Source organism: Dendrobates tinctorius, unplaced genomic scaffold (assembly GCF_039654945.1).
Source record: "Dendrobates tinctorius isolate UK_male_01 unplaced genomic scaffold, ASM3965494v1 ptg000016l, whole genome shotgun sequence".
NCBI classification, from domain to species: Eukaryota; Metazoa; Chordata; class Amphibia; order Anura; family Dendrobatidae; genus Dendrobates; species Dendrobates tinctorius.
The window spans coordinates 71,540,914-71,613,002 of NW_027361684.1; positions in this window are offsets into that span (position 1 = coordinate 71,540,914).

Genomic DNA, 72,089 nt, shown 5'->3' on the forward strand with positions numbered 1-72,089 from the left:
CACAGTTCACTATGTGGTTTAAATGATTAGATGGCTTTATTCTTTGGGTTGGTGTGATTGCAGCAATATCAGATTAAGGTTCACCATGAAGTAAAAGTGATAAGACAGATTTGTTTGTCGGGCCAATACAATTACAGTGATATCAGATTTATATGTGACATGCACATAAAAAGCCTTCTTACACCACGTGCCCACATCAGGAAGCGCCTGTCTGAATCCTGTTCATTTAGACACTGTTCATATTGTTGCACCCACAGGGCATGGATATGTATAGTGGATTCACTAGACCACTGATGGTGCAGTGGTAGCTGTATACCCGATACACGAGAGACAGGAGAATGAGCTTCTAAAAACCAACAATGTTTATTCAAGGAAGCAAACAAATGCAAAAGGTGCCTGAGGGAAGAACCCTCTGGACCACGACACAGAACCACGAAGGTGTACCCCTATACAGGGGCTCCAGTTATGAATGGGTCACCGAGGAGAAAAAAAAAACAAAACAAGCTAAGCCACAGAAAACCAGAGAAGTTGGTAACTATGCAGATTGCAGATCCCTGATCTTACCACACAACTAGCAGTAGCCGTGGAGCGTGCCTACGATGTTCCTAGACGCCTCGTCATGGCCGGAGGACTACATAAGCCTAAAGCAAGAAAAGGGAAAACTAACTGCCCCAGAGCAGACCCCAAAGGAATAGATAGCCCCCACACATGTATTGATGGTGAAACAAGATGAAGGCACAAACACAGGCAGGAAAATAGGCTGAGCAAATGATGGGGCCCAAACTAACTAGACAGGAAAGGAAAGGCAAGTCACTGTCTGCAACCTGCAAAAAACCCTACAAAAATAATGTCCAACACTTCTGATAGCAAAATTAACCCTGAAGTCACTAGACTTCTCCCACTATATCAGCACTCTGGAATATTCTGAGACAGAGCAAAAAGAGACCGAACTAGTAAGGGACAAAAAGACAAATGGCAAAATACTGATAAATAAGAGTGGAAATTCAGCTCAGCCCCCAGCCGGGGCTGGCAGACCACACAAAAAACTGAATATACCAACAAAATCAAGTGTGAACATTAGCAGAAAAACTTAGCTTTAGATGACTGAAACAGAGCTAAAACCAAGAGCTGACAAGCCAGAAGGAATCACCAGCAACTGAATAGGGTGTCGGCTGTCTTAAATCCAACCTGAGAATCCCGAGATCCAATCATCATCCCCATCCTCAGGTGGCAGATCTCCACCGATCAAACCAGCCGCACCACCTCCCGACACCACCAGAGGGAGTTCAGAAGGGGAACCTGAGAATGAACTCACAACAGTACCCCCCCTTGAGGAGGGGTCACCGAACCCTCATCCACGCCACCAGGCCGATCAGGATGGGCCCGGTGAAAAGCACGAACCAATCTATTGACACGAATATCGGAGGCAGAGACCCAAGAATTATCCTCCTGACCATAACCCTTCCATTTGACCAAATACTGGAGTCTCCGTCTAACCAAACGAGAATCCAATATTTTCTCTACCTCATATTCCACATTGCCTTCGACCAACACAGGGTCAGGAGGCGCCGCCATAGGAACCACTGGCTCAACAAACCTCTTCAACAGAGATTTATGAAATACGTTATGGATCTTGAACGTAACTGGAAGAGCCAATCGAAACGAAACAGGATTAAGAATTTCCAAAATCTTATAAGGACCAATAAATCTTGGCTTAAATTTAGTAGATGCAACCTTCATAGGAATATTCTTAGACGACAACCAAACCATATCACCCACTTTAAACCGGGGACCAATGGTCCTATGCCGGTTGGAAAATCGTTGGCCCTTTTCCTGAGAGAGTGACAACTTATCCACCACTTGGTCCCATATCTGCTGCATTCTCTCAACCACAGTGTCCATACCTGGGCAGGACGAAGATTCCACTTGCCCTGAAGAGAATCGAGGATGAAGCCCAAAATTACAGAAAAAGGGTGACATCAAAGTGGCAGAGCTAGCTCTATTGTTCAGTGCGAATTCGGCCAAGGGCAAAAATGAGACCCAATCATTCTGATCAGCAGATATAAAACATCTCAAATAAGACTCCAAGGTCTGGTTTGTTCATTCAGTCTGTCCATTGGTCTGGGGATAAAACACGGAGAAGAAGGATAACTGAATTCCCAGATTGGAACTAAAGGCTTTCCAGAATCTGGAAACAAACTGGACTCCTCTGTCGGACACAATGTTCTCAGGAATTCCATGTAACCGAACCACCTGCTGTAAAAACAAGGGCACCAACTCAGCGGAAGATGGCAACTTTGGGAGTGGTACAAGATGGACCATCTTCGAAAATCTATCACAAATCACCCAGATAACAGTAATTCTCTGAGAGACAGGAAGATCACAAATAAAATCCATTGAGATATGGGTCCATGGCCTCTTGGGCACCGTCAAGGGCATCAGCAACCCACTGGAACGAGAAAAGGGTTTAGGCCAAGAACAAGTCCCACAGGACTGTACAAAATTCCTGACGTCACGAGATAAGTCAGGCCACCAAAAGGACCGACTCACCAAATCTCTGGTACCAATAATACCTGGATGACCAGCCAATGTGGAGCAATGAATTTCAGACATCACTCTCTTTCTCCACTGGTCAGAAACATACAATTTTCCCATAGGGCAACGCTCAGGTTTATCCTCCTGAAATTCCTCCAAGGCGCGTCTCAAATCTGGCGAAATGGCAGAAAGAACTACCCCCTCACCTAGGATAGTAGTAGGCTTAGTCACACTAAGAGAATCGGCAAAGAAACTCCTAGAAAGGGCGTCTGCCTTAACATTCTTAGTGCCCAGAAGAAAAGAGACCACAAAATTAAAACGCGTGAAAAACAAGGCCCATCTAGCCTGTCTAGGATTCAAGCATTTGGCTGACTCCAGATAAATCAAATTCTTGTGATCGGTGAGGACCACAACTTGATGTCTATCTCCCTCCAACCAATGTCTCCACTCCTCAAATTCCCACTTCATGGCCAACAATTCCCGATTCCCCACGTCATAGTTGCGCTCAGATGGGGAGAACTTTCGAGAAAAGAAGGCACAGGGATTCATCTTAGAAGTCACAGGGTCTTTTTGGGACAAAACAGCTCCTGCACCAATCTCAGAAGCATCTACCTCCACCTGAAATGGAAGTGAGACATCAGGTTGCCGTAAAACTGGAGCTGAAGTAAATCTCTGCTTAAGCTCCTGAAATGCTGAGATAGCCTCAGGAGACCAGTTCAGCACATCAGTGCCCTTCTTGGCCAGATCAGTCAGTGGTTTGATAATACCAGAAAAATTACCTATAAATTTACAATAGAAATTGGCAAAACCCAAAAACTTCTGGAGGGCCTTCAAAGAAGTTGGCTGAACCCAATCATAAATGGCCTGTACCTTGGCCGGGTCCATTTCAGTAGTCGATGGGGATAAGATAAATCCCAAAAATGAAATCCTCTGTACACCAAAGAGGCATTTAGATCCCTTAACAAACAGGGAATTCTCCCTCAAAATCCGGAACACAGTCCGGACGTGTTCCACATGAGACTCCCAATCACTAGAAAAGATCATAATATCATCCAGATAGATGATAAAAAACTTATCCACAAAGTCACGGAAAATATCGTTCATAAAGGGTTGGAAGACAGAAGGGGCATTAGTGAGCCCAAAAGGCATCACCAGGTACTCACAATGTCCCTCCGGAGTATTAAACGCCGTCCTCCATTCATCCCCGTGCTTGATGCGAATAAGATTATACGCCCCCCTGAAGGCAAGCTTAGTAAACCAGCAGGCACTCTTAACTCTGGAGAATAAATCAGACATCAGAGGTAACAGGTACTGATATTTAACAGTCATCTTGTTAAGGGAATATTAATCAATACACGGTCTTAATGAACCATCTTTCTTGGCCACAAAAAAAAGGTGATGAGGATGGTCTAATATGACCCTTCTCCAATGACTCCTTAATATAGGATCGCATAGCATCATGTTCGGGTACTGATAAGTTGAAAAGCCGACCCTTGGGAAATTTACACCCAGGCATCAACTCAACTGCACAGTCATAACTCCTATGAGGAGGCAAAGACGCAGACTTGCTCTTACTAAATACATCAGAAAAATCGTCTAGATAATAAGGAATATCATGAGACTGAGGAGAGGTGGAGAAAACAGGAGCGTCCCTAAGAACACACTGACAACCCCAACTCACCACAGACCCAGATTTCCAAAGCAAAACTGGATTATGAGTTTGCAACCAAGGAAAACCCAGAACAATAGTATCATGCAATATTATGCAGCACAGGAAATTTACAAATTTCTTGGTGGTCTGGGGCAACCCACATCGTCACCTGGGTCCAAAACTGAAGTTTATTCTCCACCAAAGGAGTAGCATCAATACCCCTCAAAGGAATAGGCATCCGCAGAAGCGTCATGGAAAAACCACAACATTTAGCAAAGTCCAAATCCATCAGATTCAATGCTGCTCCTGAATCCACAAAAGCCTTCGTGGAAAATGTGTATAAGGAGCAGATCAGAGTAATTGCCAAAAGAAACTTAGGTTGTATACTGCCCACAGCAAATGTGTGTGCAAAACGTTTCTCTTGTTTTGGACAGACAGAAATAGTATGAGAGACGTCTCCACAGAAAAAACACAGCTTATTGCGCCTTCTAAACTCCTGGAGTTGCGCCCTAGACAAAACTCTATCACATTGCATAGGTTCAGACATTTGTTCAAAAGGTGGCAGTGCCTCTCGTGTAGTTTTGTGTTCACGTAAACGCCGATTAATTTGAATGGCTAATGACATAGAATCGTCAAGACCAGAGGGAACAGGAAATCCCACCATAGTATCTTTTACGGTTTCTGACAAACCCTTCCGAAAGAGAGCTGCCAAGGCACTATCATTCCATGTAGTAAGGACCGCCCACTTTCGGAATTTTTGACAGTATAACGCTGCAAAATCCTGACCCTGGTTCAATGCCAATAGGGCTTTCTCAGCTTGATCAATAGCATTAGGTTCATCATACAACAACCCCAAGGCTTGAAAAAATGCATCCACATTAGTCAGAATAGGATCTTCAGGTGTCAAAGAAAACGCCCAATCCTGGGGATCGGTGCGCAGCAAAGAGATGACAATTTTAACCTGCTGCGCAGAGCTCCCCGATGAATTAGGCTTCAAGGCAAGAAATAATTTACAATTATTCTTAAAATTCAAAAATTTAGACCGATCCCCAAAAAACACATCAGGAGTAGGGATCTTTGGTTCAGCAGCATGTGAATGAGCGAGATAGGTGGAAATTCCCCGCACTTCAGCAGTGAGCTGCTCCACACGATCAGACAATTGCTTAATCTCCATTAAGAAAAAAAAATCCTCCTACGGCCCCAGAGAAAAAGAGGAAAAAATATACATAAAAAAAAAAATTCTGACACCTTTTTTTTTTTTTTACAATTCTTTCCTGCTTTTGAGTACCCTAGAATCTGCGGTATAGCTGCTGATTCTGTTATGAATGGGTCAACGAGGAGAAAAAAAAAACAAAACAAGCTAAGCCATAGAAAACCAGAGAAGTTGGTAACTACGAAGATTGAAGATCCCTGATCTTACCACGCAACTAGCAGTAGCCGTGGAGCGTGCCTACGATGTTCCTAGATGCCTCTTCACGGCCGGAATACTACATAAGTCTAAAGCAAGAAAAGGGAAAACTAACTGCCCCAGAGCAGACCCTAAAGGAATCGATAGCCCCCACACATATATTGACAGTGAAACAAGATGAAGGCACAAACACAGGCAGGAAAATAGGTGAGCAAATGATGGGGCCCAAACTAACTAGACGGGAAAGGAAAGGCAAGTCGTTGTCTGCAACCTGCAAAAAACCCTATAAAAATAATGTCCAACACTTCTGATAGCAAAATTAATCCTGAAGTCACTAGACTTCTCCCACTATATCAGCACTCTGGAATATTCTGAGACAGAGCAAAAAGTGACCGAACTAGTAAGGGACAAAAAGAAAATTGGCAAAATACTGATAAATAAGAGTGGAAATTCAGCTCAGCCCCCTGCCGGGGCTGGCAGACCACACAAAAAACTGAATAGACAAACAAAATTAAGTGTGAACATTAGCAGAAAAACTTAGCTTTAGATGACTGGAACAGAGCTGAAAACCAAGAGCTGCAAGCCAGAAGGAATCACCAGCAACTGAATAGGGTGTCGGCTGTCTTAAATCCAATCTGAGAATCCGGAGATCTAATCATCATCCCCATCCTCAGGTGGCAGATCTCCACCGATCAAACCAGCCGCACCACCTCCCGACACCACCAGAGGGAGTTCAGAAGGAGAACCCGAGAATGAACTCACAACAGGCTCCCCTGTCGCAGCACCAGATGACCTTAATGCCGCGATACCCGGACCAGAGGGATGACCCATACAGACCGTATAGAGGAGGTGGCGAGAATCCTGGAAGATCCGTGTAAACTTAGAAAGGTGGATATAGCCAGCAATGGTAACTGTAAGATTCCCAGAGAGCAGCCTTGGTCAGTCTGGGGTAGAAACCGGAGTGTCCCGAAGGATCCAGGAGAGGGAACTTCCAGCAGAGGATTCTGAGGAGACAGATATATATTAGAATATAGCAACAGCCTTCAGTATGCAGAGCAAAGCAGAGTGTGGCCTGAGTGGAAGCCAGCGATCCCACAGAATGAACACGTTGCTCAGGCACCTCCCTCAAAGGGAAGATGCCTTTTATGCACAGATCATCACAGCACAGACAGCCCTAATAGCAAACAGGTGCCCTGCTGTTTTAAGTATGTGCAGGAAGCGGGGCGCGTCTCCTAAGAGCATTACCAGGAGACCTGCTAAGAGGACGCAGGTTCTTAGCAGAGAAAGGAGCCGCTGATTGTCTGGAGCCACGGCAGGGTGAGTAGTACCAGTGGAGATGCGAGATAGGCGCTGGTCTCCCTGCGCAGCAGATACCAGGCCTGCGGCTGAGGGCATAACAGTACCCTCCCCCTTATGCCCCCCCTTCTTCAAACTTGCCAGGAACTTTCTAAGAAGAACTGGGGCATTAATGTTCTCCTCAGGGCTGCCAGGATCGCTCCTCAGGGCCGTATCCCTTCCAGTCAACCAGAAAAGTGACCTGCCCCCTCTACTCTTCATGGCCAGGATGTCCTTCACTTCATAGACATCCTCGGAACTCACAGGAAAAGGAAGTTTTGATCCTGTTTGATCCTTGATCCTGTAAGAAGCGACTGAGAACAACTGGCTTCAGCAGGTAGACATGGAAGGAGTAATGGATCCGTAAGGAGGCTGGCAACTTCAAACGATAGCACACATCGTTGATTCGGTGGAGCACTTCAAAGGTACCGATGAAACGGGGAGCCAGCTTATAGGAAGGGACCTTAAGACGGATGTGCCTGGAAGACAGCCATACCTTTTCTCCAGGTTGGTAAGGTGGAGGATTCAGACATCTCTTATCCGCATGCTTCTTGGATCGAACCGATGCCTGCTCCAGTGAGGTCCTGGTCTCTGTCCAGACCTTTGAGAAGTCCTTGGCAGGATTGATGGAAGCAAGAGGCAGTGGAGTCGGGATCCTAGGATGCTGTCCATAAACAATGAAAAACGGGGAGTTAGAGGAGGACTCACCAACATGATTGTTATAGGAAAACTCCGCCCACGGCAGCAGGTTGGCCCAGTTGCTGTGGTGACCATCCACAAAGTGTCGCAGATAGTTTGTGAGGACTTGATTCACTCTCTCCACTTGGCCGTTAGATTGTGGGTGATAGGCTGAGGAGAAGTCCAGGGTGACATCCAACAACTTACAGAGGAACCGCCAGAAGCAGGAAATGAACTGAACTCCTCTGTCAGAGACAATGTGTAGTGGAAGTCCGTGAAGCCAAAGGACATGCTGAATGAAGAGCTCTGCGAGTTTAGGAGTGGAAGGAAGACCGGACAGTGGAGTGAAATGTCCCATTTTGGAGAACTGGTCAACAACAACCCATATTACTCTACAACCTGACAATGCTGGCAGATCCATGATAAATTCCATGGCAATGTGTTGCCATGGAGCAGACGGAATCGGGAGCGGACAGAGGCGACCGGCTGGCAGTTTCTTGGGTGTTTTATTACAAGCACAGGAGGGACAGGCTGCAAGGAAGTCCAGAACATCTTGGCGCAAGGTGGGACCACCAGTAGTGTTGAGATATTAGTTGTAGTGTCTTCTTTTGACCAGCGTGTCCATCAAGCTTAGAAGAATGACCCCAGCGTAGAACTCGCCTCTTGTCTCTTTCAGTTACAAGAGTCTTACCGGGAGGGATCTGCGACAGCCTGACTAGAGCCACAGTGATCATCTTGAATGGTTCAATGATATGCTGTGGCTCTTCTTCAAGGTCGTCTGACAGGAAGGACCTAGAAAGTGCATCAGCTTTGATATTCTTCTCTGCAGGACGGAAATGGAGAGAGAAATTGAACCGAGCAAAAATTAAAGACCAACGAGCCTGGCGATGGTTGAGTCTTTGAGGTGACTGGAGCTAGGACAGGTTCTTATGATCCGTGTAAATGATGACTGGATGAACTGCTCCTTCAAGCAGATATCGCCATTCTTCTAAGGCTAACTTAATTGCCAGTAACTCTCTATCCCCAATTGAGTAGTTACGTTCGCAGGGTGAGAATGCCTTGGAAAAGAAACCACAGGTCACCATCTTACCGGTAGACAGTTTCTGTGTGAGGACTGCTCTGGCTCCGGATGACGAAGCGTCCACTTCCAGGAAAAACTGCTTGTTGATCATTGGTCTGTGAAGAGCCGGGGAAGTAGAGAAGTCTTGTTTGAGGGAGGTAAAAGCTGACTCGGCCTCAGGAGTCCAATCCTTTGGTTTGGCACCTTTACAAGTCAGAGCGGTGAGTGGTCTTACCAGAGAGGAGAAGTGCAGAATGAATTGCCGATAGTAATTGGCGAATCCCAGGAACCGCTGTATGGCCTTGTGTCGGGGGGCCACTTAAGCACGGCGGAGACCTTCTCTGGATCCATCTTGAGACCTGTATCAGAAATGATAAAACCAAGAAAGGGTAAAGATCTCTGTTCAAACAGACATTTCTCAAACTTCGCGTAGAGGCGATTCTCTCTCAATCATTGAAGAACGAGACGAACATTTCTCCTGTGAGATGATAAGTCAGGAGAAAATACCAGGATGTCGTCCAGATACACCACCACACAAACATAGAGCAGGTGACGAAATACATCATTGACAAACTCCTGGAAGACAGCAGGCGCATTGCTTAATCCGAAGGGCATCACCCGATATTTGTAGTGACCATCTCGCGTGTTGAAGGCGGTTTTCCATTCGTCCCCAGATCGTATCCTGATGAGGTTGTAAGCCCCACGGAGATCCAACTTGGTATAAATCCTGGAACCTCAAAGACGATCAAAAAGCTCTGGAATAAGGGAAGATGGTATCTGTTCTTTACAGTTATTAGATTGAGACCACGGCAGTCTACACACGGACGAAGAGATCCACCTTTCTTTTTGACGAAGAAGAATCCAGCTCCAGCCGGAGAGGAGGACTTCTGGATAATCCCCCAAGCCAAATTCTCCTTGATGTAATCAGACATAGCTTGAGTCTCAGTGGGAGAAAGAGGGTAGATCCTACCTCGAGGTGGAGTGGATCTGGGGATTAGGTCGATGGGACAATCGTAAGGCCTGTGAGGGGGAAGAGTTTCGGCCTCCTTCTTGTCGAATACGTCTGCGAAGGACCAGTAGGCAACGGGTAATCCAGGTAAGGCTGCAGGAGGGCGCGGAGATGAACCAGGCTGTACAGGTATGAGGCAGTGATCGTGACATGACTGACCCCATCGAAGGACATCTCCTGACTGCCAATCCAGGATGGGTTCATGATGGTGCAGCCACGGAAGACCTAGTAGAAACGGTGGAGAAAGATTCGGTAACACAAAGAAGGCAATTCTCTCCTTGTGGAGTGCTCTGATTTGAAGTTCCACCTCTTCGGTGACACCAAGAATGCGATCTTTCAGGGGTCTTCCACCTATGGAGATGATGTGCCGTGACTGCTGCAATGGATTTATAGGAATCCCGAACCGCCTGGCCACTGCTTGCTGGATGAAGTTTCCACCAGACCCATAGTCCAGATAGGCCATCTCAGAGAACCGCACCTTTCCAAAGATCACCTGTATGGAGATAGTTAGTGGAGGAGAGGAAGCATTCTCACCTAGGGAGGCCTCTCTTACCTGTCCCAGGTGGAAGAGTTTCTCCGGCCTCTCCGTGCCACTGCATTGACTGGGAGCAGGGCGTCCACCATAATGATGCAGATTCCTAGCAGACCTTGTCTCCTGCCTATTCCTCTCCACCTTAATGCGATCAAGCCCCATGAGTTCTTTTTCTGAGACCGAAGCGGGACAAGGCGGAAACCGAGGTTTCGGTGAAGAAGATGCAGGACGAGGGAACTGCTTCTTGAGAATCCTCTCTCTGGAGTGATCCTGGAGACGCAGGTCAATTCGAATGGCGAGGGATGTGAGATCATCCAGGGTCTCAGGTAGGTCCCTGACTGCCAATTCATCCTTGATTCTTCCGGATAATCCTTGCCGGAAAGCTCCGACCAAAGGCTCATTTGTCCACTGGAGCTGCGAAGCCAAGGTACGGAAATGGATGGCATACTGACCGACAGAGAGAGAGCCCTGTTGCAAATTGAAGAGAGACTCCATGGCAGATGTGGCATGACCAGGCTCATCGAATATCTTGCGGAAGGTGTCCAGGAATACCTGAAGATCAGACACGATGGGATCATTCCGCTCCATTAGGGGGTTGAACCAGGCTAAAGCCTCTCGCTCCAGGTGAGAGGCAAGGAAAGCCACCTTGGCCATGTCAGTCGGATAATGCTGAGGCAAAAAAACAAAAATGTAACAAGCATTGGTTGAGAAATCCTCTGCACAACTTGGGGTCACCATTGTAACGAGGAGGCTTGCAGAGATGAGGGCTGGGTCCTGTAGTGGGCACAACCATAGAATGCAGTACTGGAGGCTGAAGGACTGGGGAAGCAGCAACCAGCAGTACTTTAGTTAACTGGTCCTCCACAGAGGTCATGTAGTCCAACAGGCAAGTCTGCATCTCTAATTGGTGAGTGAGTTCCAGATGGAGCTCTGCTAGCTGGGTCTCGTTGGTGGGCTCGGCAGCCTGTAGAGCAGACAGGTGGGTATCCAAGGTTTGTATAAAGGCCACTAGCTGATCCTGACTCTGTCGAAGCGCAGCCAGCTCTCTCTGGGCTGAGTATCGGGTATCAGCGGAGTCCATGGCCTGAACAAACTGTTACACCCACAGGACGTGAAGATGTATAGTGGACTCACTAGACCACTGATGGTGCAGTGGTAGCTGTATACCCGATACACAAGAGAAAGGAGAATGAGCTTCAAAAAACCAACGATGTTTATTCAAGGAAGCAAACAAATGCAAAAGGTGCCTGAGGGAAGAACCCTCTGGACCACGACACAGAACCACGTAGTGGAGCACCGGGCAAGGTGTACCCCTATACAGGGGCTCCCCATCACAGCACCTGGTGACCTTAATGCCGCGATACCCGGACCAGAGGGACGACCCATACAGACCGTATAGAGGAGGTGGCGAGAATCCTGGAAGATCTGTGTAAACTTAGAAAGGTGGATATAGCCAGCAATGGTAACTGGATGATTCCCAGAGAAAAGTCTTGGTCAGTCTGGGGTAGAAACCGGATTGTCCCGAAGGATCCAGGAGAGGGAACTTCCAGCAGAGGATTCTGAGGAGACAGAGATATATTAGAATATAGCAACAGCCTTCAGTATGCAGAGCAAAGCATAGTGTGGCCTGAGTGGAAGCCAGCGATCCCACAGAATGAACACATTGTTCAGGCACCTCCCTCAAAGGGAGGATGTATTTTATGCACAGAACATCACAGCACAGACAGCCCTAATAGCAAACAGGTGCCCTGCTGTTTTAAGTATGTGCAGGAAGCGGGGCTCGTCTCCTAAGAGCATTACCAGGAGACCTGCCAAGAGGACGCAGGTTCTTAGCAGAGAAAGGAGCCAATGATTGTCTGGAGCCACGGACAGGGTGAGTAGTACCAGTGGAGCTGCAAGATAGGTGCCAGTCTCCTTGCGCAGCAGAGACCGTGCCTGCGGCTGAGGGCATAACACATACTGTGTGTTCAGGTTTTAAATACATTAGATAGGGACTGCTCCATTAAGGGTTACCGTGATGAGGTGGAGTGGCTTGGTATGCATTTTTTGCAAAAAACCTATCGACTAAATACCCTGTATTTGTTATCAGCTTTTTACCAGCACTTGCTGACTAGTGTTATATTTTTTACTGCAGAGTAGAGATGAGCGACTTTGCCTTTTTTCGGGTCAAGTCGGGTTTCACGAAACCGGGGGAAGTAGCAGCTGTAAATGCTCTGTTCCCAACTAAGGCTCAGAGGCCCCAGCAGCGAATGGTGTGAGCCAGAAGGAAAAGGCTACGGCTGCCTGCCATATGAGAAAGTTTCAAAAGAGAGTCAACAGGGGGAACTTCAGTGAACTCAGTACTGCGAGTACCTCAGATAAGCACTAGAACGGAGGCCACACTACCTATCTGCAGAGAGAGAATTCCTAATTTGCTTCCAGGCTGACCAACTCCTTCTCCATCTGTACTCTGGGTCCTGTACGGCACTTAACAAGTACAGGTAAAGGAACTGCACGACTGTGTTTGTCATCTTTCTCCTGCGCCTGGCACACGGCTCTGCTACATCCTGCACTGCACACCATCTACCAACTCTTTCATCTGCCCTGCGACTACGGCCCTACCTGTGCAGGGCTTCTACATCTTAGCTGCACCACAACATCTGTCCCTGAGAAGCGACACTGCAGCGCTGGTAAATCTGATCAGAAGCCACAGGTGGCGTCACGTATCATTCACCTATAAACGTTATTCACCCCTTTGCATGGATGCCCATGCCCACGGATCGGGTCACCATCAACGTGACACATCCTTCTGAGACACCGGCCCGGTACCGATTAACCCCACTGCCCTGGCTGGCCACCCACACTAGATGTCAGATTCATCTTGGACTGGTGAATTCACGATTTGACTTGATAACCCAGGCATGGTATGTGGGAAAGCGCAACATGGACTAATGTGAAGTGTGGCCTGCTGCATCATTCACTTTTGGTGGGGGTGAAGGAAACAAGGAAAGGGGTTCTTCTTGACCAGGAGCCAGCACTTGATGACTCAGTGCTTGCATTTTTTGAAACTTCAGAAGAGGAGGACATATTTGCTGGAGTCTGTTTCGACAATGTAAGCCAAAACCAGTTCCTGATGCATCGGCTTTAAAAGTGGTTAACCTACTCCCAGAAAAAGTAGCCTTCCAGGCGTTCCAGAGCCAGACCATGACGCTGGCTCAACACCTCCTGCCTTAGCTGCTATTGTGCTTTTGCCACTACCAGCAGATGCACCACCACCATCAGTACCAGCTGCCCTCCCATGCCCACGTCCGCGGCCTCTTCCACCGTACTTCCAAATTTTGGAGAAAATGTACCCAAAATAACATCAGATATATGGTACCGTATCAGAAGCGTACAGCTCTATACAGTCAAAGGATAATTGTCAATCTCCCTATATATTTCATGATTCACACAGAGACGCTCATAGGCTCAGTATGAATTAGACAAGAATATAAAAAGCAGAAAAAGGGTACAGTATCATCAGATACCAGGTATATATAGTATAGTTTAAACATTCTAAATCTCCATATATATTTCAGGAGGCAGACACAGACGCTCTCAGGCTCAGTATGGATTACAGCACAATATAAAAAGCCGTAAAACGGTAATGGATCGGAAGTGTTCAGCTGTACACAGTGTAGGGGTCATTGTCAATCTCAGTATTTATTTCCACAGCCAGAAACAGACTCTCACTTGGTCAGTTTGGATTAGACCAGAATATAAAAAGCAGTAAATGGGTAATGTATCACAAGCGTAGAGCTGTATACAGTGTTGGGGTAATTTTTAAATCTACATATAAATTGCAGGAGTAACCCACAGACTCTCACATGCTCAGGATGGATCACACCACAATATAAAAAGAAGATCCGCAAGAAATAATCACACATGTGGGCCAATGTTCCAGGTGTCAATGATACACTTAGTGTGGTGGGTGGAGGAGGACTTCCTGGCAGAAAGGGTACAATATCACCAGATACCAGGTATATATAGCATAGTTTAAACATTCAAAATGTACGTCTATATATCAGGAGTAGTGTTGAGCCACCCCGCTAGAGTTCGGTTCGGTTTGTCTAACAGGAGGCAAGTTCGTCGAATGTTCGTCGAACGTTCGACGAACACCGTCGAGCCCCATTGAAAACAATGGCAGGCAAACACAAACACATACAATCACATAGAAAACAATTACAAAACACCTTAAAAGGTGTCCCAAAGCAGACACAATGCTCAGAAGACGAAAATAACATATGGAAAAGGGCAACTACATATAGAAAAGAGGTGGAGGAGTAAAAGGAGGAGGAGGAGACACAGATATAGGCATGTCATGCCCTTATAAAGTCAAGAAAGGCTGGACTAAAAATCTAAAATAAAAAAAAATCTAAAATTCTAAAATCGAAGACGATCACATACCATTGGACTTCCCACCATAAATTATGCCAACTGCCAATCGGGCGGCATTATTCCCACGACCCTCCGAACAGCGTCCATGAAGGCAAAGTGTTTGGTTTCCGGGGGCAGTATGGTTGCAAATTTGAACCTTAAAGGAATGTCCAGAAGGGCACCACCAGGAGTGGAGCCTGCGGCTTAATTGGACTCCACACGGGCAACCTCAACCATGCCAGGTACGGAAAAGATAGACAGATTGCAAGCTTTGTTGATTCCGTGGGTAGTGGTGCATGGCCGTTTTTAGTTGTGCGAGCAATTTGTCAGCTTAATTCCGTTAATGAACGAGACTCCAGCATGCCCCCGCGGTCCGCATTCAGCTTACTAGAGGGACACGCGAGGCTCTGGCATGCGAGATCGAGCAATAACAGGTCTGTCATGCCCTTACATGTCCGAGGCTGCATGCGCGCTACACTGAAAGGACCAGCATGTGTCTCTTACAGGTGCGGATAACCTGCTGAACCCCGTTAGTGATGTTGATCTGGGATTCCTATACTTTCTCGCGAACGAGGACTTCCCAGTAAGTGCAAGTCAACCGGAATTCTGGAATTAGGCCTAACCGGCATTCCAGAAAGAATGTGAAAAAACTAATTGTCCAAACCACAGGTGCTGTAGCTTGCTTAACAGCTGGGCTCCTCTCCTTAGTAGGACGCAGTTCTTACATAAACAGGCGGCATAGCTTGGTTCACGGGTGGGCAACTCTGCTGAGTAGCAGACAGTGCTTACATAAACAGGCGGCATAGCTAGGTTCACGGGTGGGCTCCTCTGCTGAGCAGTGTGTTATTTAATTGTCATTTTGCATTTTTTGCAAGCCTGGACGTGGCTTCCCTTCTTTGAGCTAGACATTATATTTAAAAGCTTCCCAAGGCTGGTGTCCACAGTTCAGGATGTAGTCCTTTGTCGTCTACCCTTATTCACACACTCATGTCAACTCTGACACATGGTAAGGTTTTTAACATTAGACAATGTAGGACCACGCGGAACAAGGTCACCTTGCTGATGGTGGGATGGCTTTTATGCTACTTGTGATCAAAAACAGTGTTACTTAGAACCCTATAGTATTGAAATGTCTTTTGCAATTTACTTATTTAGCTACAGCAGGGTTTATATTCATTTTGCTTATTGTAGGTTTTGCATGCTTTATGGCCAATATGAACATGCGTTTATGTGCTGCATGTATACCAAATTAAACCAAGTTCAATTTTTGTGTTTTTTTCATTGTTCATATGAGCCTGAATATTGACTATTGAATTGATATTTGTTGCTGCTTATTGTCTTATCCTTCGAGGACAGGGTCGCAGAGTAATTGAACAATTGATGTATGTGTGTTGATTACCCATTGCATCCATCCATTGAAGGAAAAAATAGACAGATTGATTGACTACTCGAACAATGAGAAATTACCTCATCCCATCTTCCCCCCTGATCTGAGGATGATGGCCTGAAGGAAAGTTGTGAACTATAAAAGGAGGATCTACTTTTGTTTTGAGGGACTATTCATGACTGTAGCTAAGACACCATGGCTCTAGCCAGAGGAATACAGATTTTAAACTCTATAGGATGTAAACTTAATAGACAATGGCCCCAGCTGGAAGAATACAGATCTGCTCTATTAACCATCACTGAACCATTAAAGACATTTGGAGAATCCAGGTTGGGACAATCAGGTCACCCAGCCACATATATAAATGTACTCTGTCAGCTACCTAATCTTGCAGTTACCTCCTCTCTGTGGGTACCTGCCAAAATTGGGGTGTCTCAGGTTGAGAAATGAGGAAGGAACAAAGGCATTCAGTGAGATGAGATCTGTTCCATGTGGTCTTTCTAAAGACAGCCAGGCCAGTGGATTAGTACACTCACTGATCCTCATGTCTCTACATCCCACAAAGTTCAGTTTAATCAATAGATGTTGGAATAATAATTTCTGCAATTGGATGTGCTTAAAAACATGCTCCTGTGCTGAGATAATCTTATAAATGAGTCCCTACTATGTACTGTGTAATGATCATGTCATTATTTTAAATCTCAATACTATAAATGTGTCTGTCATGTGCTGCTTGCATATTGTTTTTGGTCCTGAAGAAGTATGTAAACTTTAAAATGCAATTAATAAAAATAGGTAATTTGCGCTAGCAGGATAAATACTGAACAAACAGTGTATAAACTCACACAGTGTATAGACACATACAAGACACTTCTCCCCTTCTCACACCTTCTCTGAGGAAGGAATCCGGTGATTCCGAAACGCGTAAGACAGTTTTTTGGTCTTTTTCGCGCTCACTAGCCAGTCACGTGGTGATCCGCGTGACCGTGACGTCACGCAAGGTCCTGCACGTTTTGCTACCTTGCCGGCTTTTGAATTCTATTCGCGCGGTTATACTCGCTGGGTGTCGGCGGCGGTCACGCGATTAGAAGGACGCTTGCTACCGGCCGGAGCAGCGTCCAATACCTGCATTCTCCAACTGAGCTTTAACGTTCTAAAGCCTACCACCGCCAGTATCACTACTGCTTGCAGCGTCACCTCTGCATCGGGACCCTGCTTGAGGAAGGAGTCTTCTATTAGTTCCTAATTCATCCGAACGAAGGTATCGTTATATACATTTTGTGAACCAGTTCCACTGTGGACATTTCTTTGCAACGTATGAACGGTATTACCCCTGGTGTGAGAAGGGGAGAAGTGTCTTGTATGTGTCTATACACTGTGTGAGTTTATACACTGTTTGTTCAGTATTTATCCTGCTAGCGCAAATTACCTATTTTTATTAATTGACTTTTACTGTTGGACAAATTGGGTGGTTGTTGTCTATATTTGCAGCTGCAGGCCTTATCACGTAGGAACCAGCGCCTTTGTGCATATGTTTTTATATAACTTTAAAATGCGCTTACATTAAAAAACACAAACCTATTTTGGGTGTACTTGGACTTGCCTTTCTACCTACCAACATCGCGGAACAGCCACAATTGCTTTCTTCACAAATGTGTCTAGTCTGGTAACCCATGGACCGACAGCAGCTGGGATTGTATACTTTAACCTTATGTAAGCACTAGGAATGGGTGAACATGAGTGGCAAAGTTCGAGGTCCATATCGAACACATAGTGTCCATGCACAAATCCCGAACATGGACTTCTCCATGAAGTACTGTACATTTTAATATTTGGGTTCGGAAACCCGAATATCGTGTGTTTATCACGCTGTTGTCTGTGTGACAGCGAGAGACACACCGACTCTAATCAACGTTGTTTATTACCACTGGTCAGAGGGCTGCAGTTCCCACGCTGTCAGAAAGATTACAGCTTGTGAGACAGCAGCTCTGACCTGCGGTAAAAAGGTTACCACCAGTCACAGGCATTGACTGACGAAAATACCACTTTCATCAGCGTATGCTGCTCTCACAGCAAGCGTAAGCAATATTAATGAGAGTATTCAGCCATGTGACTGCTCTCCACACCAGCCGGCTAATACAGAGCAGAGCTTGAGGAGCACTGCATGTGACAGACAGTAACTTTAATGATGTCACCACTGGTCACAAGTAGGCAGCGCTCCTCACGCTCTGCTCAGTGTGAGTTAGCTGGTGTGGAGACCAGTCACATCACTGATCTCCAAACCATCCAGATCATCATTGGACATGGCCATTAATGGATTACTGCCAGACAGGTGAGAAATCTGGTGTTTTATTATTTTTTATTTTACATTAATAAATGGGTGAAAGCTGACATCAACCCCCCAACTATTACCCCACTAGTCACGGCACCAGGACAAGTGGGAAGAATGAAGCTAAGTGCCAGAAATGGCGCATCTAATTAAAGCACCATTTGAAGGGAAGCAGAAAGCTGATATTTTTTGTATGACATGGTACTTTCCTAGGCTATTAATACCAACCTGCAGCTGTCTGTTTAGCCTTTGCTGGTTATTGAATATAGGGGGACCCCATATCAATGTTTTTGGGGTGATCTCCTCTATAATAACCACTAAAGGCTAAACAAACAGCTGTGAGCTGACATTAGTAGCTTGGGAACCTTTAGGGCTATTGGCCCGTCAACAGAATATTAAAACCAGACAGAAGCCATCAGTTTACCCTCAGATATTTATGAAAATTACAGGGGACCACACGGCATTTTTTTAATGATATTTTTATTTATTCAATAAATACACTGATTGGCGCACAAGAACGTTAATGTTTGTGCTGTGTGTGGAACCAAACTCTGAACACGGACTAGAAGTGCATCCACTGCACCTAATAAAGATGGGTGAAAGGCTGTAGCTAATTGCCAAGTTCTTTGAGTGTGGGCACTTCCTGCAATCACATCCTTGATAAGTATTAGCATGGCTGTGATTGGGTGGCTCACCTTCTGAGACAGTCTATATCGCAAGATCGCATGTTGTGCCACCATTTTCCTCATTGTCAGACAGGAGAAATAAGTGCAGTACAGCCTAGTGCATACAGCCCCAATTAATCTACTCTTCACAGTCTGATTAATATTGTCGGTACAGCCTTGTACACAGTGTATATCCAGCCTTGTGTTTTGTGCCAGTCCAGCCTGGCTCACAGTGCACTTCCAATGTTGGGTTTACTGCTCAACCTATCCATCCTGGTGCATAGTTGACTTCCAGTGTCGTGTATCTTGGTTGTAAATATGAGAGCATTAAATAAAAGATGTGGTCATGTGCTGCTAGTCGAGATTGTGGAACTGCAGCAAGGAGAGTCCTGTACCTGCCGCATTCCAAAATACAACACCATCTTCTGGTTGTCATGATCCAGGTTGGATTATGACTAGTGTTGAGCTTTCCGATACCGCAAGTATCGGGTATCGGCCGATATTTGCCGTATCGGAATTCCGATACCGAGTACCGATACTTTTTTCGTATCGGATACCGGAATCGGAAGTCCAAAATGCAATGAGCCACTTTTGTGGCTCTGATTGGCTGCCGAAATGACGTCATCACGATGCGCTGTCTGTGCGCATCATGATGTGCCGTCAGTTCGGGCCTTCGGGGGGGCTGTGCCGACTGTCCGGGGGTCTGTGCCGGCCTGCCGGTGGTCTGTGCAGGCTCCGGGGGTCTGTGCCCGGCCTGCCAGGGGGCTGTGCCGGCCTGCCGGTGGTCTGTGCAGGCTCCGGGGGTCTGTGCCGGCCTGCCGGGGGGGCTGTGCCGGCCTGCCGGTGGTCTGTGCAGGCTCCGGGGGGCTGTGCCGGCCTGCCGGGGGGCTGTGCCGGCCTGCCGGTGGTCTGTGCAGGCTCCGGTGGTCTGTGCCGGCCTGCCGGTGGTCTGTGCAGGCTCCGGGGGTCTGTGCAGGCATCGTCCGATGGGACTACAAGTCCCATCGGGCGATGCCTGCTACCATGACAGTGATTGACACATTAGCCAATGATGGGACAGTAGTAGTCCCATCATCCGGCTAATGTGTTGAATGTAAAAAAAAAAAAAATTACATGCTACATACATGCTACATACATACAACATGCATACTACATATATACTACATGTAACATACATACTACATGCAACATGCATACTACATACATGCTACATACTACATGCATGCTACATATATGCTACATACTACATACATGCTACATACATACTACATACATAATACATATATACTACATGCATGCAACATACATACAACATATATACTACATGCATGCAACATGCATACTACATATATACTATATATACTACATGTAACATACATACTACATATATACTACATGCTACATACATGCTACATACTACATACATGCTACATACTACATACATAATACATATATACTACATGCATGCAACATACATACAACATATATACTACATGCATACTACATATATACTATATATACTACATGTAACATACATACTACATATATACTACATGCTACATACATGCAACATACATACTACATACATGCTACATACATACTACATACATAATACATATATACTACTTGCATGCAACATACATACAACATATATACTACATGCATGCAACATGCATACTACATATATACTAAATATACTACATGTAACATACATACTACATATATACTACATGCTACATACATGCAACATACACACTACATGCTACATACATGCAACATACATACTACATACATGCTACATACATACACACTACATGCTACATACATGCAACATACATACTACATACATGCTACATACTACATACATGCTACATACATACTACATATATACCACATGCATGCAACATGCATACTACATATATACTGCATATATACTACATGCATGCAACATACATATATACTACATACAATACATACATATAGACATACAGTACATATAACATAGAGTACATACTCACCGTCACTTGTCACTTTGATCCCCGAAGCCATTGTCCCCTTGAGGAATAAATATCAAAATAAAAAAACACCAATATACTTACCCCGATCCGCAGAAGTCCACGAGGGTCCCACGTCCATCTTGCGTGGAGAACAGCAGCATCAGCTGATGCTACCGTTCTCTACCAGCTCCAGGAATACAATGACGGAAGGTAGGTATCCTTCACCACTGTATTCCTCCACCACTTTAAAAAAAAAAAAGTCCTTAGTCTCACTTTATGCCATTGCTGCGTGGGAAATTCCCACGCAGCAATGGCTTAAAGTGAGACTAGGGACTTTTTTTTACAGTGGTGGAGGAATACAGTGGTGAAGGATACCTACCTTCCGTCATTGTATTCCTGGAGCTGGTAGAGAACGGTAGCATCAGCTGATGCTGCTGTTCTCCACGCAAGATGGATGTGGGACCCTCGTGGACTTCTGCGGATCGGGGTAAGTATATTGGTGTTTTTTTATTTTGATATTTATTCCTCAAGGGGACAATGGCTTCGGGGATCAAAGTGACAAGTGACGGTGAGTATGTACTCTATGTTATATGTACTGTATGTCTATATGTATGTATTGTATGTAGTATATATGTATGTTGCATGCATGTAGTATATATGCAGTATATATGTAGTATGCATGTTGCATGCATGTGGTATATATGTAGTATGTATGTAGCATGTATGTAGTATGCAGCATGTATGTAGTATGTATGTTGCATGTATGTAGCATGTAGTGTGTATGTATGTAGCATGTATGTAGTATGTATGTTGCATGCATGTAGCATGTAGTGTGTATGTTGCATGTATGTAGCATGTAGTATATATGTAGTATGTATGTTACATGTAGTATATATAGTATATATGTAGTATGCATGTTGCATGCATGTAGTATATATGTTGTATGTATGTTGCATGCATGTAGTATATATGTATTATGTATGTAGTATGTATGTAGCATGTATGTAGTATGTATGTTGCATGTATGTAGCATGTAGTATATATGTAGTATGTATGTTACATGTAGTATATATAGTATATATGTAGTATGCATGTTGCATGCATGTAGTATATATGTTGTATGTATGTTGCATGCATGTAGTATATATGTATTATGTATGTAGTATGTATGTAGCATGTATGTAGTATGTATGTTGCATGTATGTAGCATGTAGTATATATGTAGTATGCATGTTGCATGCATGTAGTATATATGTTGTATGCATGTTGCATGCATGTAGTATATATATATATATATTATGTATGTAGTATGTAGCATGTATGTAGTATGTAGCATGTATGTAGCATGTAGTATATATGTAGTATGTATGTTACATGTAGTATATATAGTATATATGTAGTATGCATGTTGCATGCATGTAGTATATATGTTGTATGTATGTTGCATGCATGTAGTATATATGTATTATGTATGTAGTATGTATGTAGTATGTAGCATGCATGTAGCATGCATGTAGTATGTAGCATGTATGTAGTATGCATGTTGCATGCAGTATATATGTAGTATGTATGTTACATGTAGTATATATGTAGTATGCATGTTGTATGTATGTAGCATGTAAATTTTTTTTTTTTACATTCAACACATTAGCCGGATGATGGGACCACTACTGTCCCATCATTGGCTAATGTGTCAATCACTGTCATGGTAGCAGGCATCACCCGATGGGACTTGTAGTCCCATCGGACGATGCCTGCACAAACCCCCGGAGCCTGCACAGACCACCGGCAGGCCGGCACAGCCCCCCGGCACAGACCACCGGAGCCTGCACAGCTCCCCGGCAGGCCGGCACAGCTCCCCGGCAGGCCGGCACAGACCCCCGGAGCCTGCACAGACCACCGGCAGGCCGGCACAGCCCCCCCGGCAGGCCGGCACAGACCCCCGGAGCCTGCACAGACCACCGGCAGGCCGGCACAGCCCCCCGGCAGGCCTGGACAGACCACCGGAGCCTGCACAGACCACCGGCAGGCCTGCACAGACCACCGGAGCCTGCACAGACCCCCCGGCAGGCCGGCACAGTCCCTCGAAAGGCCCGTACAGACCCCAGAGAGGCTGTACAAGGCAAAAATAGGGTTTTTCTTATTCCGATACCGGAAGTCCCATAGACTTGAATGGGACTTCCGGTATCGGAATCAGCGATACCCGATATTTTTTTTAGATCGACCGATACCATCCGATACGATACTTTTAAGTATCAGACGGTATCGCTCAACACTAATTATGACAGATTTTGCACAAGTAACCTTTTTTTTTACCTTTAAGCTGTTAGCTTAAAGTTAGTTTTGCCCCCGGTGGCAATTAGGGTCATTACACTGTGGTTGTTTTAGTTCCAGTTTTGCCCCCGGTGGCCATTAGGGTCATTACACTCTGGTTACTTAAGTTTAGTTGCCCTCCGGTGTCCGCTAGTATTATTGCACGTGATAATGAAGCAGGTGTGATTCCCTGGCTGCTATCTATAAAGGAGTAGCAGGTGGTCTCACTCACTGTTTGGTGTTTATTGCTCATTTCCAACCAAGTCTGGTGAAGAAAGGAACTTCAGAGAGGAGTTCCTTGCAGCTCAGGGGAGCTCTGGTGTAAAATCTGATGAAGGAAGAAACTACAGAGAGGAGTTCCTTGCAGCTCAGGGGAGCGCTGGTGTAATAGCTTCAGGCGGAAGCTGAATTAAGGTGTCGAGCTTCAGGGGTGAAGCATAACTTTGGTGTCTTACTCTGTTGCTGGGAGCAATAGTAACAGAGCTAAGCTAAGTGGTGCTTTTCCCTGTTTGTTACTTTCCTTGTGTGTGTATTAGTGCAGTGGTGGGATTAGTTTCTGCACCATTCAATTCACTAGAAAGCGATAGGTGCAGGGCGAACTAGGGATTTGAGGTATCCAGCTCGTCGCCAGATGCAGAACCTGCCTAGGGATCGTCAGGAGTGTAGGGACACTGACTCAGGGGAGTGCAGGTGGTCTCCATGTCCCCATTCCCTGTTGCAGGGCCCTCCATTGTAAGGGTTTCCTCGGTGTTTCCCTTAAGTCTGTTTAAATTCGCCCTGCTGGAGGCGGTGTATCCAGGTTCACGGGTGTTATAGAAATTTGCCCTCCCGGAGGCGGTGTATCCAGTCACACGTGACATTACATTGGTACATGCAAGTGCCAGGACATTCAGTATCTTTGTGGAGGACCGAGTAATGCTTGCAGAATGGTGAGGTCATAAGTTACTGATGGTGCTTGATTGGTTGGTTGAAAGTATCTCTAGTTCCTTAGCATTGTCTTCCACCTGTTCCCCAGAAAGTGCAGATTTGGAACCTGAGGGCCAGCGTCATAAATATTCCTCCACCTCATTCCCTTGCAAAACAGCCAAGCTGTCTGAGCCACAAGTTGTGCAGCACTCTCTTCGGCTGTTTGACAACTCCGCTGGCTGTGGTTCCTTTGTCTATCCACTTGACTTTGCCCCACAATTGGAAGAGACTGAGTGCATTAATGCTCAACAGCTTGTTGTGTTGGAGGATTAGATAGTGGGAGAGACAATGCACACTGTTAGCTGACCACTGCAGTAAATCTCAGAGGATAAGGAAACACTAGTACCAACTGGTGTGTCTTTTTGTAGTTTGCTGATGGGCAAGGAGGACAGGGATGCAGAGTGGTTTACAGATGATGCAGGAGATCATTAGTGGCAAGGCCCACATACCGACTGACAGGTGGAACAGTAAGCACAGCCAGGGAATTTCAATCTTCCTAACTGCCCACTGGATAAATGTAGTGGTGACTGGCCTAGAGGCAGAAGGCCTTCTAGGTGATGCCCTACTACAACCAAGGATTATTGGATGTTCCTTTAGACAGGTTGCTGCTTCCTCCACCACCTCATCATTCATTCACAGTAAGACCTGCACCACCAACTTGAGCTCAGCCAACAAGAAATGACAGCAGGCAGTTCCGGAACTGATCTGTTTGGAGGACAGACCCCACACCACACAAGCACTGTGGACTGAGATCAAAGAGTGGACAGATGAGCTGCTGCACCTCAAGACCAGCCTGGTGTTGTACAATAATGGGTGCAATCTGGTAGCAGCTCTTGGCCTAGCTGGGTTGACACACATCCTTTGGCAAATGTTCTTAATTTCATCCTGCAGCGTTTCCTCAACTATAACCCAGATATGTCCAATCTGCTGGTGAAAGTGTGGGCAGTGTGTGCACACTTTTGGCAATCTTACCCTTCTACTGCTCGCCTGTGTTGCACCATCACTTCTCTCTTCCTGCATACTGCCTCATATGCAACATACCAGCAAGGTGGAATTCCACCCTGCATATGCTGGAGAGGCTGTGTGAGCAGCAACAGGCAATTGTAAACTTTCAGCTGCAGCATGTATGGGTAAGTTGCTCTCCAGAACAACCACACTTCATCACTAGTGTTGAGCATTCCGATACTGCAAATATCGGGTATTGGCCGATATTCGCTGTATCTGAGTTCCGATACCGAGTTCCAATATTTTTACAATATCGAATACCGGAATCAGAAGTTCCCATAATGCAATGAGCCAGTTGTGTTAGCCATGCTAAATAATGGCATGGCTGTGATTGGCTGCTGAAATGATGTCATCATGATGCACGGTCTGTGCGGGCCTGCCAGGGGTCTGTGCGGGCCTGCCGGGGGTCTGTATGGGCTGCCGGGGGTCTGTGCGGGCTGCCGGGGGTCTGTGCGAGCCTGCCGGGGGTCTGTGCAGGCTGCCAGGGGTCTGTACAGGCCTGCCGGGGGTCTTTGCGGGCTGCCGGGGGTCTGTGCGGGCCTGCTGGGGATCTGTACGGGCCTGCCGGGGGTCTGTGCGGGCTGCTGGGGGTCTGTGCGGGCCTGCCGGGGGTTGTGTGCGTGTGCAGGCATCGTCCTATGACTGCTACAATGACAGTGATTGACACAATAGCCAATGATGGGACAGTAGTAGTCCCATCATCCGGCTAATGTGTTGAATGTAGAAAAAACACATACATACTACATACATGCTACATACATACTACATATATACAACATTCATACAACATATATACATAATACATACTTCATATATACTACATTCATACAACATACATACATACTACATACATACTACATATATACTACATTCATACAACATACATACATACTACATACATCCTACATATATACTACATTCATACAACATACATACATACTACATACATACTTCATATATACTACATTCATACAACATACATACATACTACATACTACATATATACTACATTCATACAACATACATACATACTACATCCTTACTACATACATACAGCACACATACAACATGCTACATACATACAACATACTGTATGTATGTAGTATGTATGTATGTTGTATGAATGTAGTATATATGAAGTATGTATGTAGTATGTAGCATGTATATATGTTGTATGGATGTAGTATATATATAGTATGTATGTAGTATGTAGTATGTATGTATGTATGTTGTATGAATGTAGTATATACGTAGTATGTATTTAGTATGTATGTATGTATGTTGTATGAATGTAGTATATATCAAATCAAATCAATCAAATCAAATTTATTATTATCGCCAAGTACATATTACATATATACAAGGAATTCTTTGTGGCAAAGAGGCAACATAATATATAACAACAGATACAACAAGTAACATCTAACAAGACAGATACAGTATATAGTCTACACATGACGATTTAATTGTTGAACAGAGAGTGGATAGAAGCTGTTCATTTGGCGGTTGGTGCTGCATTTGGGGACTCTGAAGCGACGTCCTGAAGGGAGTAGTTGGAATGAGGAGTGTCCCGGGTGAGAGGGATCGGATGAAATTTTCAAGGCGTGGGATCGAATACTCTTATCATAAAGATCCTGGATTTTAGGCAGGGGGGAACCTATAATTCTCTCTGCTGTTCTGAAAGTCCTTTGTAAGCGGAGTTTGTCATGCGCAGTGGCTCCCCCATACCAGACTATCAGAGAGGAACAAATCACAGATCTGATGACAGCATTAAAGAATAAGATCAGCAGATTCTTAGACAAACCATATCTTTTCAGCTGACGCAGGAAGAACATCCTCTGTTGTGCTTTTCTTATAACAGCATCCACGTTTTTCCCCCATTTAAGATCATGAGAGATGATAACACCAAGGAATTTGGTCTCTGTGACCCTAAGAACCACTTCGTCATGGATGTAGATTGGAAGTATCTCATGTTGATCTTTCCTAAAATCCACAACCATCTCAGCAGTTTTTTTAGTGTTGAGTACAAGATTATTGGCTTTACACCAGTCACATATTCTTTTCACCTCACTCCGATACAAGTCTTCAACATTTCCCCTGATGAGACCAATCAGTGTCATATCATCGGCAAATTTCAAGATTTTTACTGAGTCTGCTGAAGAGATGCAATCATTCGTATAGAGAGAAAACAGTAACGGGGACAAAACACACCCTTGAGGTGCCCCGATGTTTGTGACTAAGGTGTCCGAAGTGAATGGTCCAACTTTTACACTCTGTGTCCTGGCTGTCAGGAAGTTATAAATCCACAAGCATAAGTTGAGAGGGACTCCAAGAGCTACCATTTTCTTATGAAGTAAATTCGGATCAATGGTATTGAACGCTGAGCTAAAGTCCATGAAAAGAATCCGGACATATGAGTGCAGTTCATCTGTATGATCCAAAATGTACTGCAGTGCCAGATTGACAGTGTCGTTTGCCGAACGATTCTCCTTATAGGCAAACTGAAGCGGGTCCCATAGCTTCTGCGTGAATTTTATCAGGTGGGACATCATAATTCTTTCGAAGACTTTCATAGCAACAGATGTGAGTGCTACTGGTCTATAGCGGTTCAACTCAGAGGATCCCACTTTCTTGGGGACAGGGATAATTGTGGAACTTTTCCAACACTGAGGTACAACGTACTCTTTCAGTGACACATTGTATATATTTGTCAGTATAGGGGCAAGCTGGGTAGCACATACTTTCAGACACATTGGAGATACACCATCAGGGCCAGGTGCCTTTTTGACCTTAAGTCCCTTCAGGATGCGTATCACCTCTGCCTCGGAGATCACTACTTGGGTGTTGCACAATGAATGATCTTTATATGAACAGACTGAGAATAGCCACTGTGTGTAGAGTTTGCCTCAAATCTGCAGTAGAATTCATTTAACTCTGCTGCCAGACTTCCGCTGGGGTTCACTATAGTGGGGTGGCTTTTATAATTGGTGACCTCTCTTAATCCTCTCCATGCAGATCTAGTATCTTTTGATGAGAACCTTTCCTCCAGAATCTTTGCATACTCGTGTTTGGCTAACTTGATCTCTTTAGATAGCGAGTTCCTAAGTTTCTTGAATTCAGTAATATCGCCTGCTTTATAAGCCTCCTCTTTTCTCTTACGGATCAACCTGACTTTATTTGTAAACCAAGGCTTGTTGTTTCCCAGAAAGTGAACAGATTTGGATGGAATAAACGTGTCTTCACAAAAACGGATATATGAGGACACTGCATCAACCCATTCATCCAGACCCGAGCATTTTTCCTGGAATACCTCCCAGTCCGTGCATTCAAAGCATGCTTGTAGTTGCAATTTTGCCTCCTCAGACCATGTCTTCTTTGTATAAACTGTAGGTTTGGATGTTTTCAACCTTTGCCTGTAGGCTGGAATTAAATGAATTAGACAATGATCTGAAAAGCCCACTGCTGCTCTCCTCACTGCCCTGTAGGCCCCTTTTATGACTGTATAGCAGTGATCAAGCGTATTGTTCTCTCTCGTGAAGCAGTTTATATGTTGAGTAAATTTGGGGAGATCCAGGTTGAGTTTTCCTTTGTTAAAGTCCCCCATTACGATCACAAATGCTTCTGGAGATCCTTTCTGCCATTTTGATATTTTGCAAGCTAATTCACTAATAGCAGCTTTAACAGATGCTTGAGGGGGAATATATACTGCAACCAGAACCATAGATGAAAACTCTCTTGGAGAGTAAAATGGTCTACAATTGAGTGCAAGGTACTCTAGATCTGGAGAGCAACCTTTTCCCAGTATGTTAACATCACAGCACCAGCTAGTGTTGATGTAGAGACATACCCCACCCCCCCTTTGTTTACCTGAAGCTACACAATCACGGTCAGCTCTGTAGATAACAAAACCAGGTAGATCCAGACTACAATCAGGGATGGTCTCATTCAACCAGGTCTCAGTAAAATAAAGAGCAGCTGAATTGGTCATATTAGGTCTCATATTACAAAGTAAGCTCAGATCCTCCATTTTGTTAGATAAGGAACGGACATTAGCCAAGTGGAGTGAAGGAAGAGCTGTTCTGAACCCTCTCCTCCGAAGGCGTGCAAGGACGCCTCCTCTCCTACCTCTCTTGCAGTACACCTCCACAGGTTTCACAGAAGTAATGGATTTTATGTACTCAATTGTTGAATTAGCAATCATGCTCCAAGAAGGGGAGTCCATGAGAAATTGCGGATGATTCCAGAATAATAAATCGTCCCTTGAAATCATAAGAGTAGGTTTACAGAGTGCAGTGGCCATGATTACACTCAGCTTGTAGCTAAAAAGACTGAACAGTCACAGCTTAGCAGAGTTAAATGTACAACTTTCCATAAAGGGTGCTCCCAGCACTGCTGGGGGGAGGGCATGGGTGCAACAAGACAGGGACATCAGGGGACACACCAACAGTTAGTCCAAACCTGCCCAGCTCACCCCTTCAGCTCCACCTGGACCACAAGATCTCCAGAACATCTCCAGCACCGCACACTCCACCAGTTTTCCTATCCCGGGATCATCTGCTTGCTGGAAATGGGTACAAGTTGTAGGAAAGTTGGCAGGCAGCCAGCAGCTTCACTCTCTCCCAGCTGAAACCAGGCACGGAGCTCCACGAGGACAGAAAGACACCGGTCCCAGCTGGTCGCAGTCTCCACACTACTCCCAGCTCTGCCGAATCCAGTTAGGGTGTGTGCACACGTTGTGGATTCTGCTGCAGAATTTTCCACGCGGATTTGTCTAAATCCGCAGGTAATCTATATATGTAGTATGTATGTATGTTGTATGAATGTAGTATATATGAAGTATGTATGTAGTATGTATGTATGAATGTTGTATATATGTAGTATGTATGTAGTATGTATGTTTTTTTTACAATCAACACATTAGCCAGATGATGGGACTACTACTGTCCCATCATTGGCTAATGTGTCAATCACTGTCATTGTAGCAGGCATAGCCCGATGGGACTTGTAGTCCCATCGGACGATACCTACACACACACACAACCCCCGGCAGGCCCGAACAGACCCCCGGCAGCCCGCACAGACCCCCGGCAGGCCCATACAGACCCCCGGCAGGCCCGCACAGACCCCCGGCAGCCTGCACAGACCCCCGGCAGGCCCGCACAGACCCCCGGTAGCCCGCACAGACCCCCGGCAGCCTGCACAGACCCCCGGCAGGCCCACACAGACCCTGGCAGGCCCGTACAGACCCCGCACACACACACACGCACAGTCTCCGCCTACGCACCGCCCACACTCTTCCTCCCTCCTGAACTGGATGTGCAAGGAAAGAAAGGGTTTATTTTCATTCCAATATTTGTGCCCCATTGACTTGCATGGGTTTCAAGTATCGGAATCGGCGATACCCGATATTTTTGGGGTATCGGCCCGATCCAATCCGATCCGATATTTCCCGATATCGGAAGGTATTGCTCAACACTATTCATCACCAAAGACTTGGCCTCCGACAAGTGTGTTGTGTTGCGCTGCTTTGAATATTCCAGCAACATGGCCAGCACTGTTGACATCATCATCAGTGTTACAATAACAATTGTTTGCCTGCTGGATAAAAAACTACAGGCAATGATACATGAGGAAGTGGGAGAGCAAGAAGAGGAGGAGGATTAAAAGGGACCAAGTAACAGTTTTGGAGAATAAGGAGGACAAGGAGGAGGGGCAGAAGGACAACACCAATGTTCACAGCAGGAAAGCTCTCAGAGCAGCTCACAGCCATCACTGGAGCATGGAGGGGGATAGTGAGGACACAGACTAAACACCTCCAAGCAAGGACAGCCTGTCGCTGCCGCTCACCTTCTTCTATGTACACTACCACATCCACCCCCACTTGCACTTTGACCTCTTCGTCATAGTTGTATATTTTTTATTTTGTTCATTTCATTTTTTGCCTGTTATTTTAAAGCATTTTCCTAAATAAAATGTGGAATAGATGATGGATGGCTGGGTGAGGGAGGGATGGATGCATGGAAGAATGAGGGAAGGATAGATGGAGGAGGGATGGATGGATGGATGAATAGATGGATGTTACAAATTTTGATGATCAACCAAGGGAAGGCTGCAGCCCTAGCTGTCTGCTTTCCCTTAGCTGGTTATTAAAAAGAGGGGGAATACAAGAACTTTTTTACATTTAATTATTACAGTTTACCTCTGGTCACTGGTGTCAGCTGATGGGACTACAGCTCCCATCAGCTGACACTTGCTTGCCAGTAATAAAAGCGAGAGCAGGAGCGGTCGATGGGAGTATTCATCAGCCACTCCTGCGCTATAAATCAATAATTAAAAAAAAATCTGCATATGTTCCCCTGTATTTTTCATATCCAGCCAGGCAAAACTCACAGCTGAAGGTTGTAATCCTCAGCTGTCAGCATTAGCAAGGCTAGTTATCAAGAATAGAGGGGGTCCCAATGCTGTTTTTTAATTATTTAAATAAATCATTTTAGAAAATGGCATGGGGTCCCCCCATTTTTGACAACCAGCCATGCTAAAGCGGACAGTTGGGGGCTGATATTCTCAGGCTGGTAAGGGGCCATGGATATTACCACTAGCCTAAAAGTAGCAGCCTACAATTCCCCCAAAAAGGCACATCTGTTAGATGATCCAATTCTGACGCTTTGCCTGGCTTTTCCCACTTGCCGTGTAGCAGTGTTAAGTGAGGTTCATATTTGTGGAGTTGATGTCACCTTTGTATTGTCAGGTGACATCAAGCCCATGGATTAGTAATGGAGAGGCATCTATAAAACACTTATCCATTGCTAATCCTATAGTTGTATGGTAAATAAAGGCACAACCAGAATAAAATACTTTATTAGAAATAAGACAAAACACAGTTTTCTATTTTATTTAAAAATAAACACAGTTATACTCACCAATCACCTAATTCCACCAATGCACTCTTTCTCCTGTAATAAAACTAAAATAAAAAAAAAACAAAATATCATACCGCTTTTACTCATTTTGCCTCTGTGAACATACATACATGTGCTGAGATCCCCTCTAGCACAGTGGGAAAAAGTCACTGAGTTCACCACAGTTCAAGCACAGTGGCTTCACAGCAGATCACCGGTAGAATTTATCACCTCAATCTGCGATGTAGTCACTGAGCTTGAACTGCGGTGACTTCATGATTGACTTTTTCCCATGTAATGAGGTAATGGCAGTTCAGCCCTACTGAGAATGCAGCCTCAGTGACCAGAGGTAACCTCGATGACATCACCGCTAGTCACTGAGGCTCACAGTAGTTCATTCCCCAGTGGTTCTCAGCTTGAGCGGTCACATCTTGGCACTGTCCAGGTTGAAAACTATTAATCCCCCAGACATGGATTATGGCATGGGACAGAACGACAGACAGGTATGATATTTTTTTTTTTATTTTAGTTGTATTACAGGAGAACGAGGGCTTCAGTGGAATTAGGCGAGGTTGTAAGTATGGTTTAATTAAAATTATTAAAGGAGTCTGTGTCATTTTTTTTAATTAAAGGACTTTATTCTTGGTGTGTTTTTATACAATGTGACTATGCGTTTTTTAGGCTAGGTACACACGATGAGCTTTTGATGCGTTTTCATGGCTTTTTTTACACACGGAAATGCTCCAAAAATGCAATGGAATACTAAAGCAAGGTAATGCAATCCTTAAGTGTTATACACATGATATGTTAACTTCCATATGTATTTGCAGCGTATTATTTTCTGCAGCATGTAAATAATTTTTTTTGCATTTTTGCAGCGTTTTTAAGTTATTGCCTTCAATTGAGTCAGTCAAATGATGTCAGAAGGAGGAAGAGTGTGTGGTCAGAGAATATGTGTGTCAACGGAGAATATGTGTCTGTCTATATCTGTCTGTGGGTGTCTGTGTCTGTCTGTGGGTGTCTGTGTGTGTCTGTCTGTGTGTGTGTGTATGTACCCATGTGATGAACAGCCCATAGTGAATGTACGTAGGTGTCGTCTGATGGGACTTCAAATCACATCCGGCTATATCTGCTAACAGAGACAGTATGAGCCGATGGCGGGAGAATAGTCTCATCATCTAGTGCCTGAGTTCAATTGTAAAAACAAATCAAAACATTGACATAATCACATAAATATTCACATACAATATACTCACTGACCACCTAATCCCCAACACACACGTCTCCTGCAAGCAAACAAAAATAATAAATCAACATATACTCCCTGTCCACCGTAGTCCATTTAATACCGAGTGTCCCATTTCGATGTCACTCGGCCGATGGCGATACAATGACTGGAGGTAATCACACTTGCAGTGTATCACTGAGCCGCCGTGAGAGTTCACTGGAGTACATCAGCTGATCAGCTCCAGTATTCTCACATAGTGGTAGTGAAGTAAGTGAGAGAACTGGAGCTGAGGAACTCAGGTGAACTCTCATGACTAGAGTTGAGCGAAACTGGTCGAAAAATTTCAAAAGTCGCCGACTTTTGGCAAAGTCGGGTTTCATGAAACTAAACCCGACCCTAGGATGAGGTCGGCCACGAGGTCGGCGACTTACGCGCCAAAGTCGCGTTTCAAAAGTTTGTTTTGCGCTCTTTTTCAGCCAATCAGGATCCACGGACACTGTGGGCAACGTGATGACATAGGCACGGGTCACCACCATCTTTCAGAAGGGCATGCAAGTGATTGGCTTGCTTTGGGGGGCGTCACAGGGGGTATAAAAGGGCGTGCACGCCGACCGCCATGTTACTCATGCTGATCTCAGAATAGGGAGAGCTGCTGCTGCTGCTGATTTTGTAGGGAGAGCGTTAGGCAGGGAAGAAGACACCAAAAACTGCTTCTGCTGCTAGCGATTTTGCCTGTACAACACACCAGTCACTGTGTGTGCAGTGCAAGGGGAGGCTATATAGTGGTGTATCAGTGGTGTTGGTTGTTGGGCTGCCTTCTAAGGCTTCCTGACATTCCTGCATTGCTGTTTACCCACTGCTCCGCAAACTGCTTTTATAAAAGCAATCCCAATTTTTTTTTGTCCTGCTGAGAAGAAAAAAAAACTGCTTCTGCTGCTAGCGATTTTACCTGTACAACACATCAGTCACTGTGTGTGCAGTGCAAGGGGAGGCTATATAGTGGTGTATCAGTGGTGTTGGTTGTTGGGCTGCCTTCTAAGGCTTCCTGACATTCCTGCATTGCTGTTTACCCACTGCTCCGCAAACTGCTTTTTTAAAAGCAATCCCAATTTTTTTTTTTGTCCTGCTGAGAAGAAAAAAAAACTGCTTCTGCTGCTAGCGATTTTACCTGTACAACACATCAGTCACTGTGTGTGCAGTGCAAGGGGAGGCTATATAGTGGTGTATCAGTGGTGTTGGTTGTTGGGCTGCCTTCTAAGGCTTCTTGACATTCCTGCATTGCTGTTTACCCACTGCTCCGCAAACTGCTTTTTTAAAAGCAATCCCAATTTTTTTTTTGTCCTGCTGAGAAGAAAAAAAAACTGCTTCTGCTGCTAGCGATTTTGCCTGTACAACACATCAGTCACTGTGTGTGCAGTGCAAGGGGAGGCTATATAGTGGTGTATCAGTGGTGTTGGTTGTTGGGCTGCCTTCTAAGGCTTCCTGACATTCCTGCATTGCTGTTTACCCACTGCTCCGCAAACTGCTTTTTTAAAAGCAATCCCAATTTTTTTTTTTGTCCTGCTGAGGTACTGAGCGTGCATTTTTTCACACCATACAGCGGTGTACGCTCCTCACACAGTACCGTGTAACGGCTGTTATCACAGCCACAGTGAAGCTATCAGTGTGTCACTCTGTGAGAATAAAACGAGGACATGTTCTGTTCTTACAGACCTGCACTCTAGGGAGATTCCTATTCTGCCCAATTCTACATACACCTTGTAGTTTGTGATACACTAGCCAATTTCTGCCTGTGACATAGCGCTGTGAAATTCAGTGGGCCTCACACAATCCATAAGTGTCCAGTGTCCACAAGTGTGTGCAGAAATTCAAAATCTCCCTTATACTCTAGTCACTTTGGTCACAGCTGTGCCATCGAGCCTGTGACAGAGCGCTCAGATATCAGTGGGCCTCACACAATCCAAAAGTGTCCAGTGTCCACAAGTGTCTGCTGAAATTCAAAATCTCCCTTATCCTCTAGTCACTTTTGTCACAGCTGTGCCATCGAGCCTGTGACATAGCGCTCAGATATCAGTGGGCCTCACACAATCCAAAAGTGTCCAGTGTCCACAAGTGTCTGCAGAAATTCAAAATCTCCCTTATCCTCTCGTCACTTTTGTCACAGCTGTGCCATCGAGCCTGTCACATAGCGCTCAGATATTCATTGGGCCTCACACAATCCAAAAGTGTCCAGTGTCCACAAGTGTCTGCTGAAATTCAAAATCTCCATTATCCTCTACTCACTTTGGTCACAGCTGTGCCATCGAGCCTGTCACATAGCGCTCAGATATCAGTGGGCCTCACACAATCCAAAAGTGTCCAGTGTCCACAAGTGTCTGCAGAAATTCAAAATCTCCCTTATCCTCTCGTCACTTTTGTCACAGCTGTGCCATCGAGCCTGTCACATAGCGCTCAGATATTCATTGGGCCTCACACAATCCAAAAGTGTCCAGTGTCCACAAGTGTCTGCTGAAATTCAAAATCTCACTTATCCTCTAGTCACTTTTGTCACAGCTGTGCCATCGAGCCTGTCACATAGCGCTCAGATATTCATTGGGCCTCACACAATCCAAAAGTGTCCAGTGTCCACAAGTGTCTGCTGAAATTCAAAATCTCCCTTATCCTCTAGTCACTTTTGTCACAGCTGTGCCATCGAGCCTGTGACATAGCGCTCAGATATCAGTGGGCCTCACACAATCCAAAAGTGTCCAGTGTCCACAAGTGTGTGCAGAAATTCAAAATCTCCCTTATCCTCTAGTCACTTTGGTCACAGCTGTGCCATCGAGCCTGTGACAGAGCGCTCAGATATTCAGTGGGCCTCACACAATCCAAAAGTGTCCAGTGTCCACAAGTGTGTGCAGAAATTCAAAATCTCCCTTATCCTCTAGTCACTTTGGTCACAGCTGTGCCATCGAGCCTGTGACAGAGCGCTCAGATATTCAGTGGGCCTCACACAATCCAAAAGTGTCCAGTGTCCACAAGTGTCTGCAGAAATTCAAAATCTCCCCTGTCCTATAGACACCTTGTACCTTGTTTTACATTACTATATAGTTTGTTGGATTTTGTCTACATTTCTACCAAAAATGAGGAAGGCTGGTTGAAGAGGCCATGGAATTGGGCGGGGGTTGGCAGCTGGTAATGATGGTGTTGGTGGTGGATCTGATGGTAGTGGCAACAGCAAAATAGGACCGAATGCAGGAGGTGTTGAGCCTGAGTCATTGTGTGGCTACATAAGGCCTCGAACGCTTAGTTTTCTAGGAGTTGGCAAACCGCTTTTAAAGCCAGAGCATCAGGAAAAAGTTTTGTCTTACATTGCTGACTCAGCCTCCAGCTCTATCGCCTCCTCTTCTTCAGTTGTAAAAAGTAAAAGCACTGAGTCGTCATTGGAGGCTCATGTTCATGAACCACACCTTTCCTTGTGTCCTTCACCCCAACCAAGATTGAAGGATGACGCAGGCCATACTACTGATTACTCCATGGAGCTGTTTTCACATACCATGCCTGGATTATCAAGTCAAATGGTGAATTACCCAGGCCAAGATGAATCTGACATGGAGTGCACTGATGCACAGCCACTGATGGATGATTCTGCTGGTACATTCACTCAGAGCACTACATTGTCCTCGCAGTGTACAGAGCCAGATTCTGACCCTGATGAGACTCAGGTGCCCCTTCCCGCACACTATACCACCATACACGGTGACACAGAGGAAGGTGCACATGACATTGAAGAGGAGGTGATGGATGACCCAGTTGTTGACCCAGATTGGCATCCATTGGGGGAAGAGGGTGCTGCTTCCAATAGCTCAGATGAGGAGCATCCACAGCAGACATCGACATCGCAACAGCTGTTATCTGGCAGGCCCGGAGCACTCCAAAGACAGGTTCCAAACATCAAAAAAGTTGCTGGACAGCTTGTTCAGAGGGTCAAAAGATCACTGTGTGCTAGGCCGCAAAATGTCTGCCAAAGTAGGAAGAGTGCAGTGTGGCACTTTTTTGAACAAAATCCTCATGATCAGGCCAAGGTTATCTGTAAGAAGTGCGCAAAGACCTTTAGCCGAGGGAAAAATCTGAAAAATTTGAATACCAGTTGCATGCTTAGACATTTAACCAGCATGCACTTGCAAGCGTGGACACAACACCAAACCTCAAGTGCCACATGTGCAACTGATCACAACGAAGGTAGTCAGCAACGCTACATTGTTTCCCCCACTGTAAGCCCACCGGTTAGCACAGCAGCAAATGTTGAGGTGTCGTTGCAAGGCCACAGCAGTCAGGGAATCCCACTGTTATATCAACGAAAGACTGATTCTAGGCCATCAGAAAGAACACCAACTCCATCACCATCATCAACCCTCTCTCAGTCCGCCCTGTCCACCGCTACTTCCACCATATGCAGCTCTCAAGTCCAGCTCACCCTCCCAGACACTATGAGTAGGTCAAGAAAGTACTCAGTCTCTCATCCGCGTACACTGGGTTTGAACGCCCACATTGCCAAACTAATCTCGTTTGAGATGATGCCCTTTCGGTTGGTGGAAAGCGCAGCTTTCCGCGAACTCATGGCCTATGCAGTACCACGCTATGACCTACCCAGTCGCCACTTCTTCTCTCGCAAAGCCATCCCAGCCCTCCACCATCATGTGAAAGACCGCATTGTCCATGCACTCAAGCAGTCAGTGAGCGGAAAGGTGCACCTCACAACTGATGCATGGTCCAGTCGGCATGGCCAGGGCCGTTACGTGTCCATCACTGCGCACTGGGTTAATGTGGTGGATGCAGGGTCCACAGGGGACAGCGGTGGTGGGACAGTGCTGCCTAGCCCACGGTATAGGAAACAGTTGGCTGTAGGCGTTCGACCCTCCTCCTCCTCCTCCTCCAGAAGCGAAAGCTCGTCCACAGAGCGCAGTCGTACGAGCACTCCATCTGCAGCTGCCACTGTTGCACACGAGGTGTCCCCCTATCGAGCACCTAGTGGAAAGCGTCAGCAGGCAGTGTTGCAGATGATGTGTTTGGGCGACAGACACACCGCCGAGGTGCTGGCCGAGTACTTTCAGCGACAAACTGAGTCATGGCTGGGCAGTGTACATCTTGAGGCAGGCAAGGTTGTTAGTGATAACGGGCGTAATTTTGTGGCAGCCATACCCCTTTCAAAACTCAGCCACATACCTTGCTTGGCTCACACCTTGAACCTGGTGGTGCAGTGCTTCCTCAAAAATTATCCGGAGTTAACAGCCCTGCTCCAGAAGGTGCGAAGACTGTGCGCGTACATCCGCCGGTCGCCTGTACACTCCGTTCGTATGCAGATGCTGCAGCGATTGCTCCACCTTCCCAACCACCGCCTCATTATCGACATTGCAACAAGGTGGAACTCCACCCTGCACATGGTGGAGCGGCTGTGCGAGCAGAGGCAGGCCATAATGCATTTGTGGGAGGATACACGGCCAGGCACTTTGAGAGCAGACATGGAGTTGACCGGTGTGCAGTGGTCGAAGCTGAAAGACCTCTGTAAAGTCCTTCAGTGTTTTGAGGAATGCACACGGCTGGTAAGTGCAGACGACGCCATCCTAAGCATGAGCATCCCACTTATGCGTCTGCTCATGCAAACTTTGACGCACCTTAAGGAGCAGGCTTCTGCAGCCAATGTTGATGAGGAGGAAAAGGAGGAGGGAATCCTTGATGACATTCAGCCATTGTCTGCTCAGGGACCTCTCCTGGACGAGGTGGAGGAAGAAGAGGAGGAGGAGGAGGATGATGGGGATGATTACTTAGGGGAGGAGGATGCATCTCGTGGGGCAAGTGAAAATGTTGGCGTGGCAAGGTCTGGTACAGGGTTTGTGCGTGACTGGAGGGATGTGGATTTGCCAGAAAGTGCTCCTCCAACCAGCACTCGCAGTGCATCATTGACACCGGGAACATTGGCCCACATGTCAGATTATGCCTTCCAGATCCTAAAAAGGGACCCCCGCATTGCCAAAATGATGAACGATGACGACTACTGGTTGGCCAGCATCCTGGATCCACGCTATAAAGGCAAATTACAAAACATCATGCCACAGGAGAACCTTGACCTAATATTGGCTAATAAACAAGCAACTCTGGTAAATCGGTTGCTTGAGGCATTCCCAGCACACAGCAGCGGTGATGGTTCTCACACGAGCCGTACGGGCCGGGGGCAGCTTGGCAGAGGTGTTCGTGGTGCACACAGCAGAAGTGGCGTTGGAGACAGGGGTTTCATGACAATGTTGTGGACTGATTTTTCAAGTACCGCTCACACAACTGGTAATACTGCATCGATGGAAAGTGACAGGAGACAGCAGTTGTCAACTATGGTTACAAACTACTTTTCCTCCCATATCGATGTTCTCCCACACAGATCATTCCCCTTTGACTATTGGGCCGCTAAACTGGACACCTGGCCTGAATTGACACAATATGCCTTACAGGAGCTCGCTTGCCCAGCTGCAAGTGTGCTATCGGAAAGAGTCTTCAGTGCAGCTGGATCAATCCTGACAGAAAAAAGGACCCGTCTGTCAACCCAAAATGTGGATGATCTAACCTTCATTAAAATGAACCACGCATGGGTTTCCAAGGATTTTGTCCCACCTTCCCCTGATGACACATAGGGTGACAGAAAAATGGCTTGCTTTGGTCCACCTCTTCCTGGGACTTGACCTATTTCACCTTTTGCATCAGCTGAATGTCCAACATCAACATATGCCACTTTCTAAAACTCCCTAACTGTGCTGCCTCCCCCCCCCATGGCCGGGGTCACCACCTAGCGCACGACACCGTGCGAGTGCCGTTGCCCTGGACAGGTGGGTAGGCCGACTCTTGGGCGCGGGCACTGGCACAGGGTCCTTCATAGTGCAATCAAGTGTCTCTGACGGTGGTGGTGCACACCCGCCGTCAGACACACCGCCGTACTATGAGGGGCCCAGTGCCAGTACCGATACCCACGAGTGGGCCCCCCTTGCTTGGGCAGGGCCCCAGCATTTGCAATCTTTACCTCTCCCTGCTCTTCCGCTGTGTAGTCTGGGCCGTCAAATCCATACTGTGCCTGACACCGTCTGAGCCTGCCTCCTGATGTATAGACATATATTTTGAATGTGTACGCTATCCATACATGTTATCCGGGGAAACGATACCCTTTCTAACCTTTGTGCAATCACGTGCAATCCATTCTGGGCCTAACACCATCTGAGCCTGCCTCCTGATGTATAGACATATATTTTGAATGTGTACGCTATCCATACATGTTATCCGGGGATACGGTACCCTTTCTAACCTTTGTGCAATCACGTGCAATCCATACTGGGCCTAACACCGTCTGAGCCTGCCTCCTGATGTATAGACATATATTTTGAATGTGTACACTATCCATACATGTTATCCGGGGATACGGTACCCTTTCTAACCTTTGTGCAATCACGTGCAATCCATACTGGGCCTAACACCGTCTGAGCCTGCCTCCTGATGTATAGACATATATTTTGAATGTGTACGCTATCCATACATGTTATCTGGGGATACGGTACCCTTTCTAACCTTTGTGCAATCACGTGCAATCCATACTGGGCCTAACACCGTTTGAGCCTGCCTCCTGATGTATAGACATATATTTTGAATGTGTACGCTATCCATACATGTTATCCGGGGATACGGTACCCTTTCTAACCTTTGTGCAATCACATGCAATCCATACTGGGCCTAACACCGTCTGAGCCTGCCTCCTGATGTATAGACATATATTTTGAATGTGTACGCTATCCATACATGTTATCTGGGGATACGGTACCCTTTCTCACCTTTGTGCAATCACGTGTAATCCATACTGGGTGTGAGAACGGCTGGCGAGCTGTTAAGCAAGCTACAGCACCTGTGGTTTGCACACGTAAGTTTTTCATTTTTTCAGGAATGACGGTTAGGCCTAATTCCGGAACTGCGGTTGACCTGCACTTACTGGGAAATCATTGTTCGCGGGTAATAATTGTAATCAGTGATCCCCATCACTAACGTTGTTCAGCGGGTTATCTGAACCTGTAAGCGACAAACGCTGGCCTTTTCAGTGTAGCGCACATGCAGCCACGGACATGTAAGGGCATGACACACCAGTTATTGGCCAATCTCATGTGCCAGAGCCTCACGTGTCCCTCTAGTAAGCCGGACTCGGACCCCGGGGCATGACGGAGTCTCGTTCGTTAACGGAATTAAGCTTGCAATGTGTGCATCTGTTCTGTAGCTGGCATGGTTGAGGTTTCCCAGGTGGAGTCGAATTTAACCGTAGGCTCCACTCCTGGTGGTGCCCTTCTGCACATTCCTTTAAGGTTCAGCTTTGCAACCATACTGCCCACGTAAAACAAACACTTTGCCTTCATGAACGCTGTTTGGAGGGTCATGACTCGTGGGAATAATGCCGCCCAATCAGTTAACCTGCTAGAGAGATCGTTCGTTGCTCCCAAGCATGACATCACACTCCCTAGGAAGAAGGTAATGCCACTGTGGTGACCGTACTCCTGGGGGCGACACAAGTGCACTGATGCCCAGCCACTGCTCGATGAATCTGCTGGTACATTGACCCAGACCACTACATTCCCCTCGCACGCTACACGACCTGAATCTGACCCTGATGAAACTCAGGTTACCCTTCCCATATACAGTTCCATCTTACACGGTGACAAAGAGGAAGCTGCAGATGAAAGTGCAGGTTCGGCCCACCCGCCATCAGACACACCACTGTACTATCAGGGGCCCTGTGCCAGTGCTGTCGCCAATGAGTGGGCCCCCCCTGCTTGCTCAGGATCACAGCACTTGCAAAGTTGAAATACTGTGCAGTGAGATGGAAGATGGGGACGACGAGGAGTCCAGACAAGTACAGGGATTCCCTAGCGAGGAGACTTATTTGATTGTTTTCAATGTTGGGACAGCAATTTTTGGGGAGCACTATACTCTGGAGAATGATAGATGGGGCCCACCATACACTGGAACATTCCAAAGGTGGACATCAGACACTGGAGCAGCATTTACAGGGCCCATTATACACTAGAGCATTAGAAATGGGGCCCATTATGTTTGGAGCATTATTTGGGCCCATAAGACAGTGGAGCTTCATCCATGGGGACCAACATATACTGTAGCATTATGTGGAGCTCATCATATACTGTTTCAAACATTATATGGGACCAATGATTCTGTATGGAGAAATAGATGGGCCTCGTCATGAGATGTAAAAAGTGAAGTATTTTTCATTGTACTATACCGCTATTTCTCTGCCATATCGGAGCATGATGAGTTGTGGTATGTGTTAAAGGGGCGCTCTTTCGCCCAGGGCACATGAAAACCTGCAGCCAGCCCTCCCCCCCACAACTTTAGCCAAATAACCCCCATTTTTCAGTGCGTAACTTGTATTATGAAGTTAATTAAGGTTGACAAGCTTAAGAAGAATTGATGCTTTTGGCATTCAAATGGGCTCTGTAGGTGTGTTTCCTGTCCTCCTCTCACTGCCGACTTTTATTCCCCATTGACTTACATTGGATTTCGTGTTTCGGGACGACCCCGACTTTTCCCTATAATCGGACGATCTTGCTCGACCCGACTTTTGGAAAAGTCGGGTTTCACGAAACGAAACTCGACCCTAAAAAACCAAAAGTCGCTCAGTGATACACTGTGGGAGTGATTACCTCCTGTCAGTTTATCGCCAGAGGCCAGGTAGAGCAGTCACATCTCCCAATGTGACTGTTCTACACATGAGATTGTCATGGAACACTTGGTATTAAATGGACTATGTTGGACAGGATGGTATTATATGTTGGATTATTATTATTTGATTGTTTGCAAGAGATGAAGGTGTCAAGGATTCGGGATCAGTAAGTTTAGTTAATTTAGATTCAATAAAGGAGTCTGTGTGATTATTTTAAGTAAAGGACATTGTTCTGGCTGTGTTTATTTACCATATAACTGTAGGATTAGTAATGGAATAGTGTCTTATAGACGTCTCTCCATTACTAACCTGTGGGCTTGATGTCACCTGACAATACAAAGGTGACATCAACCTCCCCAACTATCACCCCACTTACCACTGCTACAGGGCAAGTGGGAAGAGCAAGGCTAAGTGCCAGAATTGGAGCATCTTAGAGATGCTCTTATTCTGGAGTGGCTGAGAGCTGATGCTTATAGCCTGGGGGGCATTATCCATGGACCATTCTTTGGCTGTTAATATCAGACCACAGTCGTCTGCATAGCCTTTGGTGGTTGATAATTATAGGGGACCCTTTGTCATTTTTTTAGGGTCCCTCATTTTAATAGCCAGTAAAGAATAAGTTTACAGCAGTGATCTGATATTAATAGCCTGGGAAGCTCCATGGATATTAACCCCTTCCAAGGCTATAAACATAGGCCACCAGCCGTCAGCTTTGTTAGGTTTGTTGCTGTTAGTAAAAATATGCGGGAGCCCATGCCTTTTATTCAAAAAAATAATCTTTTATTAATTAACTACATGTACAGTAAGCTGCACACACTGTAATAATTGTATTTATCACTGACATCTATATATCTACCTATTCTATATGTATTTACTGTATGTAATCCATCTTCTCTATCCTGTCCGCTCTTGCTGTGATTTTACACAACCACGGCTGCTGAATTGGTGGCTTTTCTTCTATGTATCTTTGTAATATGTATATATATATATATGTGTGTGTGAGTGTCACTGCTGACAATTATACATCTATCTATTCTATGTGTATATATCTATTTTTTCTAGTCTATTCTAAGCTTTCACACTGTGATTTTGCTGAATGCGGCACATGAATTACTGGCTTTTATTTTATCTTTGACAGAAAGCTACAAACTTTGTCTCATTTTAAGAAAAATGCTCGTGTTATCAATCATGAAGCTGAATGTGCCATATTCGTGCCAAATTTTTGTTTGGCATTAGTTTTCCAAACATATTCGCTCATCACTAGTGAGAAGCACCTGTATTTATAATGAACCACCATGCAAAACACTTCTCAAGATAAATATCTATAGTGCATGTGGATATAAAAGGAGGGGGAAAAATTACAAACTATTTTTATAAATGGCCAGGATTGCACCTTGGTATTACTGCAGATAGCAACAATAATAAATATAACATAAGCTGAATAAAAGTTTCAGCACAAATAACAAATACACCTCACTAAAAGGAGGACTGCAAAAAACAGAGAATGAGGCTCAGATCTGGGGCATGGTAGAACAAAACAGTTCAAATATTGGTATAAAAAAATGAACAGAATAAATGTTAGTGAATAAAATGCATGAATGCACAGAGATGGTAGGACAAAACGAGTCACTAAATTGTCTAAATTACATACAGCATACATGGAAGCAGCTATTTAGTGGTAGATGAATAAATAGTGGTAAACTTGATAATATAAATATGTGCAGTGTATGAATCAATATAATGATATTAAGGAGCAAGCATTTGAACCCAACTCACCTCTGTTAGTGGCCAAAAGAGTCAAAGATAGGATGGCAAACATCCTTGTGGACACGAGAGATGAAGGGTATTGTAAAGTTCTACAGCTGAAGTAAATTGCCTGCAGGTGTGCTTCAGCTGATCAGGCATTCTTGTTGATGTGAAGTCCGACAGTGTTCCAGAGAGGACTTTCAGAGTGAATTGCTAGCGTTTTGAGAGAGGAATGTTGTCCGAACTTGCCTGGCGTAGAATTGTAGCTGTTCAACAGTCTAGGGTCTTTTTTCTGGATTTACCATTTCATAATGATCAAAATGTTTTTGTTGGAAAAGGTCTAGATTGCAGGCAATCATGTTCATTAAACAATCTCTTCTGCAATGCCATGCTATTTTGATAGCATTCTAATGTTGTAAAGCTTTTTCTAAAATAGACATTGTCTGGGTGGAAGCATATGCTGTTCTAAAACCTTTATGTAATGCTCTGCATTATAGTGCCTTTTAATATGTGTAAGTTGCCCATGACATAGGCAATAATGCAACCCTATATTATCAGAAATGCAGGCTTTTGAAGTATGTGTTGGATGGTCCGTCTCCACTTCAATCTGAAGCAGCCAGCTTCAATGGTTTCCATAAAGAATTTTCAAATGCTGATTAATCTGAGTACAGAAAAGTTTTCCATTTTGCCTCAGTCTATTTTAAATGAGCTTCGGCCTAGAGAGGATGGCCACATTTTAGAATTTTTATTCATATATGGCATCTTCTTTGCATGCTAGAGCTTTAATTTGCATTTGTGGATCGCATGGTGAACTGTGTTCAATGAATGTTCCTGAGATCAGGCAGTGATTTGTACAACCTAGCAATACATGCTTTTAATGCAGTTTTATTAAGAGCTCTTAAATTACCATTGGCCTTTTCTTCCCCAGCTCTGAATTTTTTTATGGTATTATGAACCGTAGATCATGAGATAGTCAAAGTCTTTGTAATTTTAACTTAGAAGAGTTGTCCCATCTTTTGTTAAAAGTGAACGGGCGGTCACTTGAACGCAAGAATGCAAAATGCATATTTATGGTCATATTCTGACTAGGCTATGTACTTCAAGATATAAAATGACTGGATGTACGCAAATTGCATACAGTACTTGTGGTCATTAGTGATGAGCGCGTATACTCATTACTCGGGTTTCCCAGAGCATGCTCGGGTGGTCTCTGAGTGTTTTGTAGTGCTTGGAGATGTAGTTTTCATTGCCTCAGCTCCATGAATTGCCTCTGCTGGACAGCCTGAATACATGTGAGGAATGGCTTTTTGTTAGGGAATCCCGACATGTATTCAGCCTGTCTAGCAGCTGTAAATCATGCAGCTGCGGCGATGAAAACTAAGTCTCCGAGCACTACAAAAAACTTGGAGACCACCCAAGCATGCTCTGGGAAACCCGAATAATGAGTATACTCGCTCATCACTAGTAGTCATGTGATAGTTCACTCTCTAGACATCGGAGAACCTTGACAGCATGTGATACGCATGCTGTAAAGATTCAAAAGTCTGCTGTGACATACAGTGACTGCAGAATTTTGGTAAAAGATCAGACAACCCCCTTTTTTGTTCCATGATGTTTAGACACGGTTATTCACAGATTGGTGAATCTCTTGCCTTCTTAGCTTCTGATAGACTCTGCCTCTCTATCATGCTTTTTTTTATTAACAGTCATCTGAATAAGTTAAATAAGGACTCTAAACGTTTTCCTTTAGTACCACTGACATTTCCAGACTTTTCTTAATCCTATACCAACTTTTTTGAGGTGTGCTTTCCAAACAAAATGTTAAAATAATTTACTTACAGCTTCTGGTCTGTGTTATATGCTCTGTTATGAATAAATATGGCAATAATAGTTACAAATCATTACATTCTTTCTTTCTTTACATTGTACCCAGTGTTACAACTTTTTTGAATTGAGGCTGAATATAATTTGGAAAAACTTTGAATTAGACACTATGAAATTACACTTTCATAACTAAGTTTGTTTTATTAAAATAAGGATATTATAGTTGAAATATTTTATCTACTTTATAATTTTTTGATTCTTGCTTACATGCTGTATAGTTGAGGTGATGCCTTTAGCTTTATTATGAAAACAAAATTTCTTTAGTAAACTTCTATACTTGCTATTTTTCACTATAAAGAAGATTATTGTGGTTGGAAATAACAGGTTAGTTGCCACATAAAATTGCTATGGCTTGAAAGAAAATATATCAATCATACAAAACAAAGTTATAATTTTCCACTAGTTTAAAATTGAAATTGAAAAAATCAAGAAAATGAGGATTAGTCCGATAAGCATGAAAAACGAAGGATCAGATTGTTAATAAAAAGAATAATGAATAGCTTTATTTCAGAAGGCTTAAGCATTAAATTCAAAGTGTGAGTACGTTTTAGAGTATTCCTTTGGTAAAATGGAAAGCATTCTGAAATTTTAAACTCTTATTTAATAAAAAAATGTAATGTTAGAAATAATTACTTTATAGAATAATTACAATTATTATTATTAAACTGTATATTTTAGCTAATAGGCAAATATAGCAATCTATATAAAACTGAGTGAATGTACGCATGTGTGTATCAAGCTACGCCCACTCCACATAGCCCAGTCTACTCCACATAGCCACATTCACTCCCCCTGCATAGCCCCATATAATAAATATCTAATTTAATATATATATATTTATATACACACTGCTCAAAAAAATAAAGGGAACAGGATGACTGCACTGTATTGAAGGGAGGATGGATGTGGCCATGTATCACGAGATATTGTCCAACAACCTCCTTCCCTAAGCAAGAGCATTGTAGATCGGTCATGGCAGGATCATTCAGAATGACAATTATCCGAAATACACAGCCAGAGAAGCTAAGGAGTGGCTCTGTAAGAAGCATTTCAAGTTCCTGGAGTTGCCTAGAGAGTCTACAGACCTGAACCCAAAAGAAAATCTTTGGAGGGAACTGAAAGTCAATGGTGTCCATCTACAGCCCTGAAACCTCAAAGATCTGGAGAATATAAGTATGGAGAAGTGGGACAAAATCCCTGCTGCTGTGTTTGCAAAGTTCGTCAAGAACTACAGGAAACATCTGACCTCTGTAATTGCAAGCAAAGGTTTCTGTACCAAATATTGAGTTGTGTTTTTCTATTGTTTCAGCAACTTATTTCATGCAATAAAATGCAAACTAATTATGAGTAAGAAATGAAGAGATGGCACATCCAAAGGTACATAAAAGTCAATAATTCTTTATTCTTGTATCCATTAAAACGACACACAAGGGATATAAAACTGATGAGTTTCTGGCGAGCCACTGGCATTTAATAATGGTATAACAAATACTACAAAGAGAAGAAGAAAAAGATCATGCCCACATATATGGGAACACCTGAATTGTATAAAAGTAATGTGCTTTATTATCAAGACAAAAATACAAAAAAGACAGATACATAGTAACACATAAAAACATTTAAAACAGATAGAGAGGCCTATATTAGTTTTGCCTTAATATAGAGGCAACGACAACCCACACATTTATCCCCTCAGAGCTTAAAGCAAATACAGTATGACCCCAGAAAAATACTCAGTCCAACGTGAAAAACATTTGTTTATACAACTAATAGGGACATGCATGGACATGGACAAGATGGCCGTGACCATGCTTTACCTCTTCGCTTTATTTCCGACCTCTCTGCTTACAGGTGATTAATTAATTAATTCACTAAATTTGTATATATATCTCACAACTGTGAGACACAGCATGCTAGCTTTCCCTGAGGAAGCCACAGTTTGTGTGGCGATACGTGTGGGTGCCTATCCCACACACTCTTAGCTTCCATGGCCCTCTCCAGGACTCTTAAATCTTCACATGCTCTGGTTGGAGTGATTGACTTTGTCCTACTTGATCCAAGGAATGGGTTTGGTTTATCTGTTTTCATACATTATGTGGTTTACATGACTTTGAGCAATTATTAGTGCTCCAGTGTGGTGCTTTATATTTGGGTCACTTCATCTATGCACTATTGTTTGGTTTTTCAGCACATATGGTACTGTGAATAACTCTTGCATGTTTTTAGGTGACCAAATACTTATTTTCCACCACAAGTTGCAAAATAAATCTTGCCAAATAAGACAAGGTGATTTTCTGGATTTGTTTTCTCATTTTGATTCTCATAGTTGTGGTCTACCTATGATGTCAATTACAGGCCTCTCTCATCTTTTTAAGTGGGAGAATGTGCACAGTTGGTGGCTGACTAAATACTTTTTCCCCCACTGTATATGGAGTTCACAATTTAATCCACACGAGGAGCTAAATCTAGTTTGGAAAATTGCAATTTCCAAACCTTCGCTTCTGATGTAGACAAACTGAACTCTTTTTTCCACCTCTGAACAGGTGTCGACAGATTTCAACTGGGGCACCTCTTTTTCAGACTCCAATTTCAGGAATTTTCAAAAAAAAAAGCAGAAAATACTGAGTCGAGGTGCAGGGAGAGAACATGGTTTCATAGTCCATAGACCATCATATAAATAGCGTCTTTATTGCTACAGCTACTATGAATTTGCTGTCAACAGTTGCAGGCAGAGAGTCAATAGTTTGTTACAAAAATCTGATAAAACTAGGACTTGGCTAAATGTTCTGGAATTTTTAGGTGTGCAGGTTGCCGGTACAAAATGTTCATCTTTGCCAAGGATTTTTCTTCAAGGTGGCAAATTTTACATTGATAAATTCATTAATTGTGATATCCACCATGTGGTATACTGTGTTGAATGCAGTGCATGAGGAATAAAATACATAGGTTGCACCATTAGAAAACTAAAACAGCGCATCTCCGAACATCTTGCTAAAATAGTCAAAAAGAATTCATTCTATTCTGGTGCGGTAAAGCATTTTTTCAATGTACATAATAGTGATACTAAACACTTTGGGTTCTATGGTATAGAGAAGGTTTCCCACCCTGTCAGTGGGGAGAGGTGACAGAAGCGTCTCAAGCTGAGAGAAGCCTTTTGGATATTTATATTTGACAGCAAATGTCCAACAGGTGTGAATTTCAGAAATAATTTGTTTTTTATTTTATTATTTTCCTGGGTGCAGTATCCTCAGGCCCCAATAATTATCTAATATACCGTATTTTCTGGCGTATAAGATGACTTTTTAACCCCTGAAAATCTTAAAAGACTGGGGTCGTCTTATACACCGGGTGTCGCCTTATGGGTGGGTGCGGAGAAATCTGTGGTCACCGCATATGGAGGGGGGGAGTAGTCCCGATGATGAGGTGAGCGGGCGCCTAACCGGGAAGGTTTAAGTGATGTATCCCTATTACCTCATTGTGGCTGTGGTGCTCTGTACAGCTCTCTGTGCTGGGGGCGGTGACGGCAACTCTTTGTGCAGCGTGGGGGGCTCCATTGTTGCGATGCGGTGGCCTCCGGGTAAATGGTCGCTGGGGATGGCACATGCTCAGGTTCAGATCTTGTCTCCTGAGCATCAATTTATAGTTGATATGTATGCCAGGGTTGAAAGTGAGCATCTTTTGTACCAAGGATTGAACCAACAAAAACTTAGAGTGGATCAATACATTCATTTAAGGGATGCTGTTGCTAATGATGGCAATTTGGCTGACATTGGGCATATGTTTATTTTACCAGCTACATTTATTGGAAGTCCCAAAGTCCCAGATATATGCATGAGGACATATGCATGGGTATGCTCAGGACGCCATGACATATGTTCAGATATATGGTAATCTTGATTTGTTTACTACAGTTACATGTAATCCTATTTGGCCAGAGATAAGGGAAGAGCTTCTGAATGATCAGGGCCCCTCTGACTGACATGTTTTATCAGCAAGGGTTTTTAAACAAAAACTGATCAAGCTCATGGATATAATTACAAAGTGCTAAAATTTTGGTGAAGGTCAGTGTTGGATGTATTCAATTGAGTGGCAAGAAAAAGGTCTTCCACATGTTCATTTACTGATATGGCTAAAGGATAAGATATGCCCTGATCAAATTGACACTGTTATTTTTGCTGAGCTTCCAAATCCAGAAGAGCACCCAGAACTTTTTGAAACTATTTCTAAAAATGTGATCAATGGCCCACGTGGGCCACTTAACCCAAGATCGCCATGTATGAAGGAAGGAAAATGTACTAAAAAGTATCCTCATAACTTGATTGTAGAAACACAAACAGGAGATGATGGTTATCCTCTTTACAGAAGACGGAAACCTGAACAGGGAGGATATACTGCAGCAATCAGATTAAAAAAGGGTCAAGCATAACACAGATATTGAAATTGATGTTGTAATTTTTGCAGGAGACTTCTGCCAGATGTTACCTGTTCTTAAGGGAGCAACACCAGCGGATGAGCTGAATGCCTGTCTAAAATCTTCTTATTTGTGGATACATGTTCAGAAGCAAACTCTTGCTACTAATATGTGGGTTCATTTGATGGGAAATACAACTGCGGACAAATTTACCACCAGCTACTATGCCTTGGAATTGACAGGTTCCCTACTGATTTCACTTCTGGTCTAATTTCCTTTCCGGAAGATTTTTGTGAAATGACATGTTCAGTAATGGAACTTATTGACCAAGTTTTCCCTGAAATTTGTAGCAATTTTAACAACCATAATTGGCTTTGTAAACCTGCAATCCTAGCACCTAAAAATGAGTTTCAGCTCCATAAATCTAATAATTCAGGGAAGGTTGCCTGGTCTAGCGACCACACACATGTCCATTGATTCAGTCATGGAGAGTGAACAAGCCGTAATGTATCCATTGGAGTTCCTGAATTCTTTGGAGCCTCATGGAATGCCACCGCATAAGCTCACTTTAACCCCTTTATGACATCTGACGTACTATCCCGTCCATGGTACCCAGGTCCCTATGACCGGGGATGGGACAGTAGGTCATCGCAATCAGCGGCGTTCCCAGGGGGCGCCACTGATCGCGGCCGGGTGTCAGCTGATTATCACAGCTGACACCCGGCACTCTGTGTCAGGGGCTGTTACGGACCGCCCCCAGCATGTTACCCTGGCACACTGCGATCAAACTTGATCGCAGTGTACCAGGGGTTTAGAGCAGCATGGGCAGGGAGGGGGCTCCCTCCGTGCTTCCCTGAGACCCCCAGCACAGTGCGATGTGCTGTGTTGCTCTGGGGGCCTCCTTCCCTGCAGGTCCTCTGATCCAATATGGCCGCGGGGGCCTGCAGGGAGGCGGCTTCCTTAGTACCTGCAGAGAGCAGGCACGAGGAAGCCTGCTGCAGCGCTTGTCAGATCGCTGACAGTGATGTCCCTCCCTGGAACAATGCAATAAAGTAAAAAAAAAAGTGTAAAAATAGTCTATGAAAAAATTGCCTAATAAATAAAAAAAAATATTCCCTAATAAATTCATTTTTTGGAAATAAAAAAAAACAATAAAAGTACACCTAAATAGTATCGCCGCGTCTGTAACGAGCCGCCCTATAAAACTGTCCCATTAGTTAACCCCTTTAGCGAACCCCTTAAAAAATAAAAATAAAAAACCAAGCGAAAAACAATGCTTTATCATCGTACCGTCGAACAAAAAGTGCAATAATGCGCGATCAAAAAGACGGATATAAATAATCATGGTACCGCTGAAAACGTCATCTTGTCCCACAAAAAATGAGCTGCCATACAGCATCAGTGAAAAAATAAAAAAGTTATAGCTCGCAGAATAAAGCTATGGAAAAATAATTAATTTTTATATAAATTGTTTTCATTGCATAAAAGTGCCAAAACATAAAAAAGACATAAATGAGGTATACTGTAATCATACTGACCCAAAGAATAAAACCGCTTTATCAATTTTACCACACGTGGAATGGGGTAAATGCACCCCCCAAAAGAAATTAATGAAATGCTGGTTTTTGTTCATTCTGCGTCCCAAAAATCGGAATGAAAAATGATCAAAAAAAGTCTTATGCCTGAAAATTGTACCAATAAAAATGTCAACTCGTCCCGCAAAAAATAAGACCTTACATGATTCTGTACCTCAAAATCTGGAAAAATTATAGCTCTCAAAATGTGGTGATGCAAAAATTATTTTTACAATAAAAAGAGTCTTTTAGCGTGTGACAGCTGCCAAACATAAAAACCTGTCATGAATAGTAAATCAAACCCCCATTCATCACCCCATTAGTTAGGGAAAATAATAAAATTAAAAAAAGTATTTATTTCCATTTTCCTGTTAGGGCTATGGCTAGGGTTAGGGCTAGGGCTGAGATTAGGGTTAAGGATGTGTTGGGGTTAGGGTTGGAGTTAGAATTGGGGGGTTTCCACTGTTTAGGCACATCAGGTGCTCTCCAAACGCAACATGGCGTCTGATCTCAATTCCAGCCAATTCTGCATTGAAAAAGTGCTCTTTCCCTTCCAAGCTCTGCCGTGCACCCAAACAGTGTTTTATCAGCCTACTCAGGACAAATTGCAAAACAACAATATGATTTTTTTATTTTCACGCCCGGGCGTTAAACTTCTGTGAAGAGCTTGGGGTTTAAAGTGCTCACCACACATCAAGATAAGTTCATTGGGGGATCTAGTTTCCAAAATGGAGTCACTTGTGGGGGTTTCAACAGTTTAGGCACATCAGAGGCTCTCCAAACGCGACATGACACCCACAGACCATTGCATCAAAGTCTGCATTCCAAAACGTCACTACTTCCCTTCCAAGCCCTGACGTGTGCCCATACAGTAGTTTTCTCCCACATATGGGGTATCAGTGTACTCAGGACAAATTGGACAACAACTTTTTGGGGTCCAATTTCTCTTGTTACCTTTGGCAAATTAAAAAATTGGAGACTGAAAGATCATGCCTGTGGAAAAAATATGATTTTTTTTTATTTTCATGCCCAGGCGTTATAAACTTCTGTGTAGCGCTTGGGGGTTCAAAGTGCTCCCCACATATCTAGATGAGTTCCTTGGGGGGTCTAGTTTCCAAAATGGTGTCATTTGTGGGGGGTTTCCACTGTTTAGGCACATCAGGGCTTCTCCAAAGGCAACATGACACCGGCAGACCATTCCATCAAAGTCTGCATTCCAAAATGTCACTACTTCCCTTTTGAGCCCTGATGTCTGCCCATACATTAGTATTCTCCCACATATGGGATATCAGCGTACTGAGGACAAATTGGACAAAAACTTTTGAGGTCCAATTTCTCCTGTTACCCTTGGCAAAATAAAAAAAATTGGAGACTTAAAGATCATGCCTGTGGAAAAAATATGATTTTTTTTATTTTCATGCCCAGGCGTTATAAACTTCTGTGAAGCCCTTGGGGGTTCAAAGTGCTCCCCATATATCTAGATAAGTTCCATGGGGGGTACATCAGGGGCTTTCCAAATGCGGCATGGCGTCCGATCCCAATTCCAGCCAAAAAGTCAAATGGCGCTGCTTCCCTTCCGAGCTCTGCCATGCGCCCAAATAGTAATTTACATCTGCATATCGGGTATCAGCGTACTCAGGACAAACTGCACAATCACTTTTGGGGTCCTGCTACCCTTGTAAAATATAAATTGGGGTGAAAAGATCATTTTTGTGGAAAAAATATGATTTTTTTAATTGTATGGCTGTACGTTATAAACTTATGTGAAGCCCTTTGGGGTTCAAAGTTCTCACCACATATCTAGATGAGTTCCTTGGAGGGTCTAGTTTCCAAAATGGGGTCACTTGTGGGGTGTTTCCACTGTTTCGGCACATCAGGGACTCTCCAAACGTGACGTGGCGCCCGATCTGAATTCCAGCCAATTTTGCATTGAAAAAGTCAAATGGCGCTTCTTCCCTTTTGAGCTCTGCCATGTGCCAAAACAGTGGTTCCCTCCACATATCAAGTATCAGCATACTCAGGACAAATTGCACAATAACTTTTGCAGTCCAATATCTCCTGTTACCCTTGGTAAAATAAAAAAAATTGGACTTGAATTAATTTGTTTGTGAAAAAAGTTAAATGTTCATTTTTTTAAACATCCAAAAAATTCCTGTGAAGCACCTGAAGGGTTAATAAACTTCTTGAATGTAGTTTTGAGCATCTTGAGGGGTGCAATTTTTAGAATGGTATCACTTTTGGATATTTATATAGACCCCTCAAAATGACTTCAAATGTGATGTGGTCCCTAAAAATAAAATGGTGTTGCAAAAATGAGATATCGCTGGTCAACATTTTAACCCTTATAACTTCCTAATAAAAAAAATTTTGGTTCCAAATTTGTACTGATGTAGAATAAACATGTGGGAAATGTTATTTATTAAGTTTTTTGTGTGCCATATCTCTGTGATTTAAGGGTATAAAAATTCAAAGTTGGAAAATTGCAAAATATTAAAAATGTTCGCCAAATTTCCATTTTTTTCTAAAAAAAAACGCAAGTTATATCAATGAAATTTTACCACTAACATGAAGTACAAGATGTCACGAGAAAGCAGTGTCAGAATAACCCGTATCCATGGAAGCGTTCCAGAGTTATTACCTCATAAAGGGACAGTGGTCAGAATTGTAAATTTGGCCCGTTCATGAACGTGCAAACCACCCTTGGGGGTAAAGGGATTAAATATAAGAGCCACAATAATTTTGCTTGACCTGCCAAAAATATATAAAGGCTAGTGTTGAGCGATACCACCCAATATTGAAAAATATCGGATCGGATTGGATCGGCCGATATCCAAAAAGTATCGGGTATCGCCGATTCCAATCCAAGAAGTCCCATTCAAGTCAATGGAACAGAAATATCGGAATTAAAAAAACCCTTTCTTTCCTTGTAGGTTAATTCTACATGAAGAAAAACAACTAATAATAATGTAGAATGTATTGTGGGAGGTGTAGGAGACATTAAAGCCATAGAGGTTTAGCCTGATCAAATGGAATAGCAGGAATTATTTTTTTTTTTTAAAGACGTTCAGAGTTACAAAGATATTGACTATGTTAACCTCTTTTATATTTTGTCAGATATGTATGTTTCACTACTTCCATGCTCTTCACCTTCTTTTTTACTTCTCCCACACTTTCTCCATCATCCTCAGCAGCAGCATCTTTTTCATCAACTTCTTAATATTACTCATCTTCTTCTTCTTCACCTTCTTCCTATTATTCTTTTTTTTACATTCTTCATATTCTTCTTATTCAACTATTATTCTTCTTCATATTCTACTTCTTCATCTTCTTCCTATTCTTCTTCTTCATCATATTCTTATTTGTGACAGGCATTCCTGTAGTTGTTATCTATAAAAGTTTGAAGATTACACCTTCCGTTCTGCCTGTGATAAAAGATTTACAACAGGATTTGTCCGCGTTCAGTTAGGCCTGCAGCAGCAGGCATTTTCCAGGGGCACCACGAGGAGGAACGGACTCACCCCCACATACTGCTTAGTCTTCTTCTGCTTATAATTTAGATAATATCATTTGCTCTGATTTTTAGTCTTATGCTTAATGTTCTTCTGCTTTTGGTTTTTCATCTTCTCGGTCTTCTGTCTCTTGTTGTTCTGCATCTTGGTGGTTGTCTTCATGTTCTTTGTCCTCTTGGTCATCTTCTTCAGGGTCATCTTTTTGGTCTTCTTCGGTGTGGTCTTCAGGGTCGTCGTCTTCAGGGTCATCGTCAGGGAGATCCAGAGTGAGAACCAAAAACCATTTCCACAAGCTCAAACTTGGAAAAGTAGCAGAAGGTACAAGAAGGCTGAGGAACTGCTGAGTACCAGCTGACGGTACGGGAACCCGGATGGTTAGCAGAAGGAACAAGAGCAAATGGAACTAGCGAGGACCAGCTGATGGTGCTGGAACCCGGAGGGGCAGCAGATGGAACAAGAGCCAATGGCACAACCGTGGAACAGCTGACAGTGCTGGAACACGGTAACTAAGCAGGAGGTACCTGTGCTACAATGCACTACCAAGGACCAGCAGACGTTGCTGGAACTCGCATACCGAGAAGGAGGCACCTAGGCCAAAGGCACTGCTGAGAACCAGCAGACGGTGCTGGAACCCGGATGGATAGCAGAAGGTACCCATAATAAACAAAGTTGCAAGGCCACGAGCAGGCCGCAGTTACCAAAACCCAGAGTCCAGCAGGGGGTGCTAGTCCTATTGGCACTACGGAACCAGCCTTTATTACCAGAACCCGCAGCCCACATTGGAAGCACCTAAACTGCAGGCACCATAGACTCGGCTAACCCCACCGCAACACGACAGGACAATGTATTGGTGGCAAAGTGACGTTGACACTCCCCAGAAACAGCAGGCGTGCTGGAACCAGGCTGGGCAGGAGGGAGTACCCATGCCAAAGACACTGCCAAGAATCAGCTGATGGTGCTGGAACCCAGATGGGTAGCAGAAGCTACAAGAGTCAATGGAACTACCGAGAACCAGCTCACGGTGCTGGAACCCGGAGGGGCAGCAGAAGGAACAAGAGCCAATGGCACAACCGTGGACCAGCTGACAGTGCTGGAACACGGTTACTAAGCAGGAGGTACCTGTGCTACAAAGCACTACCAAGGACCAGCAGACGTTGCTGGAACTCGGATACCGAGAAGGAGGCACCAAGGCCAAAGGCACTGCTGAGAACCAGCTGACGGTGCTGGAACCAGGATGGGTATCAGAAGGTACCCATAATAAACAAAGTTGCAAGGCCGCAAGCAGGCCGCAGTTACCGAAACCCACAGTCCAACAGGGGGTGCTAGTCCTATTGGCACTATGGAACCAGCCTTTATTACCAGAACCCGCAGCCCACATAGGAAGCACCTAAACTGCAGGCAACCATAGACTCAGCTAACCCCACCGCAACACGACAGGACAATATATTGGTGGCAAAGTGACGTTGACACTCCCCGGAAGCAGCAGGCGTGCTGGAACCAGGCTGGGCAGGAGGGAGTACCCATGCCAAAGACACTGCCGAGAACCAGCGGACGGTGCTGGAACCCGGATGGGTAGCAGAAGCTACAAGAGTCAATGGAACTAACAAGAACCAGCTGATGGTGCTGGAACCTGGAGGGGCAGCAGAAGGAACTAGAGCCAATGGCACAACCGTGGACCAGCTGACGGTGCTGGAACACGGTTTCTAAGCATGAGGTACCTGTGCTAAAAAGCACTACCAAGAACCAGTAAACATTGCTGGAACTCAGATACAGAGAAGGAGGCACCACGGCCAAAGGCACTGCCGAGAACCAGCTGACGGTGCTGGAACCCAGATGGGTAGCAGAAGCTACAAGAGTCAATGGAACTAGCGAGAACCAGCTGATGGTGCTGGAACCCGGAGGGGCAGCAGAAGGAACAAGAGCCAATGGCACAACCGTGGACCAGCTGACGGTGCTGGAACACGGTATCTAAACAGGAGGTACCTGTGCTAAAAAGCACTACCAAGAACCAGCAGATGTTGCTGGAACTCAGATACCGAGAAGGAGGCACCTCGGCCAAAGGCACTGCCGAGAACCAGCTGATGGTGCTGGAACCCAGATGGGTAGCAGAAGCTACAAGAGTCAATGGAACTAGCGAGAACCAGCTGTCGGTGCTGGAACCTGGAGGGGCAGCAGAAGGAACAAGAGCCAATGGCACAACCGTGGACCAGCTGACGGTGCTGGAACACGGTTACTAAGCAGGAGGTACCTGTGCTACAAAGCACTACCAAGGACCAGCAGACGTTGCTGGAACTCGGATACCGAGAAGGAGGTACCTAGGCCAAAGGCACTGCTGAGAACCAGCTGACGGAGCTGGAACCCGGATGGGTGGCAGAAGGTACCCATAATAAACAAAGTTGCAAGACCGGGAGCAGGCCGCAGTTACCGAAACCCACAGTCCAACAGGAGGTGCTAGTCCTATTGGCACTACGGAGCCAGCCTTTATTACCAGAACCCGCAGCCCACATAGGAAGCACCTAAATTGCAGGCACCATAGACTCGGCTAACCCCACCGCAACACGACAGGACAATGTATTGGTGGCAAAGTGACGTTGACACTCCCCGGAAACAGCAGGCGTGCTGGAACCAGGCTGGGCAGGAGGGAGTACCCGTACCAAAGACACTGCCGAGAACCAGCTGACGGTGCTGGAACCCGGATGGGTAGCAGAAGCTGCAAGAGCAAATGGAACTAGCGAGGACCAGCTGACGGTGCTGGAATCCGGAGGGGCAGCAGAAGGAACAAGAGTCAATGGCACAACCGTGGACCAGCTGACGGTGCTGCAACACGGTTACTAAGCAGGAGGTACCTGTGCTACAAAGCACTGCCAAGGACCAGTAGACGTTGCTGGAACTCAGATACCAAGAAGGAGGCACCTAGGCCAAAGGCACTGCTGAGAACCAGCTGACTGTGCTGGTACCCGGATGGGTAGCAGAAGGTACCCTTGATAAACAAAGTTGCAAGGCTGCGAGCAGGCCGCAGTTACCGAAACCCACAGTACAACAGGGGGTGCTAATCCTATTGGCACTACGGAACCAGCCTTTATTACCAGAACCCGCAGCCCACATAGAAAGCACCTAAACTGCAGGCACCATACACTCGGCTAACCGCACCGCAACACGACAGGTCAATGTATTGGTGGCAAAGTGACGTTGACACTACCCGGAATCAGCAGGCGTGCTGGAACCAGGCTGGGCAGGAGGGAGTGCCCATGCCAAAGACACTTCTGAGCAGCAACTGGCGATGTTGGAGCCCAGGGTCAATCATGCAGCAGGCTGAGGCCTACTTGGAGCAAGTAGTAAATAAGATGTAGTGTGATTTTGGAGGCAGCAGGAGACTTTGTCGTCCACACAGCAGGGGAGCAGCTGGCATTACTGAACCCCACTAACACTGGAGCATGTGTTTTTCTCTGTGCAGACGGCACTTCCGAGCAACAACTGGCTGTGTTGAAGCCCAGGATCAATCATGGAGCAGGCTGAGGCCTACTTGAAGCAAGTTTTATATCGGTTGTACGCTACTACTGATTGTAACCATGCTCCACTTAGGCCTCTGGCTCCACTGTCTCTAGTATTTCCCCTGGCCTCCAACCCCACCAGTTGCTGCTCAGAAGTCGCGACTGCACAATCCCCACTTGTTCCTGAAGTGGAGTCTTCACAGAGAAAAACACACTAGCTCCTGTGTTTGTGGGGTTCAGTAACGTCAGCTGTTTCCCTGCTGTGTGGACGGCAATGTCTCCTGCTGCCTCCACATTCAAAAATAATCAGGCCTCAGCCTGCTCCATGCTTGATCCTGGGCTCCAACAACGACAGTTGGTGTTCAGAAGTGCCGTCTTCACAGAGAAAAACAAACTTGCTCCTGTGATTGTGGGGTTCAGTAATGTCAGCTGTTCCCCTGCTGTGTGGACGGCAATGTCTCCTGCTGCCTCCAAAATCACACTACATCTTATTTTCTACTTGCTCCAAGTAGGCCTCAGTCTGCTCCATGATTGATCCTGGGCTTCAACACAGCCAGTTGTTGCTTGGAAGTGCCGTCTGCACAGAGAGAAACACTAGCTCCTGTGTTAGTGGGGTTCAGTAACACCAGCTGCTCCCTTGCTGTGTGGATGGAAAAGTCTCCTGCTGCCTACGCAGTCACACCACTACAGATTTTTAACCATGCTACACTTAGGCCTCTGGCTCCACTGTCTCTAGTATTTCCCCTGGCCTCCAACCCCACCAGTTGCTGCTCAGAAGTGGCGTCTGCACAATCCACATTCCCACTAATAGTAGTGGGAATGTGGACAGAGCAGGAGACACTACCGTACACACATCAGTGGATCAACTGACGTGAATGGGCCCCAGTAACACAGGAACAAGTGTGGATTGTGCAGATGCCACTTCAGAGCAGCAACTGGCGGGGTTGGAGGCCAGGGGAAATACTAGAGACAGTGGAGCTAGAGGCCTAAGTGGAGCACGGTTGAAAATCAGTAGTAGTTCGATTGTGGAGGGAGCAGGAGACTTTACCGTCCACACTGCAGGGGAGCAGCTGGTGTTACTGAACCCCACTAACACAGGAGCTAGTGTTTTTCTCTGTGCAGACGGCACTTCCGAGCGACAACTGGCTGTGTTGAAGCCCAGGATCAATCATGCAGCAGGCGAAGGCCAACTTGCAGCAAGTTTTATATAGGTTGTAGACTACTACTGATTGTAACCGTGGTCCACTATGGCCTGTGGCTCCACTGTCTCTAGTATTTCCCCTGGCCTCCAACCCCACCAGTTACTGCTCTGAAGTGGCGTCTGCACAATCCACACTTGCTCCTGTGTTACTGGCGCTCAGTCATGTCAGTTGATCCCCTGATGGGTGTCCGGCAAGGTCTCCTGCTCTTTTCACATTCCCACTACTAGTAATGGGAATGTGGACAGAGCAGGAGACATTGCTGGACACACATCAGGGAATCAACTGACGTGACTGAGCCCCAGTAACACAGGAACGAGTGTGGATTGTGCAGATGCCACTTCAGAGCAGCAACTGGCGGGGTTGGAGGCCAGGGGAAATACTAGAGACAGTGGAGCCAGAGGCCTAAGTGGAGCACGGTTAAAAATCAGTAGTAGTTCGATTGTGGAGGGAGCAGGGGACTTTGCCTTCCACACAGCAGGGTAGCAGCTGACATTACTGAACCCCACTAACACAGGAGCTAGTGTGTTTTTCTCTGTGAAGACGGCACTTCTGAACACCAACTGGCGTTGTTGGAGCCCAGGATCAAGCATGGAGCAGGCTGAGGCCTGATGGTTTTTGAATGTGGAGGCAGCAGGAGACATTGCCGGACACACAGCAGGGGAACAGCTGATGTTACTGAACCCCACTAACACAGGAGCTAGTGTGTTTTTCTCTGTGAAGATGGCACTTCTGAACACCAACTGGCGTTGTTGGAGCCCAGGATCAAGCATGGAGCATGCTGAGGCCTGCTGTTTTTTGAATGTGAAGGCAGCAGGAGACTTTGTCGTCCACACAGCAGGGGAACAGCTGACGTTACTGAACCCCACTAACACAGGAGCTAGTGTTTTTCTCTGTGAGGACAGCACTTCTGAGTGGCAACTGGCTGTGTTGAAGCCCAGGATCAATCATGCAGCAGGCGGAGGCCAACTTGCAGCAAGTTTTATATAGGTTGTAGACTACTACTGATTGTAACCGTGCTCCACTATGGCCTGTGGCTCCACTGTCCCTGAAGTGGCATCTGCACAATCCACACTTGCTCCTGTGTTACTGGGGTTCAGTCACGTCAGTTGATCTCCTGATGTTTGTCCGGCAAGATCTCCTGCTCTGTCCACATTCCCACTACTAGTAATGGGAATGTGGACAGAGCAGGAGACATTGCCGGACACACATCAGGGGATCAACTGACGTGACTGAGCCCCAGTAGCACAGGAACAAGTGTGGATTGTGCAGATGCCACTTCAGAGCAGCAACTGGCGGGGTTGGAGGCCAGGGGAAATACTAGAGACAGTTGAGCCAGAGGCCTAAGTGTAGCACGGTTGAAAATCAGTAGTAGTTCGATTGTGGAGGGAGCAGGAGACTTTGCCGTCCACACTGCAGGGGAGCAGCTGGTGTTACTGAACCCCACTAACACAGGAGCTAGTGTTTTTCTTTGTGCAGACGGCACTTCCAAGCGACAACTGGCTGTGTTGAAGCCTAGGGATTACAGTTCAGGTGGTAGAAACATGAACACAACAGGAGACCTGGATACTGTTGCCAACCAATTATTTATTCTGGAAGAGGACTGACAAATTCTGGCGAGATCCAGGCCTTGTTCATTTTCAGAAAAGTAAGCCAGTCAATGTTATCGGAGGATAGTCGCGTGCGACGGTCTGTTAGTACACCACCTGCGGCACTAAAGAAGCGTTCCGATAATACACTGGCAGCAGGGCAAGCCAGCACCTCCAATGCATACTGGCTAAGCTCTGGCCATGTATCCAGCTTAGAGACCCAAAACTTGAAGGGGGAAGAGCCATCTGGGAGTACACTGACAGGGCAAGACATGTAGTCTGACACCATCTGACAGAAACGTTGCCTCCTGCTGACTGGAGCCGTCTGTGATGGTGTAGACATTTGTGGCGGACACACAAAACTTTGCCACATTTGGGCCATAGTGGTCATGCCTTGTGCTGTGGCGCTGCCTCTGCTCCCTCTTTGTGCAGAGCTTCCTCCACTGCCTCGACGCACAGAGCTGCTTTGTAAAGCACTAGCAGCACTGCTGTCGGGTGGAATGGAGAACATGATGGATTGCACCAGTGTGTCTTGGTACTCACGCATTTTACGCTCCCGGTTCAACGGTGGTATGAGGCTTTGTAAGTTGTCCCGGTAGTGAGGATCTAGGTGGGTGTACACCCAATAATCAGCCATGTTGAGAATGTGGGCGATGCGGCGGTCGTTTCTCAGGCACTGCAGGATGAAATCAACCATGTGCTGCAGACTCCCAACTGCCAAAGAAACGCTGTCCCCTGCTTGAGTCGTCATCTCTGCCTGCTCTACATCACCCCACCCTCGCTGTACATACTGTCTAGAGCATTGTGTACCTCCCTCCTCTGGAGAGATGTCTTCCTCCTCCATTGACTTCTCCTCATCCTCCTCACAAAGTGTCCCCTGCCTAGGCCTTTGTGAGGAACCACGTAGCGCAGACTGTCCAGAAGCAGATGGCATTTGTGACTCCTCATCCTCCCCCTCTTCCAAAACCTCATCACTTAGTGCTTGCAGTGTTTTTTGAAGCAGGCAGATAAGGGGGACAGTCATGCTGACTAGTGCATCATCTGCACTCGCCATCCGCATGGAATCATCGAAGGGATGCAAAATGAGGCAGATGTCCTTCATAGAGGCCCACTCAGTGGTGCTGAAGTGTGACCGGCGCACAGTGCGACTTGTTTGCACCTGATGCAGATGGTACTCCATGACTGCTGCCTGCTGCTCACACAGCCGCTCCAACATATGTAATGTTGAATTCCACCTGGTGGGTAGGTCATATATGATGCGATGTTCCAGAAGGTGTAATCGACGCTGCAGAGCAGCAAGGCATGATCTTGCCGTGCTGAAACGCCGCAAGTGAGCGCACTCTATACGGACCTTGTGCAGCAGTGCATCAAGATCCGGATAGTCCCTCAGAAAGCTCTGCACGACCAAGTTCAGCACATGTGCCAGACATGGGATGTGAGTGAGGTTGCCTAGGCCCAGAGCTGCCACCAGATTTCGGCCATTGTCACACACTACCAAGCCAGGCTGGAGATTCGCTGGCTCAAACCACACGTCGCTCTCCTGCTTGATGGCATTCCAGATCTCCTGCGCTGTGTGGCTTCGATTAACCAAACAAATTAATTTCAGTATGGCCTGTTGACGTTTGGCCATGGCTGTGCTCATATAGGTCGTAACAGGCTCCTGCAGCGCTGTTTCTGAGGAACTTGAGTAGGAGGAGGAGTCAATGTGTACAGACTGGATTCCTGAAATCCGTGGAGTTGGCAGAACACGTGCAGCGCCACTCTCCAGATCTGTACCCGGCTCCACAACATTGACCCAATGGGCAGTGAGGGAAAGGTATCGTCCCTGTCCATGGTTACTGGTCCACGCATCGGTGGTGAAGTGGACCTTGCTACTGATGGCGTTTAGTAGCGCATGTTTTATTTTTCCATCCACATGCTTTTGCAGGGCAGGGACGGCTTGCCGGCTGAAATTAAAGTGGCTGGGTATGGTGTATTGTGGGACTGCCAATGCCATGAAGTTCCGGAAGATGTCAGTCTCCACCAGCCTGAATGAGAGCATTTCAAGGGCCAGTAGTTTGGCAATGCCAGCATTCAGAGCCTGTGCTCGGGGATGGTTTGCCAAATATGGCCACCTTTTATCCCATGCCTGTGCTACCGATGGCTGTAGAGTGCCCTGGGAGTGTGAGGAGGACTGGGAACGTGGTGCTGTGGGTGGAATGTCACTGGGTCTCCGGACAACAGTGCCAGAGGTTCTTCCTTGGCGATCCTGTGAGGAAGCCGAACCAGCTGTGTGTGAGCTGGAGGAAGAGGCCCCAACACGAGCTGAAGAGGTGGTAGGTGGTGCTGTACGTTGACCTACGTCTTCAGTGTGTCTGTGTAACTCCACCACGTGCTTGGTCCGCACATGTTTCCACATATTTGTGGTATTGAGGTTGCTGACATTTTTCCCTCTTTCGACCTTTCTGATGACACAGCTTGCATTTGGCAAAGCAAATGTTATCTGCAACTGTGTCAAAAAAGGACCACGCACTGCAAGTCTTGGGAGTGCCCGTATTGGCTTTTGGAAGAGGAATGCTCCTAACGGGTGCCAAAGTGGAGGCTACAGGCAACCAAGTCTGCCCCCTCCCTCTCCCTCCTGTTTTGGCCGTTTGTGGAATCTCTTCCTCAGAGCCACTCCCACCACCTTCCTGTTCATCACGCCATGATGGGTCAAGGACCTCATCATCTACACTCCCCTCTTCAAACACCTGCTTCTCCTGGGTTGTCTTGCCAGCACCATACGCACCAGAAAGTGGCACCTGAATCTCGTCATCATCTGATGCGTACCTAGGTGTGCTGACCATAGGCACTGGCCCACCCCGCCTCTTCAGATTCAGAGGGACAAAGAAGTTGCGCATCACTGCATACTCCCTCTTCACATTCTTGAATGCTGCTTGGCTGGCCCCCTCTTTCCAAGCCAACTGATTCAGAGAACAGAAGTAGAGACTGTGATGGCTCCTGTCCAGGACTTTCTGACTGCCTGGGCACTTTGGCAGGTGGTGAAGAGACAGATGGTTGCTCTTCAGTGCTCTGGCCCTGAGAGGACGTGGAAGTCATTGAAGTCGATGCGTTAGCTGCCATCCATCCGACAATGGTTTCAATTTGTTCCTCCAGCAGCAGTGGGGTACGGCGAGGTCCAACAAAGCTGTGCATAAAGGACTGTTGCCTGCTAAAACTGGGGGATGCTGACTCAATCGTGCCCAGAGCAGGCACAGAATCCCCGCGTCCTCTCCCTGCAGAATCCCCACGTCCTCTCCCTGCAGAATCCCCATGTCCTCCCCTGCTGAAACTCCACGCCCACGTGCCTTACTCCCTGCCTTCTTCATCTTGCTAGACTGATAAAGATAGGCAGAAAAGTACAAAGGGGGTGCTTAGTGTGCGTATTCCTGAACAGCTGGTAACAGGTATAAGAAACACTAATTTTATGAAGTGTGTGGGTGGACTACACTTTAATAGGAGCTAATGTGGCCTACACAACTGTCAAATGTAATGTTTGGTGAACTTTATTTTGTTTTTTTTTTTAAAAAAGCTAAAAGTATGTGATCAAAGATTTGAAAGCGATAGTATCACAAACTTTTTGGAGCTAGTATAATGCAGGAAGGTAACCTACAATGCAAAAGATGAGGCTCCAAAAAATAGGGTAATACTAATCTGGCTGCAGCTGAAGGGCACAAGCCAGAAAAAAGGCTCCTCTATCAACTCCTATATAGTGTTTGCAACCAACCAATGTAGATGGATACGGATGGATGCACACTAATAGGAGAATAAAAAATGAGCTGCAATGAAAGAAAAATATGTATGAGGCAGTGACGCACGCTGAGCGGCCTACAACCAGACGTAGCTGTAGGACACACTACTCAGCGTGAGCTGCACTCACACACAGAGACCTCTCAGACAGCTGTGAACAGTGCAGATAAGTGGGCACTAGCACTGAAAGGCTGCAGAGAGCCTTTGCTGTCTACTCCTATAGTGTTTGCAACCACCGTATATGGATACAGATGGAAGCACACTAATAGGAGAATAAAAAATGAGCTGCAATAAAAGAAAATTATGTGTGAGGCAGTGACGCACGCTGAGCAGCCTACAAGCAGACGTGCCTGCAGGACACACTACAGCGTGAGCTGTACTCACACAGAGACCTCTCAGAAAGCCGTGGACAGTGCAGATAAATGAGCACTAGCACTGAAAGGCTGCAGAAAGGCTCCGCTCTCTACTCCTATAGTGGTTGCAACCAACGTATATGGATACGGATGGATGCAATTGCACACTAATAGGAGAATGAAAAATTTGCAGCAATAAAAGAAAAATATGTATGAGGCAGTGACACGCTGAGCAGCCTACAAGCAGACGTGCCTGCAGGACACACTACACAGTGTGAGCTGCACTCACACAGACCTTGCAGACAGCTGTGAACACTGCTGCAGGGCAAAAGAAAGCTACACTTATTGAGAATGTAGCCTGGGTAAAGCACAATATGATTTTGAAAATCGCTATCACGAACTGTCCCTCAGAATCATGAACAGCAGCCTGTCCCTAACTGAATTCACAGCAGAGTGAACCAGAAATGGCGGCGGCGGCTTTTATAGTGCATCATGACATCATTTCAGCAGCCAATCACAGCCATGCCATTACTTAACATACCTACATGCCTAACAGGATGTGCCCACACTTCTGAGGATTGTCATTGGCTGAATCAAATCAAACTGGCTCATAGCATTATGGGAACTTCCGATTCCGGTATTCGATATGCTAAAAGTATCGGAACTCAGTATCGGAATTCCGATACAGTGAATATCGGCTGATACCCAATACTTGTGGTATCGGAATGCTCAACACTAGTAAAGGCACAAAATTGTGCATTAAGTTTCTCATGCCCAATGTTATTGAAGCCACTATTCTTATGGGAAACTCTAAGGGAGCAAATGTTTTCATTCTGCATATTCATTTGCTACCAAGCAACATGTCCTTCAATTTTAAGCGTCTGCTGTTCCCAATCCAACTTGCATTTGCTATGACTATAAACAAAGCACAAGGTCAATCACTTAAAGTAGCAGACATTAATTTGGAGTGCCCGTGTTTTTCACATGGACAGTTGTGCATTGCTTGCTCTAGAGTGGGTAACCGCAAAAATCTTTTCATATATGCACCTGAAGGTAAAACCAGAAACATTGTTTACCAATAAGCACTACAATAGATAGTTGTTTATCTATAAACCAATTTTACCCTTTTGTCCGTGAACTACTTATAGATTACACTGGAGGGAGGGAGGAAGGGTTGCACTATGTTGTTAAGTGGGTGTAAATGTTTTATATTTGTGTAAGGTACATAAATTTTCATTTTTGATAAAAAATAGTTAAAAAAAAGTTGTATTTTTTTATGCTACATATGTATTGAATATGTAAAATCAATAAAAATGTTGAAATTAAAAAAAGTTGCTGTTCACATCAATGTTACGACGAATTAGTAAAATGCCAAAATAATAAAAATTTAAAGTGGAAAAAAAAATTACTGTAGCACTCTAAAAATGTCAATTTCAGTGTGACACTGAAAATTTTACTTTAGCTACCATAACCAACAATTTAACATATTTTCCGCTAGCGAAGCCACGGGTATTCTACTAGTTTTAAATAAAGATTAAAACCCAATAATTAACATACATATTTGACATCTTGTTATTAGAATAACCCATAGAATGCAACCCATGCAATACTGTTAACACATTGTTTATTGTTTAATTAAGAATGGTGCAATTAGTCCAATTTTTTAAATCTGAATTTAATACATTTTGACAGTAAATATAATGTAATATATATAACAAAATGACTCATCTTGCAATTAACACGAGCTCATATAGTGAAATTTATTGTGGAAACAAAAACAAGGAGAAAGCAGGCACCATTCAACCTGTGAGTGTGACCTTGTCCTTAAACCAAACTTTAGACTGAAAAATCAAGCCTGCTGGTACCGGGTGCTCACAAAATAATTTACAAACATGTATATAGGAAGAAAATGTTGTGAAACTCAACGGTCCTTTAAAATCCAATGTCTTTATTCAGAAAAACATGTTAAAAATCGACTAAAGAGAGGGAAAGAATACATGTGCTGGATGACAATCCTTTCATGCTTTCCTGTGCTTCTACTGGTCCTGGACCAATAGACGCACAGGAAAGTGTAAAACAATCATCATCCAGCACATGTACTCCTGGATGGTGTGTTGAGGTGTGATGGGTTAGGGATGGGGCTATGGTTAGGGTTGGGCTAAAGTTAGGGCTGGGCTAAAGTTAGGGATGGGGATAGGGTTAGGGTTGGGCTAATATTAGGGTTGGGCTAAAGTTCGGGTTGGGCTGGGGTTAGGGTTGTGGTTATAGTTTGGTTGGGATTATGGTTAGGAGTGTATTGGGGTTAGAGTTCTGACTAGAATTATGACTAGGGTTGGGATTAGGATAAAGGGTGTGTTTGTGCTAGGGATGTAGTTTGGGTTATGGTTAGGGTTGGATTATGGTTAGGGGTGTGTTAGGATTAAGATTGGAGTTAGAATTGGTTGGTTTCCAATGTTTAGGTACATCAGGGGGTCTCCAAACGCAACTTGGCACCACCATTGATTGCAGCCAATTTTGCGCTCAAAAAGTCAAACGGTGCTCCCTCCCTTCTGAGCCCTGCCCTGCGCCCAAACAGTGACTTTCCCTCACATTCAGTGTATTGACATACTCAATATTTGCGGTCCATTTCTCATGATACTTTTCTGAAAAAAAAAAATTGATTCCAAAGTAAATTTTTTGTGAAAAAAGTAAAATGTTCAATTTTTCCTTCCACATTTCTTTAGTTTTAGTGAAGCACTTGAAGGGTTAATAAACTTCTTGAATGTAGTTTTCTGCATCTTGAGGGTTGCAGTTTTTGGAATGGTGTCACTTTTGGGTATTTTCTGCTATATTGACTCCAAACTCACTTCAAATGTGAGGTGGTCTCTAAAAAAATGGTTTTGTAAATTTTGTTGGAAAAATTAGAAATCGCTGATCAAATTTTAACCCTTATAACTTCATAACAAGAAAAAATTATATTTCCAAAATTGTGCTGCTATAAAATTGACATGTGGGAAATGTTATGTATTAACTATTTTGTATACGACAATTTAAGGGTACAAAAAATAAAAGTTTGAAAGTTGCAAAATATTCAAAATTTTTGCTAAACTTTCGTTTTATCAGAAATAAACGCAAGTTATATTGAATACATTTTACCACTATCATGAAATACAATATGTCACAAAAAACATTCTCAGAATCAGTGGGATCCGTTGAAGCATTCCAGAGATGTAACTTCATAAAGTGACAGTGGTCAGAATTGTAAAAATTGTTGTGTTATGTTGCTTTTAAAAATATTAGTATACCTGTGTTTCTAACAGTAAAGCATGAAAGAGGAAAAGGAAATGAATCATTAAAAATGATTGCAGTATACATGGTTTATTTGTGCTTTGCTAATGGAGTCAACTCTGTGCCTTTCAACCGCCTGTTAAATAAATTATGGTTAATTGGTTTAGATCAAACAACTTGAACTTGTATAGAAAATTAGTTGATGAATTGTGTACATATTGCTCATTTTCTGAAAGAATACATTTCATAATTAGCGTCCTTAAATGTTTAGTCTTTCAGAAGTTATGTGGACCTTAATATTAAAACTGTTATGTCCTTGAGACACAATGTGAATCACAGAAAACAGGCATGTCATATGTCATAAAGTCATAAAGAGTTTAAAAGAATAGCATTAGGATAAAATGTAGCAAAGTGTATTCGGGAAAGAACACTGTGAGGTCACTTATGAGGTAATTTCATGGCTGATACAGATGTGAAAGGTAATGGTTTGTACTAGAGATGACCAAATTGATTCAATGTGACTCAGATTCATGTTGAATATCAAAAAATTGACGTGTGGATGTGAATTTGAACAAGTTGTGATTTGATTTGAATAAATCACCAAACAATGCCCATCAAGGTTTTACACATTGCAGAATGCATCAGCTACAGAAGGCTAACAATATCACAGGCAACAACAACACCAAATAACAATATGCAGCTATCACAGGCAGAGGTATCAGAGCTAATATAACACCTAGGAAGCCTCAGGCAGTGATTCTAGGGTTATTTTAGAATAGAAAGGATGTCAGACCTCGGCAATAGATATAGGAAGCGAGAGAAAGTACTCCACAGAGTAATGTATAGTACAACTGTAGCATTGAAGAAAATAAGTATAATAGCTGTGAATTATACAAAGATTCAATTGGTAAGGGTGACATACTCAGTGAGCTTGATCAGTAAATTGGTGAATTTGGCAACTGTCTAGATATATTAGAATTACACACTGTTTCTTCTCTCTTAATGCACTAAACAAGAGCAAGCCAGCACAACATTTTTTTTTCAACGAGATCTCTGTGTGTGACGGGGATCAGCGACTGGCCCCCTGCCGGTTATCGCTGAACGTGCTTGAGCCGCCAGGACCGTTTTTCGATCGCTGGTCTCCCGCTGCCCAGCACGAATTGTTGCATGTGGCAGCGAGAGACCAGCAATCTGCGACCCTGGTTTCTAATGTAAACGTCGGGTATACAGGAGTCGCAGCTCCTGGATACCTGCTGTTTACCTTTAAACCGGTGTACACGCTGGTTTCCAAGGTAAACGTAAACATCGGGTATCCAGGAGTCATGCGGCTCCTAGATACCCGATGTTTACCTTGGAAACCAGCATATACGCCGGTTTCCAAGGTAAACAGCGGGTATCCAGGAGTCGCGCTGCTCCTGGATACCCGACGTTTACATTAGAATCCAGCGTCGCTGATCCTGATCGCTGGGGCTGTCTATGTGACAGCTCACCAGCGATCAGCCTAACGATGTCCCAGTGATCCCATCATGTCGGATAGTTGGTGGGATCACTGGGACATTGTTTAATGTAACAGGGGCTTTAGTCTCAGGGTGATAAGCAGAGGAAAAGGACAAATCAATCCCTAGTTTTCTGCAGAAAGCCCTCCAAAATCTAGAGACGAATTGTACACCTCTATCAGATATAATAGTTAGAGGAATCTCATGCAATCATACCACATGAATAATAAACAGTTTGGAGAGAGTTTCAGCATTGGGTAACTCAAATGATGGGACAAAGTGAGCTTGTTTGCTGAAGCGACCGACTACCACTCAAATAGCAGTCATCCCCCCAGATCACGGTAAATCTGAAATGAAATCTGTGGACAAATGAGTCCATGGTCTTTCCAGAATTGGCAAAGGAACCAATTCCCCGGCCAGCCGGCAATGCTGTACTTTGGTGCGTGCACAAGTTTCACAAGGAGACTCAAAATCTCTATTATCCTTATGCATAGTGGACCACCAAAAGAGTCTAGCAACTGCCTTCTGGGTGGAAGTGACTCCAGGATGACCACTCAGCACAGAATCATAGAATTCCTGCAAGAGGCGCAATCTGAGATACACAGGGACAAACAGCTTGTGTTCAGGGGTATTCTAAGGAGCCAAGGACTGAGCAGTAGGGATCTCAGCTTCCA